General features: G+C 44.2%; 2 protein-coding genes and 2 pseudogenes across 3 annotated transcripts; 3 read left to right on the forward strand and 1 right to left on the reverse strand.

Annotated features, from left to right (window-relative positions):
• Nucleotides 1–22,041: 22,041 nt before the first annotated feature.
• LOC120673912 (protein ENDOSPERM DEFECTIVE 1-like) lies at nucleotides 22,042–28,143 on the forward strand. Of its 2 annotated transcripts, XR_005674918.1 has the most exons (7): nucleotides 22,042–23,101; nucleotides 23,215–23,334; nucleotides 24,197–24,313; nucleotides 24,407–24,496; nucleotides 25,372–25,479; nucleotides 25,584–25,772; nucleotides 27,705–28,143. XR_005674918.1 is itself a non-coding variant. In XM_039954958.1 (6 exons), exons 1-6 carry the CDS (start codon nucleotides 22,124–22,126, stop codon nucleotides 25,641–25,643), a joined length of 1,473 nt encoding a protein of 490 aa, XP_039810892.1. In that variant the 5' UTR covers nucleotides 22,042–22,123; the 3' UTR covers nucleotides 25,644–25,943. The 2 variants fall into 2 exon arrangements, 1 of the variants encoding a protein (XP_039810892.1); XM_039954958.1 differs by lacking the exon at nucleotides 27,705–28,143 and having other exon boundaries at nucleotides 25,584–25,943.
• A 6,234-nt stretch (nucleotides 28,144–34,377) lies between these two features.
• On the forward strand, nucleotides 34,378–43,324 carry LOC120673923. The gene is made up of 13 exons (XM_039954972.1): nucleotides 34,378–34,932; nucleotides 35,980–36,109; nucleotides 36,207–36,309; nucleotides 36,655–36,778; nucleotides 37,841–37,906; nucleotides 38,107–38,145; nucleotides 39,205–39,285; nucleotides 39,447–39,494; nucleotides 40,577–40,627; nucleotides 40,720–40,788; nucleotides 41,709–41,957; nucleotides 42,536–42,785; nucleotides 42,875–43,324. The coding sequence occupies exons 1-13, from the start codon at nucleotides 34,741–34,743 to the stop codon at nucleotides 42,937–42,939; spliced, it is 1,467 nt and encodes a 488-aa protein (XP_039810906.1). The 5' UTR covers nucleotides 34,378–34,740; the 3' UTR covers nucleotides 42,940–43,324.
• Nucleotides 43,325–54,934: 11,610 nt separating this feature from the next.
• Nucleotides 54,935–56,724, reverse strand: LOC120696008 (annotated as a pseudogene).
• Nucleotides 56,725–69,947: 13,223 nt separating this feature from the next.
• The window catches only part of LOC120673934, a 4,274-nt pseudogene continuing 2,132 nt past the window's right edge, over nucleotides 69,948–72,089 (forward strand).

The following is a 72,089-nucleotide window of genomic DNA, read 5'->3' on the forward strand; positions in this document are numbered from 1 at the left end:
ACTCCCAATATAATCAATGAGTAGTTGGTATATTGGCAGCACCTCAAAAAAGCCATTGCTTGAGGGCAGCGTTCGGCTCGCATCACCGATGGGAAGGTCAAGATCTTTCAGTTGAGTGACTATACTTTACTCCCAATATAATCAACCAATAGTTGGTATACTGGTAGCACCTCAAGTAAGTTACTGCTTGAGGGCAGCGTTTGCCTCGCATCACCGACGTGAAGGTCAAGCTCTCTCAGTTAACTGAGGATCCTTATCGTCTTACCGTAACGTAGGTGCGTCGTTACAGAATGTAAAGTACGGAAAGAAATTAAATATGCTGGAAGTCAGTTATAAATAAACCATAAGTTAGAAAGCCACCTACCCATAATTTTCCCTGGGGCTTTACAAACTATGCATAATCCATAACGAACCAACGCATTTTCAAAATGCGATTTTGTGGCCAAGTTTTAAGGAAAAGTTTTGAAATCTTGTTGTACTCTCGGGTGTGCGATTTGTTCGGCTCTGATACCAGTTGTGGCAGAACAGTCCGAATTAATCCGGCTCAAGTGCGCTAACCATCACCATAAAGGTAATTCCGACTAACACGCACTTCAAACGGAGTAATCTGTTAGTCCAGTCGGGTAAAGTCTCGATGAAACCACCTGAGCTGCCGGTTTTCCTTCTACGTGGAACGAATTCTATGCATGTAATTGTGGTCCTACTCTTACACCGATCTTACTTGCATAGTATAGCATGTATGAACAATTCTAGCTTGCATGCATATGTGTAGGCTGGCGGCAAGCATCCATAAGTAGCAACCACAACTGTCCATGTATACCAAAAACAAGTATATATACTGATGGTGCCCATCATTATGAGATCAAGTTTTTTATTTGAAAATTAGTAAAAAAAACTTAAATTGATAGTTATCTATTTTTAAAAATCGTGACTTTGCAATTTGATTACCCAAAACTAGAAAGATTTTTTGGAAGGAGTAGTTTCCGTACAGCTCTTAGTTTTTTGAACTACTGTTAGACTTTCTCCTTTTAACCGTTGCCAAGTTCGAGCTATGTTCAACTCCTCCAAAAGGAACGTGCACTCTTGTTCAACAATATGGCATTCATTACACGAAACATGCATATTTAGCATTAGTACAATCAAACGATAAAATTTGCCACAGCTTTGACCAGCTAAAAAAGACTTATATGACAAATACATAAACCGATCGGTGTAAGAAACAAGATGATTGGCTGATGATGGACAAGCTAGCACCGAATGTGGCACTGCCATCGATAGGACTTCGCCCATTTCTTTTACCTTCCATTCATCTTTCTTTTAGATAGCAACTTGCCTTCTCTTGAACGGACCAAGTGCCACTCATGCATTGGGATGAACACTGGCAGCCGTGAAGGCCTCATCCATTACTTCGACCATTTTGGCAGGCCCAGCCGCAATGACTGCATCGGCTGCCTTCCTATAGGCATCAAGAATCCTTGCAATTTTCTTCTCATCTCGTGTTGCATAGGCATCGTTGATAGTTGTGTCCATAACAAATTTTTGCTTGCTTGCCACACGTTGCAGCTCCACCGTTTTCGCTTCTCCGAAGTTAAGGATCAAAGTTTTAACTTCTTCAAAGACTTTCTGAGTTTTGGATTATGTCTCACAGAAGACTTGTCGACGGTAGGACATCCTTTTGGATCTGGTGCAACCGCTGCATTGAAGGCTTCTTTCATTAATTTGAGCTTCTCAGTTGGTCTTCGTGAGTGGGATAACAAGCTAAGAAGCACCGTGCCTCCTCTAGAGCGCTGGTAATTAGGAGAAAAACATGCATTTAAGCTTCAGTTAATGACGTACTGTATTAATTATGCTTTGTAATGATATATGCGTGTGTTTTATTTCCAGATGATTTAATTTTGCACGTGTAAGTTTACAACTATCAAACGTGTTCCATGTTGATCACTGTGACATTCTTTCGCGAACTAGCTTGATAAAATAAAATTGCGGGACTCCAAATTTTAAAAATACTAGGAAACAAATTCGAATAATTAAAATTCAAATATTTAAATTTTTTTGGCGGGCCGGAAAAATATTTTTAGGGGTGGGTCACCCCCTCACCCACTCCTAGAAATGCATTTTTAGGAGTTGTTCACCCCCAACGGTCCCAGTAAATCCATTTCTAGGGGCGGGTTCGGGGTGAAACGCCCCTGAAAATGCATGTTCACGGGCAGGTCATGTACCCGCCCCTGCAACAGCAATTTTTAGCTGCAGAAAGCTATAACAGTGCGGTGTCAGCCCCTAAAAATAGTATTTAACCCACTCCTACAAACCATTTCTGCAGTAATGAATCTAGCTTGCATGCATATGTGTAGGCTGGCGGCAATTAAGCAACCACCACTACCCATGTATACAAAAAACATTACCAACTATAGTGATGGTGCCCATCATTTTGTGATCTATTTTTTTATTTGAAAGTTACAAAACAAACTTAAAATAGATAGTTATTTCTTTTTTGAAATCGTGACTTTGCAATTTGATAATCCAAAACTAAAAAGATTGTTTGGAAGGAGTAGTTTCCATACAATTCTTAGTTTTTTGAGCTACTATATTAGACTTTCTCCTTTTAACCCGCCGCCAAGTTCATGCTATATGTTCAAATCCTCCAAAAGGACAGAGCACTCTTGTACAACAATGGCATTCCTTACACGAATCATGCATATTTAGCATTAGTATAATCAAACGATAAAATTCGCCATGGCTTTGACCAGCCATGTCCTCTTAAGAAAATTACACCAGCTAAAAAAGACTTGTATGACTAATACATAAACCGATCGGTGTAAGAAACAAGATGATTGCTTGGCTGATGACACACAAGCTAGCACCGAATGTGGCACTGCCGTGTCGCCATTGATAGGACTTCGCCCATTTCTTTTACCTTCCATTCATCTTTCTTTTAGATAGCAACTTGCCTTCTCTTGAACGGGCAAGTGCCGCTCATGCATTGGGATGAACACTGGCAGCCGTGAAGGCCTCATCCATTACTTCGACCATTTTGGCAGGCCCAGCCGCAATGACTGCATCGGCAGCCTTCCTATAGGCGTCAAGAATCCTTGCAATTTTCTTCTCATCTCGTGTTGCATAGGCATCGTTGATAGTTGTGTCCATAACAAATTTTAGCTTGCTTGCCACACATTGCAGCTCCACTGTTTTGGCTTCTCCGGAGTTAAGGATCAAAGTTTTGACTTCTTCAAAGACTTACAGAGTTTTGGAGTATGTCTCACAGAAAGACTTGTCGATGGTAGGACATCCTTTTGGATCTGGCGCAACCGCTGCATTGAAGGCTTCTTTCATTAATTTGAGCTTCTCAGTTGGTGGGGCGGCAAGGACCATGTCTGCAGCTTTCTCGTATGAACGGACGATGTTAACAACTTTCTTCTCATCTCCTGCATCCTCGGCCTCATCGAGAATGACAATAGCCTGCAATGACTGCTCCATTGTGGCAGCCTGGACTTCTCTTTTTTATCTAGGGTGGCGGCAGCATTGACCTCATCGAAAGCCTTTCGCATTTTCTCCCGTGTGTCACTGATGGACTTGTTGGCGGCAGCCCATTCCACCGGTAGCAGAAGGCAAAATAGGCAAAGTCATCCCTCAACTCTTGCCAAAAGGTCAACTTCATCCTTGTACTTTCCTGCAGGCCAAATTAGTCCCTCAACTATTGATTTTTGACTCAGTTACGTCCTTGAACCAATTTTTCCGTTGACGCCGTCAGTTAAGGGGCAGTGGGTCACATGAAAAGACCAGTATGCCCTCATTTTAGTCCAGCCTCCCCCGTACCCTTCCGTTTCGCCTGGGCGCATTTCATCCCGCTGCTCTGCTCGCCGACAGCCACCGTCCACAGCTCTTCCCGCCACCTTTCCTGGGTACCGCCAGCAGGTCCTCCCGCCGGTCCTGGTGGCCAAGCCGAAATCACGCCGGTGCTCCATCCTCGCCGAAAGCCGCCGCCCAGAGCTCCTCCCGCCATTCTCCTCGTCAACGGCCACCCCGGATCTCGTCCGCCTCTCCCGATCGCCTTCGGCCAAGCTCTGTTGATGGCGCGTGGTAGCAGGCCTAGGTTGGGGAGGGAAGAAAGGACGAGCCACGACCCTGAATCGGATCCCAGGTGTGGAGAGATGGAGGTGAAGCATCCATGGCGATTTTGGCGATTTTGTGGTAGAAATCAATTTGTTTTCTGCTTGGCATGCCTTCCTGCTGTGATCTTCTGATGAATTCATTTGGTTTCAGCAGCTAGAAAGGTTGCTCGAAGAACACAGAGAATGGAATGGTAGTCCGGACGGGGATTACTTGCCGCCATCAAATTCAGCAAAATAAAAACACTGAACACAGCATCCACGAATTAAAATGCATTGCAATGTGCTTACCTCCTTCAGGCCGATGGGAACAGGGAGATCCAGAGCAGCTCTTGGGCGGATGGGAACAAGCGGAGGCAGATGGGAACAGGGAGAGCCGGAGCAGTCGATCTGGCCGATGGCCCCTTCCTGGGTGACGCGAATGGTTGGAGGGGAGGGGTGCGGGCCACCACCTTCAGGCGCCGCCGACGTTGGGATGGGATGGCGCGGTCTCGCCTCCCTGTGCGCGGATGCGGAGGGGACGACGTGGTCTGGCCGATGGCTGCGGGCCGGCGACCAGGAGACGGGGGGTGGGCAGCTGGTCAAAAATAGGGGCATATTAGTATTTTCATGTGACCCGTCGCCCCTAAACTGACGGTGTGGACGGAAAAATAGGTTGGAGGACGTAACTGAGTCGAAAATCAACAGTTGAGGGACTAATTTGGCCTGTGGGAAAGTACGAGGACGAAGTTGACCCTTTGTCAAGAGTTGAGGGACGACTTTGCCTATTTTGCCGTAGCGGAACAGCTTCTGCAACCGTTACTACAAAAAGGAGGAGCAGGAGGATCTTGGCTGCCATTACCAACTATGTTTACAATTGGTAGAGAGGTGTTCAAGAAAATGTTGCTATGGATGCTGATGTGTTGCTAACCTTTTAATGACGATTGTGATTTCTCAAAATAATAAAGGCCATAACATGAGGTCAAGAGAGATCCATGGGTGAGCCATTAGTGTGTGGAGGGTCCAGAATTTGGCTACCTCGTGGACAGGTGCATACATGGTTTTGAAGTTGCTGATGGTCCTTAAGTGTCATATATGACCATCAACTCTGGCAAAGAATAGTACCAAAACAAACACCAAACTAGAGATAGGGATTTAATACTAATCATTTCCACAAGTTTTGGTAAATCATTGTTTTTAGGAGACCGTGTCAGCATACGGAGGGAAACCATGCTCAAATGAAGCCAAAAGTACATTTCAGAGCATGCTACACGAGCATGGGAATTAGAGGGCTCACATCTAGAAGCAAATCAGCTCAAGCCCAAGAGAAAACACACTTCCGACAAAACAAGAAGCAGACACAACGATCCATGGGCCAAATGACAAGCCTAACCCACTTAACATTCGGGGAACACCCACAAGCCAACACAGGGAGCCCACAGGGAGTCCACAGGCCGAAGATAGGGCCTGACGGCCTCAGAAAGGGGTCGGCCGAACCCTTGGGTCGCCTGACCCCCTACTGGGCCCAATCAGACCCATCTTTCTCCTGCAAACTCCCACCGCGTCCCCTTCGCCGGCTCCAGATGGTACCAACTCCAAAGTTCACCCAAGGATCCACTCTTGGAGGGCTATATAAGAAGGAGGACAGCCCCCAATTCAACACACTACAAGAGAAGACAAGAGCTCCACTCCAAGGCGAAGCCCTACCTCCGTAGTGCTTAGAAATGGAGAGAGTGTGAGGGATAGTTCGGAGGGGCGCCGGCCTGTCAGCGCTCTTCTCCAACTTGTACTTCGACGGATGCTTATTTCTTAAGTAAGTGTTCGTGATCTCCTATGGTTTTGAGTCTCTTGGTTAAGTTAGTTTTATTCTTTATTTGCTTGCGGGATCATCGTCCGTCCTCGTGAAGGGTGCATACCTTTGTTTGCATACCTTCTCAACGGTCTGTCGGGGTAGGTGGCAGGTCTTGACAGCCCTGTCTGTCCCTTGTAGTCCCCCACGTGAGGGTTGGGTGTAGAGCTAATAGCCGGATACTCTTGGCAGACCAGGAGTAAGCCGGTGCCCGAAGTAAGCAAGTGGAGGTAGAACCTATCTTGACTAGAACTCTAAGCCTTAGGAATCCTCTCTGTCCTCGCCTACCTACCTCTTGTTTGTCCTTGGACGAACTAGTTAGAAGGTTAGTACCTCCGTTCCCCGTGGAAAATACGATACCCTTGAATACTCACAGGTAAAGTGCTACAACGGTATTTCCGTGCGCTTGCGGATTCCTCTGTGAGAGTTAAGAAATACCAACAAGCATTTCTAGCGCCGTTGCTGGGGAACGGTTGCTGTTCTGACTTCAAATCTAGTTCGTCCTCGTATACTTTCAAAAAAAATATGTTTTCTTTTTCTTTAGCTCTACCTTCACCCCTGCTACCCATTCTATCCTCGTATCTTTTTGCTTTTCTTATCTCTACCTCTGCCCCCGCTACCCTTGGAAGGTTATCTTCGTACACACCTTCCGCCCCTATAGGGTGAGTCTTTAGAGCCATCCTCTCTAGACATAGTTCCTCATCTGGCTATGAGTTTCACCCTTACGACTTACTGATCGAATCGAGTGAAATAAATTCACATTCATAACCTCGATTATCGATCGATGCCAATTAAATCAAGTGAATCAAACTTGACATCTTATTCCTTGATTTTGATTGATGCCCAATAGAAGTTATGTTCACATTTCATGAACTTCTATTGGAAGCTTAGGATGGATTGCTTCCACCACGTTCATCTTTGATGAAATGTGAGGCTTTCCACCCAAGGAGGGGATGAGTTGAAAGAAATTTATTTCCCTCATGACCTGAACTCGGAATTGTTCATTTGGCCCACAGAGTTACACATCCTCTTTCACTATGGGGCCATGAACATTCCTGAGTTCTTCTATCCGGAGATCAAGCCACTCACTCCATGAGCATGAAGTTTCTTCACAAAAGTCATGCTCATCCTTGACATCTTCGAAATCTTTTGTCCTTTGCACCAAGTCGCTACGAGTCTTACGATCATTGGAGGGGCCCGACTTCAAAAGAAGGGGGCATCAGATGGGAGGAGGAAGAAAGGGGCGTCGGATGGGAGGAAGAAGGGGTCGCCGGCCATGGAGGAGCGCTCGCTGAATGGGGAAAATAGGGCCGTGCACGTGGGGAAGGAGTCACGCTCGTGGGGAAGAAGGGTTGCAGTCGTCTCCAATTCCATCCAATACAGAGGGTGGGGGCTCTATATTGTGTGCGACCGAACATAGGTGCAGCCAATACCCCTTGGCATTGAAGATGATTTCCAATTCCAATACCTAAGCCATCCAAACAACGGTATTTGGTGCTATCCAATACCAATGCCAATTCCTAAGCCCCAATGTCTACATCCAAATGCAACCTAAGGGATTGGTGAATCTTACCCTTGCTTACCCGAGTATACTTAGCGTCAGCATATACGATGGATGTCTGAGAATTGCTGCGGTGATGGTGTGTTGAGTGGAGCAGCAAAAGCCTGGAAAGGAAGTGAAGCATTTTCTTGATTGTATGCATGCGTGAGCTGCTTGAGTGTGTGGAGCCAGGACCGGATGGAGTTTTATGTGAAGGTTGCCAGCTCTCTCCCACTCATTCCTTCTTCCTTTCTCTCTTTCTTTTTCTCTCTCTTTATTTTTTTCATTATTTTTTCTTTTCTCTTTTTTCAATCTTTTTTTCACCTCTCTTTTTTTTCAAGCAAGCCAGGGCTGACACCTTCTTGAAACAAGGATACTCCTTTGGATGGCTGGAACTTGTAGCGTGACGCTATGCGATTTCCCCCACACTTGGACTTTTGTGGGAAAGTCAAGTGTGTAATGTCGGGGTCTCCTTTTGAGTGTGTTCCCACTCCAAAGAGGATCAAAGTGTTCAGCTGATGCAGACCTTATGTTCTCGGGCATCGTATGTCCCCTGTTCTTCTTAATCGTCACCTGAAATGGTTAGGACCAAGAATACCCGAAGGTGCATACTTTGCTTAAAAACGTGTCCTTGCTTTTATAGTTTAAAAGAAAGATATTTTTTACTATATTTTTTTTATTTTTAGGTAGTCCGGGCTATCTCCCGGTAGTACTTTGTTTATGGTCGCAAGCTCGACAATGAGGATTCCTCCTGCAGCTATCAATGGTGATGTAATTCCGAGCTTTACCACCATTCGTTGATTTATCTATGCTTAGGCTGCAAGAATGGCCGGCGGGCTCAAGGCTCGAGCTCTCCCATGACCGGCGGGGTCGATTTCCCCCAAGGTCGGGATCCTCCATCCGGGGTCGAGCTCCTCCATGGCTGGGCTAGGACCGAGCTTGTCCCCATCCGGCGCGAGCAGTCATGGAGACTCGCTCCTCCATGACCGGTGGGTCGAGCTCCCCCATGGCCGGGCTCCTCCATCTGGGTCGAGCTCCTCCAGGGCGCCGGCGGGGTCGAGCTCTGCCTCTCTGCTGGTGCTGCAGTGGGGATTGGGAAGAAGACAGTGAATTTCTAGATGTGTGCATCCAAACAGGAATTGGCATTCCATGTGTCTCTCGATTCCAGATACAAAATTCATCTACATCCAAATAACAGATTTGGTATTTTTATTCATTTCCAATACTAGCCTGATTTGATATTGGGACCAATTCAATTCCAGAGTTTCCAATATCTACATCCAAATGGACCCTTACTCATATTTATCTCCATAGAGCTTCATCATGCAAAAATCATGCTTCCTTTGTTTATGTGCGGTTGCTCTGGTTTGGGAGTATTTTCGAGATACTTCCATAGGCTTTTTAAATTAAGCATGGTGCTTAGGTTAAACAAGCTTCTTTAATCAAATTTGGCATGGTGTTGAATTTTGGTTAATGAACTTTGGAGTAAGACAACCATAAGATTTGGATGCATATCTTTTGTGGACTAACTCATGCGGGAAACTTTTCAAATTTGTTGGGTAAAGTCATCAAGTTCATGCTAGAGATAAGGCAAGGTCTGTTTTGAGCTTCAAATAATAAAATCTGCACAACATGCAAAGGGGTCATAAGTCGCATTTCAAAAAAATGCACTTTGTGCACTCTACCAAATGCCCCTATCTTTTGTTCGTGCTGTTTTATCTCAGCCTTATTTGACTTCTGCTAAAAATTTGGTGAACAATGAATACAAAAAAAACTCTTTGTTAAAAAGGGTGAATCTCTCTCTCCAATATATATATATATAAGAATAATAATAAGAATAATAATAAGAAGAAGAAAAACACTACTCGCTTTTTGATTCAATAAAGTTTAGACTCCTCGGTGTTCAAACCCGGCAGAGTCCTTTCTTGTTTCCACTTTTGTTTTTCTTTTGAATAAGGGCATGTACAAGATTAAGTGTGGGGGAGATTTCTCAAAATCACCACTTGCAAACTCGTTCGAGATCTCTCCCCCAAACATATTGCACAACATCGACGGCTCAGCACGCTAAAGGGCGGGACTGAAGGAATCCAAGGAGGGATGGCCGAACTTTTGGTTCGACCAAACCACCTCTGACTCCCTTCAATCCCTTCTTCTTCCTCCTTCAACGATGGTATGTGCAACTCATCCCTCACAAACTCCCTAAAGCTCGCTAAGTTCTTGAGTTTAAGCGGATTTCTTTGTTGATCACTAAGGCTAAACTCATTGAACCTTGCCAATACACTGTTGCACTCCATGCGCTTCCATGAATAATCTTGCATACTCTTTATTCCTTGTTTTCTTTCTAGTTCTTGTGAACAAATATCTTCATAGGGAACCCATGCTATCTAAGTAATTGACTAATGTGATATGATTGGATGAAGGGAAACATTATCTTCCTTGCAAAGTACTTGGGATTTCTTTTCAAAAAAAAAACCCTCATCAATAGCTTGTCTCCTCAAAATAATGAATATTCCTACCAAAGCCAAAGTAAGATTTTCATGCTCAAACCTTCATATGTAGTTTGACTTTGCTTTGAGTTTTGTCAAATTCTATGACCCTTCTTAGAGACTTGTCATACTCTCATGATCAAGATCACGTACATGTCCGCTAACGTGCTATACTTCTACACTAGAAGATAGCAAACATTATCATCCACCTACATAATAAAACTCCATGATATACCATGACTCTTTCTCTCTAAAGTGACCATCTAGGATGCTGGATATGCAAAAAGAAATAAAAGATGCAGACCTAAAGAAGGTATGCCACATGATCGAAAAGCATGTCAAAAAAAAAGAAAAATAAATAAAGATGCATACCCAAAGAAGGTATGCCACATGCTCGCAAGGCATGTCAAAAAAAAAGAAAAGAAAAGAAAAGAAAAGAGAAAGATAGTCCACATCCATGGAAAATAAAGAAAAGAGAGGGGTCATGCGAAGGAGTTCATCCACCCTCCACCAAAAATTCCCACACACTTGCACATCTTGATCAGATCATATGACTTGTTTCTGCTTGGATCTTATATTTGACATAACAATATAAGCAAAGCAAACATGCCTCTTTACCCTACCCTGAGCTCCACATAAGTCTGCTTAGATGATTGGAGAAAAGAAGGCAACAACTTTGCCTTGGTGAGGATCCAAAACAAAAAGAGTGATTCGAGAGAATAATTTGAGGAGCAAGACTATTCTTTTTTATTCCAAAATATAAAACCCAAGTTTCCAAGAAGGAAGAGCTAGGAACCTGAATTCCGCATCGTTCTATTCTTCAATTACCCAAGAAAGCATGGTAGCCACTCAAAAGTTCATAGAATTTGGAAGAAACTTGGAATAACTTGTATGCAGGTTTCATGAAAAGGAGTTGGATCCACCTTAGTCCTTCAACCTTTACTCGAGGACGAGCAAAGGACTAAGTGTGGGGTGTTGTTGATAGTCCTTAAGTGTTATATCTGACCATCAACTCTGGCAAAGAACAGTGCCAAAACAAACACCAAACTAGAGATAGGGGTTTAATACTAATCATTTCCACAAGTTTTGGTGAATCATTGTTTTCAGGAGACCGTGTCTACATATGGAGGGAAACCATGCTCAAATGAAACCAAAAGTACATTTTAGAGCATGCTACACGAGCATGGGAATTAGAGGGCCCATATCTAGAACCAAATCAGCTCAAGCCCAAGAGAAAACACACTTCCGACAAAACCAGAAGTAGACAGAACGATCCAAGGGCCAAATGACAAGCTTAACCCACTTAACTTTCGGGGAACACAAACAAGCCAACACGGGGAGCCCACAGGGAGTCCACAGGCCGAAGATGGGGCCTGACGGCCTCAGAAAGGGGTCGGCCGAACCCTTGGGTCGCTCGACCCCCTACTGGGCCCAATCAGGCCCATCTTTCTCTTGCAAACTCCCACCGCGTCCCCTACGCCGGCTCCAGATGGTACCTCCTCGAAAGTTTACCCAAGGATCCACTCTTGGAGGGCTATATAAGGAGGAGGAGAGCCCCCAATTCAACACACCACAAGAGAAGACAAGAGCTCCACTCCAACGCGAAGCCCTACCTCCGTAGTGCTTAGAAATGGAGAGAGTATGAGGGGTAGTTTGGAGGGGCGCCGGCCTGTCGGCGCTCTTCTCCAACTTGTACCTCGACGGATGCTTCTTTCTTAAGTAAGTGTTGATGATCTCCTATGGTTGTGAGTCTTTTGGTTAAGTTAGTTTTATTCTTTATTTGCTTGCGGGATCATCATCCGTCCTCGTGACGGGTGCTCTAGTCTGATGGCTCGAGTCGTGGATGGAGTTGGGGCTAGAGCAGTAATCGATAGCGTAGACGTGATGTCTAGGCTAGAGGTTACCTTTGTTTGCATACCTTCTCCACGGTCTGTCGGGTTAGGCGGCAGGTGGTGACAGCCCTGTCCATCCCTTGTAGTCTTCCACGCAAGGGTTGGGTGTAGAGCTAATAGCCGAATACTCTTGGCAGACCAGGAGTAAGCCGGTGCCCGAAGTAAGCAAGTGGAGGTAGAACCTATCTTTACTAGAACTCTAAGCCATAGGAATCCTCTCTGTCCTCACCTACCTACCTCTTGTTTGTCCTTGGACGAACCAGTTAGAAGGTTAGTACCTCCGTTCCCCGTGGAAAATACGATACCCTTGAATACTCACGGGTGAAGTGCTACAATGGTATTTTCGTGCGCTTGCGGATTCCTCTGTGAGAGTTAAGAAATACCAACAGGAGTACAGCTTACTTTTGCTTCTGCGTCCCCCTTTAACCGGGTATGAATTATGAGCCACACATCATATAGTTAACGTAATGTTTCACATTTCCATCACACGTTTGTACTGATCCAGAGCCAAGTCAAATGAAGTGAATGAGTAGGGCATGAGCAAGGCCTGTGTTGACCGTCACTAACGACTCATTTCGAGAGTCAACTCCTGCAATAAATTCAACCATAATGTGGAATAAATGCTAGGATAGATTTATTTATTAATAAATTCCACATATGGTGTTTGAGAATGTGTGCAGGTGATTTTAAGCTAAATTTGCAGCATAACGGTGTGGTATGATTTAAGCCATAACGTTCCAACGAATTAGAGTGCGACATGTGTCATAACATGGATTAGAGAGCCCACGAGAGCCAGAAACTGACATGACAAAAGTCAAATCATAGGCCAATGACAAGTGCACCCAGATATCAGCCCACAGGACAAAATGGGAAGGTCAGTGGCTGTTGACGCTGACTAACGATCATTTCCAGATGTCAACTTTATCAGAAAATCATGAGAGTTTGCATTTCTTACATGCATCTTTATCCAAATAAACCCCTAAACCACACTTTACCTTCCAGAATATGCAAGATGTGTTTTTGAGGTAATATGTAGGTTGCAAGCACACTTTGGCCCGACATAAAAGCATAAAAAATATCAGAGCGCAGAATCAGGCTTAATTGGACCAAACGTAGCCCAAGAAACAAAGCAAATCCAATTAAGACAAGTCCAGCCTCAACTTTTGGAGAAGAGGAGGCCCAGACAAACCCAGCTGAAGGAAGTTGGGGGCAGTTGGTGCCACTGGGTGGCCGGTCGACCACCCTTGTTGGCCGACGGCCCAGTGGGCCCCACCACCTCAAACCTTCGACGTTGCAGCTTGTCATTGGCTCCCCATAACGATTCCTGGAGAAAGAGGCCGTGGTTCCCTCCTATAAATACAAAGGGGGGTAGAGATTAGAAAACACACACACCACAGTCACCTCTCATCTCAAGCATTCTTTCTTAGTCTAAAGGCTTAGTGGAGTTTAGGAGAAGTCTAGGAGTCATCGAGTCCCCAGAGTTGATCGGGAGTTCTGGTATGGATTCATCTCTAGTTCTCTCTTGTAATATTCGGTCGTTTGTAATAGAATTAGACTATGGTTACTGATATCTGCTTATGTTCTGAGTTATCGGATATATGCTTCGTGATCTGGTTGCGTTATCGTTCGATGCTTGCTATTGACGCTCACTAACAATCATTTCTAGGCGTCAACTTAATCAGAAAATCATGAGAGTTTCCATTTCTTATACGCATATTTATCCAAATAAACCCCTAAATCACATTTTACCTTCTAGAATATGCAAGATGTGTTTTTGAGCTAATATGCAGGTTGCAATCACACTTTTGCCCGACATAAAATCACAGAAAATATCAGAGCACCGATTCAGGCTCAAACGGACCAAGTGAAGCCCAAAGAGCACACCAGACCGGCTTAGGACAGGCCATATCCCAGAGTTAAGACAAGAGGAGGCCCAAGACAGCCTGCTAGACAAAGCTGGGGGCCGTTGGCGCCCCTGGGCCGTACAAGGGGAGGCGGTAGAGATTAGAACACACATACACAAATACACACACACACACACACACCTCTCATCTCAAGAATTCTTGCTTAGTCTATAGGCTTAGTGGAGTTTAGGAGAAGTCTAGGAGTCATCGAGTCCCCGAAGTTGCTCGGGAGTTCTGGTATGGGTTCATCTCTAGTTCTCTCTTTTAATATTCGGTCGTTTGTAATAGAATTAGACTATGGTTACCGATATCTGCTTGAAGTATGTTCTGAGTTATCGGATATATGCTTCATGATCTAGTTGCGTTATCATTCGATGCTTGCATTGCATGATCGCCCTGTGCTTGCGATGGTTAACATATTGGCCTTAGAACTCTATCAACTGCTCCAGTATTCGTATGTTTGCTCTAGTATGATGTCTGTCCATCCGGAGGGTAGGGGCTCCGTGCGGGATACTAGAGTATCACTTACTAGAGTAGATATGGTGTCTAGATTAGCTAAGTATTGCTGGATGCCAACCTTTTCCATGGTTTGTAGAGGTAGCCGGCAGGTGGTGACAGCCCTGTTCGAGCCCTAGTAATCCTCCACGTTCGGATTGGGGGTAGGAGGTACATAAAGCCGCCTAGGTGTGCGGGCTCCTCCCGTCACTTAGATAGCAGTCTCCCGGTTGTGTACTTTAATCTCTGACAATCTAACCATAAGATAGCATAGATATAGCTAGCCTAGCACTTTTGACTCGAGCTCTAGCTTCTGTCTTTCTCCCTGCCTATAGCATTTCTTTTGTTTATTTATCTTGAAGATAGTTTGTGTGTGTGTCACACTACCTCCTACTGTGTTATCTATCTTACCCCTGTTTATGAACTTGAATATCCAATCTAAATTAAGTTCATTAACAAGCCTATATATCTTAACTCGCCGCCTTCCCTGCGGAAATATAAATGATATCCCGGTATATTCCCGAGTAAAATGCTATAGCGGTATTCCGTACGCTTGCGGATTTATTCGTGGTTCATGAAATACCTGCCACCCCATTGGCGTCTGCGGGCGTCATCGCTATCTCTCAGTGGTGACGTTGGTAGGTGCCAACAAGCATTTTTGCTCCATTGCCGGGGAAGGCATAGATTGAAGTACATAGGAAAAAGTTATGAACAAAATTGAAAATTGGTATTCGCTTTCTAAACAGGCTAACTTGTCTTTTTTTGTCTTTGTTGATATGAAAATAGGGTAGCATATGACCGGTTTCGACTTGCCGTAAAATTTCACGCCTAATCCAGAGTCATTACTGAGAAGAGTTTGTTCTCGTGTCGTACCTCTTCAGGTCTCACTCTCGGCAGCCGAACCAGTCATTCAAGCACCGTCAGCTTCTCAAGCTATGGCCCAGAAGACACTCCGCGATTACTCTGCCCCGTCTGCTAACCAGGTCCCCACCGTGCCCGAGGTTAAGACCGGAGGGGAGAATTTCGAGATCAAGACGGGCCACATTACTATGGTGTAGGCCAGCCCTTTTTGTGTCAAGGCCAATGAGGATGCCAGCGCTCATCTCCAGTAGTTCTTGGAGCTCTGCAGTATGTTTGTTATCAAGGGAGTATCTCAGGATGCGATCTGGCTCCGTTTGTTCTCGTTCTCTCTTCTGGGAAGAGTGAAGCAATGGTTCTATGCTAACAAGACCGTTGTGGACACCTGGGACAAATGTGTCAAGGCGTTCCTCGCGAAGTTTTTCTCGACGGGCAAGACCAATGCTCTTCGTGGAAGAATTTCGAACTTCCAGCGGGCATCAAATGAGTCAATTCTTGAAGCTTGTGAGAGACTTCAGGAGTACATCCTTGCATGTCCGCACCATGGGATGGACAGTTGGCTCATTATTCAGAACTTCTACAGCGGGTTGACTCAATCTTCCCGTAATCATGTGGATGTCGCTGCGGATGGAGCTTTCTTCTCACTTACCATTGAAAGAGCTACAACATTAATCGAGAAGATGGTGTCCAACCAAGGTTGGAGTAATGATCGTCTCAAACCACGCCAGCGAGGCATGTACTCCGTCAAGGAGGCCGACATGCTTGCTATGAAAATTGATCTCCTCCTCAAGAAGTTCGAGGATTATTCCCTAGACAAGGCTCAAATGCAGACAATTCAAGCCTTGGAAGCTCGCATGACATGCGAGGTCTGTGGGAATGTTGGACATTCGGGTGATAATTGCCTGAAAACCCACGAAGAAGCTCTTTATCTTAACGGCAACAACAACGAGTTTCGTCCATAAGGAGGTTAGGGGTGGAATCAACCACGCCCATATTATCAAGAAGGTAATGGGAATTCAAATTCATTCAATCCTAACCATCCTACCTTGAGGGATCTTGTCTACGGCCAAGCGAAGATCAACGAGTCCCTTCAGAAGAAGTTGGCCGCTAATGATAAATCCATGGAGACCATCCATGCTATGATGGACGGCTTCTCCACTGCCATCAAGAACCAGCTGAGTTTTAACAAGATGCTTGAAACTCAATTGGCTCAGCTGGCTGCTGCTACCCCTACTGCTGAATTAGGGAAGATTCCAAGGCAACCCGAATCGACCCTAGAAAGCATGAACGTTGTAACTGCTATGTGGGAGAAGCCACCTAGCAAAACACCCTTCACCAGCTATGCAGAAAAGCTCACACGACCTAGACGATGCGCATGGGGCAAACTAGCAGCTACAATACGAGGTGATCCTGGAACCCCGGTGATCAGTTGCTCACTCTTCGATTGTGACTTCGATCACGCTCTGTGTGACCTTGGAGCTAGTGTCAACATCATGCCCAAGGTAACATTCGAGAAGTTAAGCTATCCGGCACTTTTCCCTACTACCATGTGTGTATAGCTGGCGGACTCTACCATGAGGTATCCCGAAGGAGTCGTGTAAAACCTCTTGGTAAAACTTAGGAACATGTTCATACTCGCGAACTTCGTGGTCCTCGACATGGAGGGAGATCTCGGGATCCTGCTCATACTCGGGAGGCCATTCCTGAGAGATGCAAATGCCAGAATCGACGTTGGGTAAGGAAAAGTCAGCCTCCGCATTATGGGAAAAACCATGAAGTTCAAGTTTCAAAACAAGATGGAGTTGTTCCTAATTCATGAGGATAGCAAAAAACAAGGGTTATGGGCGGAGCCCGGATGGGAGAATTGGGATATTCATCACTCTCCGTCCAAACCTACCTAGGAAGATTGGGAGATTCATGATCCCCCAACTAAGCCAGTAGAAGACGACCAGAAGATTTCTGATTTCATCACCAACACTGTATGGAAAGATCTAGAAATCATCTATCCTACACCTGACATCTACGGAACACTGTATGGGAAGATCCTGCTCCTGCGCCATCTACAGAACCAAAGAAAACCAAGAAGGTGTGGCACAAGAAGAAGAAGACGTCATCGCCCGCTACTACTTCTCCAAGTACGGACGAAACAACCTCAACGTAATCAGGTATGTAGAAAGGTCCTGCTTTTCAGACCCTAAACTAAGAGCTTGCTTGGGGAAGGTCCCCTTCCCTAAGTCAACTGTATCTTCTATTTATTTTTTAATAAATTCGATAAAACTTTCAAAACAAAACAAACATTTACTGCTTTATTTCTCCTTATCATGCGCAGTAAGAATGTTTTAACCTCTTATGAAAGTTGAAAGGATGAGTTTTTGCTTTGTTCTACCTTGTTTGTTATATCGAGTTTGGCAATAAGAGTTCTCTTAAGTTTAAGTTAATTTGTTGGCCATGTAAACACTTTGCCAATGAACCTGAAAATTCTATGGGTTGCATATCCTTGATCTGAGTCTAAGTTGTTGTGAGTATAGATATGGTAAATAAAGTCATACAACCTTGTTCCAGCGATGCTTGAAACCTGGAGTTTTTGTTTTCGAAAAGTTCAAAAAGGCAAGTTCCTCAATGATAAGCAAGTCCTACCAAAGTCATATGTCATACACCATGAGAAAACCTTATACATATGCTGCTTGACATTCTATTGAGCTTTGTCAAATTTTGTGACCCTAGTGAGAACCTATTCATGCCTTCTCGATCATAAGCACATACACGTCCCCATCCACTTGCGACATTCCTACATTGGGAATTAGCACCACCGTCGTCCATCACATTCTTTGGTAGGCTCTCTCTCAGAATATCCATGAATAAGATATGGTGTTAGATTATGGTTACCCCAAAAATAAAAGAAAAGAAAAAAAAGATGGCATGCCAGAGAAGCATGACCCAAAAAAGAGAGAGAAGGAGAGAGGGGTAACCATGTCTGGAAAAAAAATGAGAGAGAAAAGAAGGGGATGATACAAGAGAGAGAACCAATGCTTCAAGGAGAAATACCACCAGTCATCCACTCATCCATACACTTACACCTTTTGATCGAGATTGCATGACATGTTTCTCCATGAATCCTCTCTTTGACTTTAAAATATATGGAATGCAAGTATGCCATGTTCTTACCCTACCTTGAGCACCACAAAGGCTTTATATATAGTAGGGAAGACCGAAGGTAGATCCTGCCCTAGTGAGGATAATAAAAGTTGAGTGCTTCGAGAGAATCATTTTGCGGAACTTTGCCATGTTTTCGAAAATCTTCTTCAAAAATACCTCCAGATGGATTGCAGATCTGTGAACAAGTGAGTATTGCTTTATGAACCGTTCTAACTCTCAACAGCTCAGGATGAGGAGACAGCTAAAAAGCACCATGAAGGAGTAAGGTACTTGAGCAAAGGTATGAGAGCCAACTCATTTAAACTTATAGATGAATATCTTTGCTTCAGACTATGACATGACAGGTAGGTAAGAGTCAAAGTAATTTTCTGATCAACAACCTGATTTGTCCTACTTTGCTCGGGACAAGCAAAGAACAGCTTGGGAGATCTTGTTGACGCTCACTAACGATCATTTCCAGGCGTTAACTTGATCAGAAAATCATGAGAGTTTGCATTTCTTACACACATCTTTATCCGAATAAATCCCTAAACCACACTTTACCTTTTAGAATATGCAAGATGTGTTTTTGAGCTAATATGCAGGTTGCAAGCACACTTTGGCCCGACACAAATCACAGAAAATATTAGAGCACCGATTCAGGCTCAAACGGACCAAGTGTAGCCTAAGAACCGAAGCAAATCCACTCAAGACAGACCAAGCCTCGATATTAGGACACGCCACGGCCCAGGACAGCCCAACCCCCAGCAGTTTGGGGCAGTTGGTGGCCATGGCCGTCGGCCGACCACCCTGGTCGGCCGATCGGCCCATGGGCTCCACCACCTTCAGGCTGCTACATGGCATCGTCCCATTGGTCCCTTACATAGGTTTGACGAGGAAGAGCTGCAGAAACCTCGTGGCTCCCTCCTATAAATACAAGGGGTGGTAGAGATTAGAACTCACACTCACACACACACACCCCACACTCACCTCTCATGTCAAGCTATGGGTTCATCTCTAGTTCTCTCTTTTAATATTCGGTCATTTGTAATAGAATTAGATTATGGTTATCGATATCTGCTTGAAGTATGTTTTGAGTTATCAGATATATGCTTCGTGATCTAGTTGCGTTATCATTTGATGCTTGCATTGCATGATCGCCCTGTGCTTGCGATGGTTAACATATTGGCCTTAGAACTCTATCAACTGCTCTAGTATTCGTATGTTTGCTCTAGTATGATGTCTGACCATCCGGAGGGTGGGGGCTCCACGCGGGATACTAGAGTATCGCTTACTAGTGTAGACATGGTGTCTAAATTAGCTAAGTATTGCTGGATGTCAACCTTTCCCACGGTTTGTAGAGGTAGCCGGCAGGTGGTGACAGTCATGTTTGAGCCCTAGTAATCCTCCACGTTCGGATTGGGGGTAGGAGGTACATAAAGCCACCTGGGTGTACGGGCTCTTCTCGTTGCTTAAATAGCGGTCTCCCGATTGTGTAGTTTAATCTCTTACAATCTAACCATAAAATAGCATAGATATAGCTAGCCTAGCACATCTGACTCGAGCTCTAGCTTCTGCCTTGCTCCCGGCCTATAGTATTTCTTTTGTTTATTTATCTTGAAGGTAGTTTGTGTGTATGTCACACTACTTCCTACCATGTTATCTATCTTATCCCTGTTTATGCACTTGAATATCCAGTCTAAATTAAGTTCATTAACTAGCCTATATATCTTCATTCGCCGCCTTCCCTGCGGAAATATATGCGCACCGATCATCACAGTTTGAAGTTTCTCCTTAACCACCGGCTTACTACAACACAATTGGGTGAGCAAATTGTTTGGCTATGATCTTACTGTTGAGTATCGTCCCGGCAAAATGTTGCAGCGGATGCATTGTCTCAACGTGATGAGGAATCTGTATCAACAATGGCACTGTCGACCCCTTCGTTTGAGCTCTTTGCCGATCTTCAATCCGAACAAGCAGCTTCACCGGCGGCCCAGGCGATTCGTGTGGCCCTTGCAGCTGGTACAGCAGCACCGGGATGGGCCTTAGTCGACGATGTGCTGCTGTTTCAGGGCTGGATATTTGCTCCAGATGACTCCATTTTATGGCCCCGGCTGTTGTCAGAAGCTCATGATATAGCCCATGAAGGTATGCAAAAGACTTGACATCGTCTCAAGTCTTCGTTTTACAATGGCCATTTGATGAAGCTGGTCAGGGAGTATGTTCGTGGCTACTCGGTCTATCAGCGCAACAAGACTGAACATTTGCACCCAGGCGGGTTATTGCAGCCATTGTCGGTCCCGAGTAATATTTGGAGCGATATGGGATGGATTTCATTGAGCGATTTCCAAAAGTGGGTAGCAAGTCATTGATTCTTACAGTTGTGGACCGCTTCTCCAAATATGCTCATTTTATTGCTCTTGGTCGTCCCTATTCGGCAAGCTCCGTGGCTCGTGCTTTCTTTGATAATATTGTCAAGCTTCATGGGTTGCCCTGCTCCATTGTTAGTGATCGTGACCCCGTATTCACTAGTACTTTCTGGATAGAATTGTTTCAGCTATCTGGCTCCAAGTTGTTGCTCAGTTCTGCCTTTCACCCACAAACTGATGGGCAGTCAGAAGTCACCAATAAAATCATTGTTATGTATTTGCGTTGTCTTGCGGGTGATCATTCTTGGTTAAAATGGTTACCATGGGCTGAATATTGCTATAATACATCTTATCAGTCATCATTGCAGACTACACCTTTTAGGGTGGTGTATGGTCGTGACCCTCTAGCCATGATGCAGCATGTGCTGGGCTCAGCACGCGCGCCGGCGGTGGAGCAGCAGTTGCAAGCACGGGATGATTTTTTGACGGATATTCGTGAGCGTCTGTTACTCAGGACGTGATGAAAGCCAGTCATGATTCCAAGCGACGTGCAGTGAAATTTTCAGTTGGTGATTGGGTATTGCTTCGTCTACATCATCGAACTGCAGTGGACATTACTACGAGAACTTCTAAGCTTGCTCCCGGGTACTATGGGCCATTTCAGATTGTCGCTCGCATTGGCAATGTCGCCTATTGTTTGCAGCTCTAGGAGAATGCCAAAATCCATGATGTGTTTCATGTGGGTCTTTTGAAGAAGTTTACTGGGGTACCGCCAACAGTTGGTCCAGTTCCCTTACTGCCCATCGTTCATGGCCGTGTCGTTCCGACGCCTAAGAAGGTCTTACGTGCTCAGCTGAATCGTGGTACATGGGAGTTATTGGTTCAATGGGAAGGACAGGCTGATTCTGATTCCACTTGGGAACGCTTGCCGGTTTTTGTTGACACTTATCCAGAATTTCATCTCGCGGACGAGTTGTTTCTTGGGGAGGGGGGAAATGTCACGGAAGAGGATGGAGTTCTATTTATAGGTGATATTTTAAACTAGTACAATATTTTAGACTAAAGAGGGTTGAAGGTGCCCCTAAGAGTCACTCATTGGCACCCCTAAGATGAAATTTCAACTTTATAGTTAAATCTGCATTCTTGGACCAGGTGATGTTTTTTTAAAAAAAAAATTAAGGTGGTGGGTTTATGGGCTGAAATCCTCAGGTCCATCTGGCAATCCGGCCCAATGAAGCCCTCAGCCATTTTATTGATGATCTCAAAATGGCTAGCCGGGCTAAAATAGGACTAGGCTTGGGCTTTTCGTGGGCAACAACACAACAGACAAAAAAACGGACGGGCCTCGCCGCTTTCCGTGCGTACCGTTACCGTCCTCCTCGCCGGCCCCATTAAACTCCAATCGCCCCCTTCTTCAGAACTAGCCGTTGCGCCCCCGAAAATCCCAGCCCCTCCCCCTCAACGGCTACATCCCCTCCTCCGCCGCTCCGATCTGATCCCCCCATCCATGGCCGCCGCCGCCGCCCCGCCGACGCCGCGCCCGGATCTGATGCCGCCGCCGCCGCCGCCCCCTCCGCCCGTCCCGCCGACGACCGAGCGCCGCCCGCGCCGCCGCGCGCGGGAGGTCAGCTCCCGGTACCTCTCCACGCCCGTCCCCGCCACCCCGCGCCTCTCCACGGCCTCCTCCACGCGGTCGCGCTCCCCGACCCCGTCCCCGCGCGGCCGCCAGCGGGTGGCCACGCCCTTCGCCAACGAGAACCACCCGCCGCCGCCGCCGCCCACGGGCACCGTCGCGCGCAGGCGGGCCGTGCAGAAGCTGTTCGAGGAAACGGGCGCCTGCAACCCGCGCGCCTCGGTGGGCTCCAACTCCTCCGGCGCCACCGCGGCCACTCCGCGGCCGCTCCCGCGCTCCGCCAGCGGACCGGCCGCGCCCACCGCCAGGAGGGGGTACCCGCGCCTCCCGACGCCCGCGCGAACCGGCTCGTACCCTTCCGCCGCCGACGCCGCTGCGGACTCCGACGCCGCGTCGTGCTGCTCGTCGTCCGACACGGCGTCCACGGTCACCGACTTCTCCGAGGCCGAGGGCGGGCTCGGGGTGGCCCCAGCCTCGTCGTGCGAGAGCCCGCCGCTGCTCGGCCCGGCGTCCTGCCGGGGCGGGCGCCTCTCGTCAGAGCTCCGGTCGTCGGTGCCGGAGTCGGGCGGATCCGCGCGGGCGTCCAACCCGCTCTGCTACCGCTCTCTCAACTCAGCGCTGTCTATCTCAACGGCGACGACAGGGAAGCTGACGACGGCAGCGAGGCCACCACAGCCGCAAGGGGCAAAGGCAGCCGAGCTGAAGAAGGCGGCGATTGTGGGGGGTAGGAAGGTCGCGGGGAAGCAAGAGGACGTGTACCAGCTGCGGCTGCTGGACAATCGGTACCTCCAGCATAGGTACCTCAACGCCCGGGCTGAAGCGGCAGCCAAGGCCAAGGCTGCTGCTGCAGAGGTAAGGGCTTTTAATAAGTGTATTAATTAGGGGGTGAATGTCTTGTTCTGATCGATTGAGGAATTATGAATTTAGATGCTGACGGTGATATTTTTTTTTTGTTGGGGGTGAAGAAATCTCTCTATGGACTCGCGGAGAGGCTCATGGGTCTACATGAATCCGTTGCCGAGAAGAGGGCAGATGTGGACAAAATGAGACGGGAGCAGAGACTGTTCTCCGTAGTGAATGTTCAGGTAAGGGGAGTTTAGGCAGCTATTGCGTTCTGAAAATTTTGAATATCTTGGCATAGGGGTTGCATGGCTTCATAACTAGTGCTACAGATAATGTGTGACTACTGAATCAAGCGGCAAAGTTGTTTGAATTGGGTATGTTGCGTGAATGAATTTATTCTTGATTCACGTGAGAGGACGCCTGGTGTGTCCCTACAAGGTGAGGGGAGTTGAACACTTGTGCTGTAGAGGACACTACACAGCATCACTATGTCCACTAAACTTTGAGGTGAAAATGCATCTACTTAAATGATTTCCCAGGTTAAATACCCAGAACTGCATTCAATTTCCAACATTCAGTTGGTATTTCTTTTGTGCTGTTTCACATACTTGATGGATATGTTTGACTGGTGCCAACTAAGAGGTTCTATCCTCACAAATAATCTGTTGTTTTTTTGTATTGAATGTACAGAATTGGCTTTTGAAAGTAATCGATAGTGTATTTTTTTAGGTTATTTGTATCGAACTGGATAATGGATTTACCTTGATTTAGATTTGTCTGCTGAGATGTACGCTGCAAAGGAAAGGATACAATCAATTGATGCATCAACCTGCAGTTTCATTGTCTGACTTGCATAAGAACTACTCCCTCCGTTCCAAATTGTATGTTATTTTGGCTTTTCTAAATACATAACATTTGCTGTGCACCTGGATACACACTATGTCTAGATACATAGGAAAAGCTATGTATCTAGAAAAGCCAAAATGACCTATAATTTGGAAGGGTAACATAGTTTACATGGGCACTCCTCTATTGTTGTCTTCTCTTCAAAATTCATTTTTATATCGAAAATTTATTAGTATTTTTGTTTTGCAAAATTATCAGGTCCCATACTTGGATCAATGGACTGATATCGAGGGGGAACATTCGAGTTGTCTTGGAGGGGTAACAACAGCTCTGCATAATGCCTCCCTACGATTACCAGTCATTGGTAATGTCAAGGTAAGATTTGCATTTAAATTCTGTTTCAGGCATAAACTGCATCAATTATTTTTGTGTACCATGTTGTCAAGGTACGTTCTGAAATTTTCACAGGCAAACTGTGAGGAAATTACAGACGTGCTTACCTCTGCTGCTCAACTGTTGGAACCACTATCACCTTGCGTTGGAAATTTCTTGCCAAAGGTAAGATCATATCTTGAAATCTGTATCAATAAAGCACTGTATATTTCCTTGCTATCTGAAGATGTTTTTGAATCGTGCTCAATAAGTACCAACTTCAATATATCCGCAAATTTACTGCATATAATTAGCAGTATATAACATCTTAACTTTCTCAATGTACATACCTATTGTCCAACTTATAAGAAAACCAGGTAGTAACTGAAAAAAATGGAAGAGCAAGTTAACTACTAGTGTTTATTTTGAATTAATAGATATTGAAATTATCTTTTCTTGTTTATTCTAATATAACATTAATGATTAGCGTTTTGCAACACAGCATATTGCTTTAGTGGCTCTGTATGATTGTTTTCTTTTCATTCTAAACTAAGTACATACCTAGTGCTAGAAATTGTTCAAAATCCTATTTCACTTTGAAGACCTCCCATATATTACACATAAGAAAACCCATTTATCATGTTAAGTACTTCGGTTCTATCATCTATACTACCTCTTGTATTATTAAGGATCTGGCTGCTCTCTTGATTTTTGGAAAGCCAGGAGAACTTCCTGGTAGCTGATATGTTCTCCACAATTATGAGTAAACCTAGCAAGCAGTGATAGGTTTCAGATTTGATAAAACACAAGGAGTGAGGTTCCCGAAAGACTCGGAACTATATGCTTCTTCTGGAACCAGATTTCATAACCTTGACCACCAACTGATGTCTGAAAAATTCACTAATAGAAGAAGGTACCGTGATTTGGATCATTCTTTTTGTGATATTTATGCTGCAAAGTTTTGATCTCATAACCTGATTTTATAGCCTAATAGAATGAACTGCTGTGTTCTGGGTTCTTTTTGCTGTAACTGTGTAATAATGTTTGATCTTGTCATGTAGGTCGAAGAAATTGATGATGTGGCCAAGAATCTTGCGCAAGTTATTGCAACTGAAAGAACATTAATAGAAGAGTGTGGTAATCTGTTATACCAAGCACATAACCTTCAGGTATGGGTCCAAATTGATAGTTATCTTACTTTTAATCAGAATATACTCACTCTTGTCTTCTATGTTAACCCTAGCTAATGCATTAATAATTACGATTGGCATAGATGCGGGGGTACAGTTTGCGGAGTCAATTGATGCAGCTAAAACAAACTGAAGCAACATGAAAAAACACAAGGAAAAGGAAAAACACGCTGCCAGGTCTTTCCTCCGACTGAGGGGGAGCAAACTTTGCTCCAGCGGTGGGTATCGAGTGTGAGGAGGTGATTCTGATCATACATAACAAAAGGGCAGAGGTATCCTTCTTTGGATCAAGAATAGCTGATTCTTTTCTGGTATATATGTCGTTGCTTGTAATTTGTCGCTGAGGCATTTTTGTTGTCTGGTGATGGGAAGAAAGACAAAAGCATCATCTTGCAATTGAAATTCGTTCATTCTTTGTAGTGTATGCAGTGCTCCCAGTTTAATTCGTTTGCTTCTGAAAAAAATATAGATAGCAGACTCCATCGAAGGTGATGGGCATTGTTTTACCTTTCGTGAGTTTTGCTGCTTTCTCAGGGCGTCCGCAATGGTTAGTTATTTAGTTAGCTAGATCTGATGTAGCAATAAAAAAGTAGGAGAGAGAGTAATCTATTTCACGTAGTCCAAGAATATAGGAGGAACGTGTGGGTCTAATAGTATAAAATAATTTTTTTTATCTTTCACCTCCATATCAGCAGATTACATAGCTAGTACTAGCTATTACCGTTGCGGATTCGCCTGTGACAATGGCTCCCACGTCCTTGTCGATACACGCTTGCCTGTCGATGCCAGTGGCATTGTTTTACCTCTCGTGAGTTTTGCTGCTATCTCATGGTTCGCCCGTGGCAGTATCCCACGTGCCCGTCGATACACGCTTGCTCCTTTTTTTCTAGTACTATAGTAGTCATGCATTTTTCCCTCCTTTTTAATTATGTACTACCTTCATTCTAAATTGTAGTTTGTTTGACTTTTTTATCTTAATTTTGGCCACTAATCTTATTCAAAAAAAGTTGTGCAAATATTACTAAACTTAAGTTATTTTTGAAGATCTTGTATTGATATAGTAACCCACAACAAAAGAGGTGATATTTTGTACGTACAAATTTTTGAATAAGACGAGTGGTCAAATTTTGGGTCGGTCAAATTTTGGGTCGAAAAAGTCAAATGACCTATAATTTAAAACGGAGGGAGTAGCAAAGGACAAACAACAACACAATCCTATGATGAGTAATGCCGATTGTTAGGGATTGCCCCTTGCGAAGATGGCATATCGTTTACCTCGGGTGCTCGGTCTCTCCCTAGATGAACAACAAGTTACTCCGAGAACAAGGCACTATTATATATTTGAATGTGGAGGGTTACTGGACTCTAATATGGCTGTCACCACCTGCAGACTATCTCTACAAACTATACTAATACTAATCCTAATCCTGGCCAAGATTATCCGTCTCTATCAGGAATCTTAGGCTAGAATCATTCACTGCTCTTAAGCGAACACTCAATCCAGTAAACGATAGAAACTAGTACTTGAGCTTAAACTCTATTTCTGAATAACATAAGAAAACACGAACACTTACTATAATTGATAAGCATTTGTCGATGTACAAGCTGGAGAAGAATGCCGACAGACCCGGCACTTCCCCGGCTCCTCACTTTCTTCCTATTTTTCCTACACTCCTAGGCCGCTTAAAGCATCTAGGATGAGCTACAAAGCTCCCAAGTGAAGGAGAGGGTGCTGAAGCTCCAAGGTGTGGAGGTGTGTGATGTTCTACAGAGTTCTGCCGTGAGCTGGAGCTGATGCCTGCTGAAATCGACTTTGTGAGCCAATAGGGCGCTGCCACGTCGAAGATTGAGGTGGTGGAGCCCATTGGGCCATCGGCCGACCGAGTTGATCGGCCGAGCCCACTTGGCCACCAACCGCTCCCAACTTCAGCCGGGAGGCTGTCTTGGGGGCCCACATGCTATTGGCGCGTGGCATAGTCTCTGGCTATGTCAGTTTCATGCTCTGGTGGACTCTCTAATCCTTGTAAAGCCGCGTGTCGTGTTTTGATTGGCAGAAATTTTATGACTCAGATTATGCCTCACCATGTAGCTGTATTTTTAGCTCAAAATCATCTGCACACAATCTCAAACCAACATCTATGGAATTTGTTGATAATTGATCCTATGCCAACATTTATTTCATGACATGTTTGGTTTTTGTGCAGGATTTGACGATGAAACTGGGTCAGAATAGATGGTGAACAGCCGTCACCTCCGGCCTCCGCACTGTGCGTCTCCGCGCCCCCAACCAGCTCACAGCCACGACCCCCTGCCGTCGGCCGTTGCGTATTGTTCAGCCAGCTGCCGGCAAGCCTCGCGTGCGACCCTGGTTCCTGCTGTGCAGCACCCTATGCAACCGCATCAGCGGCCAACAGGGCCATCGCCATCCACGGTAGAAGACTCCACCACCCGCTGCACCGAACCTATGCCCGGCCACTGATCTACTCATTTATTCCTGTTGCTAATTCTTGTGTTAGACTATTATTAGTAGAATAGTAATTGTTGAATATGTTTGTGTGCTTGTGCTGTGCCTAACTGATTGAATGTCTATGAACTGTGATGAAAACTCGGGTAATCGGGATTACCCGGTACCCAAACCCAAAATTCCGAGTTTCTTCCTTTTCAGATGAATTGCGGATAGCAATTTGGAAAACCCAAACTTTTAATTACCCTAATTACCTGACCCGAAACACCGGAATGCCCAACACTAGCCATATGTAATAAAATGCATTACCTTCATTTTATTGTTCCAGCCTGTAATTATCAACATCGAGTTCTATTTGATGCACAACAACCTGTTCACCTTCCTGGAGATGATGGGGTTGAGCTTCTTGGAGCCCTGCTTGGATTTCATCTTCTTGGAGAAGATGGACTTGATCTTCTTGCTCATCTGGTGTTTTTTCATCTTTATCAGGTAAGGGATGTCCATCTCCATCATCTAGTACTGTGTTTAGATCAATGGCCATGACTGATGATGAAGTGGATTGCAGGCTGGAGTTAATGCCTCATTTGTAGGTTGATCGGAGCTCGTGATGCTATGAATGCTAGTAATATCATTTTCTATCAACACTTTTTTCTCCCCAAATTCTAATAACGCACTCATACAGGGATGAAGGTGACTTGGGTTTCCGAAAGGAGAACTCGAATCCCTGTATCATTGTGATAATCTCTGGATCAGTAGCTATCACATACAGAACTCATTTTAGACAGTAAATCATTTCATACTCACTTAAAGAGATTTGTACATAGGTTTAATTATTACAAAATCCATAGGATTTGCAGTACGATTATTTTATTACAAGCCCACTTGGCTAAATTGGAACAAACAGAAAACGGTAGCGGTAGCTGGTCTTCAGACCATCCTTCAACTCGAACTTCATCTCCACAGGCAGAACTTGAGCGTAGCACGGGCTTTTAATCTTCAGTCATACCATCCATCGTTGTTGGCGTCAAACTCCTGATCGGATCCTGCATCTTGCTAAACTATCCCCAAGGACGGGATAGGTTAATGTCACCATCCGTATGCAAGCTTTAAGTAGATGCAAAGATACAAAAAGTAGCCAAAGGTATATATATAAGTCATCCGTCACTCTCCGACACGGGCCATATCGGCACCGGTCAACTACAAAGCTCAGGTCGGTGCAGGAACTCCCGCTCCCTGCACCTCATCTGACTCCACAGGGGGAAGTGGACTAGAGGGAGGTAAAAATATCAAGGCACACTAAACTAGATGAAGTAATAGAAGAATAGGAATGTACACAATCGAGTACGCGGCTATATGTATAGTTTTCACCCTGCAGGGGTTGCGCACCTATACCCACTCTCCCTGACGATAGCCAGGAGCGACCCAACTACCCCCAAAGCACCGGTCTACTGAGAACGAAACTAACCGCTACGGCACCATCCTATCCCCCCAGGTTGGGATGCATCCTCTCGTAAGAGGTTGCCCTAGAGTTGTGAGGCCCTCCCCTTGCCATTCGGAGTTGTATAAGGCCCATGCTACTCCCGCACTGGTCCTCCCCCGCACAATACCCAACTTCTAACAGGTCTGGTGACGCACATAGTTAGCTTGGACCGAGTCCACCCGCATAGTGGATAAGTGGCGTCCACGTTTACAAAGTCTCACAATTCATAGTTACCACATATGTCCATAAGAGCCGGGGCAAGCATCTTCTCACGCAGTCTTCCGCAGAGGTCCGCCAAAGGCACCCATAACAGATATCGCCTCTCCTTGGGCACCCATAACAGGTATGCCCCTCCTCATCCCGCACCCGCCACAGGTGCTCCTCAGGATGTGCCCAATCCACATCCCCGGCCAATCGCTCGCCTCCGCTAGAAAGCCCTATCACTGGCTCCTCACATGGTGGATCTTCATGCATGCCAAGACTATCATATCATGGAATTCTATACCCATTCACTCTCATGGTAGCCAAAGCATTCGAGAATCAATCAAGGTATTATAGGGATGCAAGGAATACGGTAACAATAGGTCATGCAGGCCTATCTCACACACACACACAAGTAAAGCAGTAGCAATTCTAGCAAGCAATGCCTAATAACAATAGGTACCTGAGGGCTCCTCATAGAACTCCTGGGTCTCCTAGTAGTCCTGGTCGTCGGTCGTCTCTTCAGCAGCAGGACCTATTCCTAATTATAAATTTCACTATAGGGGCCAAAGTGAAAGAATACACAAAACTACTCAAATAAGATCCAACTTACAACAAAACCTACTCTAACATTTAGAGCATGATTTTAGAAAAATTATGAAACTGGTTTCATAATTTTTGGAGCTACGGTTAATTTATTATGAATTTCCGAAGTTTAAATCATTTTCTAGAAATAATAAAGAATTTTCGTAAAAGAAAAACACACAGCGCGGCACGTGGTAGCCTCCGGCGTGCCACGCGTCATGCTGACATCAGCACAGGGTCAGCAGATGCTGACGTCAATGTTGACCAAGTCAACGGTCAATGGGTCCACATCCAGTCAGCTGGGCCCACGTGTCGGCGGTGTAGTGAGACTGACGGGTGGGGCCCACGCGTCATGCTGACATCAGCACAGGGTCAGCAGCGCCGAGTTTGCAAGAAAAGAAAAGGGCTTGTGTGGCAACTAGGCCGAAAGTGCTCGGCGACTCGGTCCGGCCCGTCTTCAGCTTCAGTCAGTTGGGCGGGCAGGCACTGGCGGCCCATCCTCTTCTTCTTTTCTTTTTCTTCTTCTCCTTCGTCTCGCTGACAGCTCTGGCCCACATGGCCGGTCTTCTCCTTCCTTCGCTAACAAGGCAGTCCCACGTGTCAGTCTTGGTGGGATCTGCTGCAGCGTGGGCGTCCCGGTGTGGCTGGTTCCCGTGTGGCCTCGTGTGTGTGCGGGCATGGGTGCGCCCAGGGTGTGGCGCGTGCGCGCGCGCGACACGTCGCGACGCGGCCACAACGAGGCAGGTCGTGCGTGGGCGAGGCGGTGGTGAGCTCAGGCGGCAAGGCGAGGTACGGCGGCGACGGTGTTCAAGGCCGCGATGGCTCGGTTCTAGCACGACGTGGCCACGACAAGGCCTCAGCGCGGCGGTGCCAAGGTCGCGGCGGTGGAACATGCCGGCGGCGGTCAACCTCGGCAGCCTTGGGCGCCCACTTCGTGTGCGCGCGCACGGTGTCCGCATGGCGGAGCCGGGCACAGATCCGTGGCGGCGGTGCGCGGAAAACCGCGACACGGCTCGCTGGCGAGGGCGTGAGCGGGTCAAGGCGGGTTCACGGGGTAGAACGCTAGAGCCAAAGGCATGGCCCTTGTCCCTGTGGCGAAGTTGAGCTCGCTCGCACGGGCTATGGCATGGCAGAGCTCGCTCGAAGCGTTGCGAGCGTTGGGCTCCTGCAAACCGACAAGGGGACTGGGAGCACCTAGAGGCTTGCTACAAGAGGGTTCAACCGCGGCGCGAGGCACACTGGCAGCACGACAGAGGCGGGGATGGAGCGGCGCAGGACCTACCGGGTCGGATTGGAGAAGATGGGGCGACGCCATGGTGAGCTAATGAAGTGGAGGCGCGGTGCAGTCCCGTGTAGCGCTGGGGCGTCGGTGGAGTCGTACGAGGCGCCGGGTCGACGGAGCTCCGACGATGGCGACGACCTTCTCTTCCGTTTGGCACTCCTCTGATTCCCCAGCGGCGGCGGCGGAAAGGGGGAAAAGGACCCATGGCTCCTAGGGTTTAAAAGGGCGCGTCGCGAGGCTGGCAGCGGGCCCGAACGTCGAGGACGGCGTGGATGGGATGGGCTTAGCGTGGGTGACGTGGAGCGCATCTGAGTCCTCCACAGTGGAGTCTTGGCGCGCAAGCGAGGGGACAAGGCAGCACAATTCGCGGCGAGCTGCGCAGCGCTGCAGGAGTGGCAGGCGAGGTTGTTGGTCCCCTTTGGCGCGGAGTAGGGAAGGGCGCGCACGTGTTGGCGAGGGGGGGCGGAGCAGGTGAGGTGCATGGGCGGGCGGTAGCGTCCGCGTGAGGGAGAAGAATAGGGGAGTGGGAGGCTGACGAGTGGGGCCAGGCAGTCATCGACTCAGGACGGATGGGGAAGAGGGAATGGCGGCGGTGCGGGCCGCGAGGCCGTGGTGCGGGCCGGCTGGGTAGGCGCACGCGGGTTAGGCCGTGCCCGCTAGGTTGGGCCGGCTGAGTGGACTGGGTTGGCGCGTGTGCTAGCGGGCCGGAGAGAGGGTTTGGGTCAGTGGAGTTAGCAGGCTAGGCTGAGAGGTTAGGGAGGTTTGGACTGGGTGAGTTAGAGATAGTTAGGTGGGGTAGAGCCCATGTTAGGGGTTAGCTTTTGGAATTTATTTGAATGGCCGAATTCAAATAAATTCTCACACAATTTCAAGCAAAATAAAATAAATTCAACTTGAGTTCAAATAAACATGGTAGATTCAAATAAACTCCAAATAAAATCCAAGTAACTCACACTAACATTAGAGTCCCTTATATTTAATTAGCTTTTAATTTCTAGGAATTTGAGAGAGACATCATTTAATCTTATATTTTTCTAGCTATTAACACAATCACACAAAAAGTTTTTGAAAACTCATATTTTTGGAGAATTTAACATTTCGTAAAAATTACGAGATGTTAAAGAAGGAATCTATCATTCCATTACCGCCGTAGATCAAATTTGAACCTATCATTTTATCCTCACCACATAGCTTAGAGAAGCTCACCATACTCTGTTAAAGCATCCCTAAGCCACCAGGTGTGAGTCAAGTACCTCCGCATCATCACAGCCATGAGTTGGCCCACACAAAGGTAGGAACTCACCATCACTCTATTCATCGCGTTCTGCTAGCCTATTTCCTTTGAAGCCCGAATTAACGAGCCCATAAACACTATGTTCCTTCAAGAATGTTCTCAAACCCTTCATGTGGGTCTCTGGCATAGTCCATATCGGGTCCCCCTATCTCTAGGGATTCATCGCTACAAAACGTCACCGTCAGCTCGGTTTTTGAGGCATGGTGGAGGCACCTCGGGCGGAATCAGCTCCTCTGCAGAGTGACATTGTCACTGCACGCGGGCACAAAGCGCCCATCAGGCCCACACGTCGGTCTCTGCAGTCGATCTTGATCCCCGCACATTGTTTGGGCTTGTGACGCACGTGCATCACACATGACATATGAGATTGAGTCTGACCTTACTCTGATTTTAGGTGTGGTGATGCCAGCATAACGTCACATAGCCTTTTCTATGAAAAAAAAGAAAAAGAAACAGAGTATAAGATTTACTTCCTCCATTCCAAATTGCAGTTCGTTTGACTTTTTTGACTCTAAATTTGACCACTCGTTTTATTCAAAAAATTTATGCAAATATAGTCAAATTTATGTCATTCTCAAAAACCTTTTATTAATAAAACATGCCACAACAAAAGAAGTAACATTTTGCATAAATTTTTAAATAAAACGAGTGGTCAAATTTAAAGTTGAAAAAGTCAAACAAATTACAATTTGGAACGAAGGGAGTACATGTGAGCCTAACTACGCTACATGGCGAAATTGGTGCCTCGTGAGCTGTAAATCCCGTTTCCCAATAGTGGTCAAAATGTCCCCTTCCACGGTTGGGTGTCAATAATATAATAATATCTAGTATTTGAGTCGGATGGTCAAAACTTAATATAGGAAATATTTGAATTGTTAAAAATGGACTTACCGAAATTGAAATTGTACTAATTTTTATAAAGTCCAAGCTTATTGAAACTGTGGAAATTAATATTTCAAACTTTGGTACTAATATTTTATTAAAACATTAAAGTTTGAAAGTGATTTGTGAAACCCTACAATAAAATTTATTAAGTATTGGAATTCACAATTTTTTCATATGATACTCTTTATTTGAACATTTTATAATCAAATTAGAACTTTCTTATTTTGCTTTTATGTCAAGGATTTGGTTTTATGGTGTGCTATGACCTTGGCTGGAAGCTTGTGATGTCATTAATTATTAAAATAGACAACACATCAACTTTTGGAATAGAAGGCCGGACCAAGTTACACAAAGTTTAACACATTATTACAAGAACGGAACAACTACAGTAACTCTCCGGTAACTGCAATTTTCTTGTAGAAAAAACTGCGATTTTATCATAATAAATTCAATTTTCTGTTTGCAGTGATTAATATTGCTACTCTTTTCTAGACCAATTACTAACAGTTTTTTATGGTTTCGTCATTATTGTTCATCAGAACGACACACAAAAATGCTCAAATCCTTCCACAAAAAGAAACCATATTTCAAACTCTACGATACGAACGGACATACGTATACGCATACAGGTACGCGGTACGGATACGTACACCTAGGCACCTGCCTCATCGAGGCCAATCTCCCACCCCCCCCTCTTCCCCGCGCGACGCCTCGCCCTCGCCCTTCTTCCTCCTCGTCTCCTTCCCTCGCTTCCACCTCCTTTCAAACCCTAGAACTCGATTCCCCACTTAAAACCCTAACCCTAGGTACCCCGCGCCTCCCCCATTCCGTGTACCCCTCCGCTCCGCGGCGCCCCTCGCGGCTCCCGCGCCCGGCCCTGCAGCTAGGCCCTCGCGGACCTAGGGTTTCGCCCGGTCTCGAGCTGCTCGTTCGTTCTCTGCGTTGGGCGGGCGGGTGCGGGCAGGTTGCTTGGTGGGCGGGTGGGCGTGGGAGGAGGCGGTGGATGGAGATGAGATGAGGCTGCAGCGGCGGGTGGGGTTGTGGGAGCTATGAGTAGGCTCTCGTTCAGGCCGCGGCCGCTCGACATCCACAAGAGGCTCCCCATCCTCAAGTCCGTGCGGGAATTCGATGATGAGGAGCCGGGGGTGGCGTCGGTTGCCTCCGCAAGGGCCGGGGTGCTGTTGCGCCACTCAGGGACAGAGCTCACTGCGTCTGCGGCGAACAATGCCACGGAGGGCGAGGTAATTTGAAGCTGCTGCTTGGGGTTTGAGCTGCGGCAATGTTAAATGTTGGTGCTTGGGGGCTCGTCGAGTTTGATTCTAGGTTGGGATGAGCTGAATTGAGCTGGCTTCTGTGATTGAATTCCCATTTCACCAGCTTAGCTTTGTGATATGAGTGTGATGGATGGGTAAAGCTACTTTTTGGTTTAGTTTTTATCATGGCGCCATTGCAAGAATGAGAAATGAAGAGGACTAGGGTTGGATTCAGACTGTAATATCATGCAATCACTCCATTTCTAGAACACTGTCAGCCTCGCAGTGTTTAGACGTGCCATATGAATACTATTATTCTAACTAATCCCATATTATTGCCACGTATTGTGGCTAAATTTACATTGACACTCTAACAAAATATCTGTGATGTTTAAATTATCTAAGAAACAAGTGTTTTTTTCCCCCAGTGGAATGATGCAATCTATGGCCTGTTATAGCTTTCATGCATTTCTGCATGAACCTGTTGTACTTTCATTTGATATGGCTCATTTTAGGTATCAAAGGTCTCTTAGTGAAGTTACTGCTGTTACTGCTATACTTTCATTTGTGTACAGCTCAATTTTAATAGAGCAAAATTTTATCAACAGACCTATTTTAAACTCACGGCCATGGTTCTATGAAGTGGATTTTGGATATATGCTGCTTGTTGTTTTGGACCATATTTTAGACATTGGACAATAATTTTCCTTTTGCATACATTGTTCCAACGATAATAACAAAATTTCTGTCCGCCTAAATGAAACCATAGTTACTTTTACATATTGTGTATTTTTCTTAAATATCTTGTGCACATATTTAAGAACTGTTTCTTTCCTAGGTTGATCTATATGTATTTCTGATTAGTTTGAAATAATCGTATTGGATATTATAACAAAACACTGTCTGATGTGGGTTTCTCTAACACACTCAACTATAGTCCAACCAATATATGCTTGAGCTTGCTATATCTATTGAACTGCTATTATATGGTTCAAAGGATGCTAGACAAAGGAATTACATCACTCTACTTTGCAGGGAAATCAAGCACCCAGTAAGAAAAATATCCAAGAAATACCAACCCCGCAGTTTGATATTGTGGACACCTATGAAAGGGACTATACTCGTACCTTTGCACAATCGACATCGTATATACGTGGAAGAGGAGGTTTCTTTCTTATCGCTTCCCTGGAGTTGGCCTCCCTTTTTACACCTACAGTGTTCTGTTTATGAGCTCTGTTACTAAGAGTGATCGATATCTGCAGCCAGAGTTGAGATTGGTGAATTTGTTGAGTATGACCTGGACAATGAAGATGAGGACTGGCTTGAGGACTTTAATAATGAGCGGAAGAATATAAACCCTGAAAAGTAAGAACATGTTACCGATCTAGATAAATTTAAGAAATGCTGCTGATAGATATAAGTGTAAAATGTGATGTGACCTAGATAAATTAGTTGACTAGTTAAAGGAATTGTGGTTGGAATTTTACTATTTTAGCTGCAGTTAGAATACGCGCCATTTGTATAGAATGTAACTCAAGAGTTAAGAATTATATGTTTTCCTGAAGTGAAGTTTGCCCTTGCCTAGACCATGCAATATTCCTACTTCAACTTCGTTTTCTCAGTTAAATTAGTTCCGTTCAAACAAAAGATAATTTCTTTGTTATTTTCATTTGAACAATTTTTGTTGCATTTTAATTCAAATCGTTACAGGCTGGAGGTACTGCTATTCAAGTTGGAAATTTTGGACCACAAGGCTCGTGAAAGAGCAGGAGCCATAACACCAACTTTCATAGGACCAGTACCAGTCCTCTTGCAGCTTGATACTGCTATGGAGGTAAAGCCACACATTAAATGGAAACCATACTTAAGAGGATTACAGAATTGGCATGCAGCCTATATGAATTTCATTTTCCAATGGATACTTTACTTGATATAGCATATTCATATAAGCCTACTGTATCCGGTCCATAATCATCAATTCTGAGTTTTTTTTGCACTTTTAATAGCCCAGGCATAGAATGCTGACCACTGGCTTTTGTATGTTGAATATCTTAAGATTCTTCATGCTTAATATAGCACATTTGGACGTTTTTTTATGTTGTGTTAAAATGTACTATGCATCAAAACATTTATGCACCAGATTCATAAATACCTTGCCATTTCTATGGTGTACCTTCTAATGGTAAAATTTACAAAATATTTATAACAGAATTGACTTTTCAATATGTTCTCATCTTGCTGTTTGTTTTATTGTGTCTAGATGTTATGTGCTGACAGTACTGTCACGTTGTGCATTAATTATGGATTCTCAATGGAAACTGCAATGAATAGAATTACATGTTCAACACACTATTCACTTCATCTTGCGGACTCAAATAGAATAAACTTGAGGTGTTGGGAGGTGGTTTGTTTCTTGGAGGACAGTTCGTTAGTTTGTCTGGTTCCGTTGCCAGCATCAATGCATCCTCGGAAAGGATGTGAATGTTTAGAATACATAAGGTTGCAAGAAATGCAACCTTGTGGAGCTTCTGAACAATCACTGAAAAGATCTTCCATGCACTCTTGATTTGCACATTATTGTGCTTGCCTATGTGTTATTATATAAATGTAGTAATCAAAACTGACTTATGTTTAGGTGGATTCTGCTATTGATTACTTCTTAGATATTGGTTGATAAGGATTTCAAGGCACTGATATTGATTATTAGTAAGATTTTCAAGTGGGAGCGAGTAGAAAGTAACTTGTACATTTTTCCTTTAGTAAATCTGCACCTGATCCGATTGTTCTTCAGTAGTTCAGTTCTTTTTTCCCTCTAGATTCTTGGGGAGGGTTACCTTTTTTAACCTGTTTTTCTCTTCCACTTGGAACAGTTACTGACCAAGTGCTTTCTTTGTAGGCTTTGCAGTATTTATCTGTTAGGTATGCAGTTTTCCAAGCTGTATATAACTACTGGAAAGAAAAGGTATTTTTTACTTTCAAACAGCATATGGCTTCTTTGAGTACTAATGGTGCTGCTCTTTTAGTTTTTGTAACATGCCTCGCTGTCTTTGATATCTTCTCTTCACTATCTAATTTGTCTGAAAACCTTCAAATCTTTACTTAGTCTTCAAGTCAGAAACTTGGTTTATATTTCATGATCTTATACTTTTTATTCTTTTATAGAGGGAGCGATGGCAAAAGCCTATTCTTCGGCGATTGCAGGTTAGCATATTTCTTTGGTATCTTAGATTTATCTTAGCTTTTCAAGAAGTTTCTTCTGTCTTTAGGCATTCTTTTGTTTACGATTTACGAATATTTCTAGTGTCATATATACATCAGTCTTGTGCAAATTATTCCAGATTCCAGATGTTAAACATGTCATTTCTTAGTGAAATAGTGTACCACATGATTTTGCCATTCCTAAGTCTTGTCACCAGATGTGGCAATTGTTGCGTTTCCTCTGATTGGACATTTAAGGCCATCTAGATTTGTTCCAAGTCAAACTTTTATTAATTTACCAATAAAAATCTAAAATTTTATATGCACTGACATAACAGTTTGGCACTGTTAGATTCATTACGGAGAATATTTATATGATATATAACTCATTCCATTTAAGATAATATATTTTGTAGATATATTTCTAGTCAAATTGTCATATTGGAGACCGTGTCAAATGGACTTGTATTTCCGATCGGATGAAGTATAAATTAATGTCAATGTGCATGACTGTTGGAAGGGTTAACTGGAGTTACTCGTTGAGAAACTGGCTTGAACTTCTAAGATAATTGGTCCTCATTTTAATATTTTTTCCAAAGTGATAAAAATGTCGTTCATGAAAAATCTGCCCAACAAACTTTTAGTTTGCTTAATGAAATCACATATTGTAACTGCATGATAGCAGGGCAGATGTTAGGTTGAATCTCTGATTCAACATCAATAGTTTTATGGATGCCTTATGTCTTGCTTGCAAAATGCCCAATCCTGTAATTTGACGATGGTCATCTATCCGACCCTAATGAGTCATGCTGGAAACTTGGCCATTTTGGCACCTCAAATGGGATTCAATTGTAGAACACATTTGTCAAGGGATTGAGGAATTATTTTCCTGTGAAATTTCTTTGTCCATGCCATAAGCAAATATTACAGTTATGAAAATCTATGTAAACTCTGTTTTGGCCTACAAACTTTGGCTTGTTGTAAAATTAGGACGTTATAATATATTCTGGCTTCTTGGCTGCATCACTTTTAATATTGGATGATTTGGCCATTGTTTTGCAGCCTCCTCCACCAGTGAATGATACAAACCCATACAACGTCTTCAGGCCAAGAGAAAAGGCTCATCGTCTTCATACAAGAAGGGTAGGTGTCTTGAGATCAGCGATTATTAATATATGACTTATGGCTGCAGCTATTTATAAAGAAGTTCAATTTCCTTTTTAAAATTTACCTTCTGCTATCATGTTTTTCTTTTATTTGAAACTTGAGTTCTCTTTTGAGTACATGTTTGCTGCCTTTTTCAGATGCAAAGACGGGAAAACAATATCCAGTCATTCGAAAAACTCCGCTTGGTAAGAAAGTTATTTTTCTTGTGGTTATTATACTAGTTAAACATTTTGGTATATTTTGCTAAGGCTTTTGTAGCATCTCATTTTGTTTTAGTTATTGCTATTTCCTTCTTCCTGTGCATCTTACTGGATATTTCTATCCAAATTTCGAATTTAAGATAATACTGTTTCTTTTAAATGGGAAGTGTAATGATTCACTGATCATTATTCTTTTGCGGAAGTGGTATTCTTACTTTTTAACTGTCAAAAAAGAAAGTAAGTTAAATTTTTTTACACTAAGGAACCATTCTTATGTTTGTTTATCCTATTGCAACGTTGAATTTCCTGATTCATATTACTTCTCCATGAATCTCATTATTTCCTTTATTTATTTATAACTTTTGTTTCTATGTGCTCATTTAGTTGTGATCTAGTTGTCTGCCTGTCATTTTCATGTTGCTGCCACATGGAGGTTTACTTGTTCATTTTTGTAACAGAACCGCGCAATAGATATTAAATGGACTGCGGAAAAGACGTTAGAAGAGGGAAAAATAAATCTATGTTTTTGTTATAATGTGCAATTGTTGCAAACAATAGTTTGATCATGATGTTTAATTCTTGTATTCTCATGGTTGAAGTTTTGGGGTTGGTCAACCATTTATTTGTTGAATTTGCAAATTTGGAATGATATTAGTAGATTTGTGTCATGTACTTTCATAAAGCACACTTCCATTTTTTAAATATTTTGTAACAAAAAGTTCTTGTCAAAAGTCATGTTCCGGAGACTGTCAATGTCCAAAATGTCATTTTTTTGTTACTGGTTAATATCGTCTAGTTTAGTAACTGTGCCACTGCATGGAAATCCATTTTGTATACCTGCACTACTTTTTGTGTTACCTTTATCTTATGTGATGAGCGGCAAAGTTAAGCAGTGCTTGTCTACACATTCTTTTTAAAAACTTTAAAATCTACCTTTTTGCATATGTTGTGAAATCCTTCCCTTTTGCATGTGATGATATAGGCTGTAAATTACAAGATCTTGAATGATGCTACATGATTTTGTTCTTTTTGCTCCTTATGATACTAGCATGGAATTTTTTTGTCAGGTGCGACGCAACTTGGAGCAAGCAAAAGCACTAATGGATGCTTTGATTAAGGTTAGTTTATGCATAAACTGACATTGTAGTAGTTCTTTGGAAAATATAAACAGCACTTCTGTAAATATTAATTACTAACGTACGGTTTACAGAGGGAGGAGACAAAGCGGGAGGTCATGGAATGCCAAGTCAACCTTCAGCGCATTCAGATGAAATATAAGGTATAAAAGTCCACCTTATATGGATTTCTGATATAACATGCAATTTATTTTTTCCAACAATAAGTGGTAAATTACATATAATTACTCTGTGCCACGTATATCAATTGTTGTCAGTGAAAATGAAATCACTTGATGCTTTACAGCATGCTCTGTTCCAACATGCAACATGAGGTGGGCCATGAGATGAAGCATCAGCAGCATTAGGCACATCAGATACTCGTTATTTGGTTGCATTTAGTTACCTGTTATGTTTGCTATCCGAGGATATTACACTCCCACAAGGCCAATGGCAGGACCTTGCTATCTCAGGAGCCTGACCTTTACGAGTATTATGTTATTGCATGAAACAGTATTATGACTTCACATGCCAAAGTAGTATTTCAATTATTGGCCTTCTATGCATACTGCAGACACACCTGTGCTTGATCATTGGTTGATTCTTGTTCTTTGTGACATGTTTGTGCTTCATGCCTTCATGAGGACCCAAGAACCCAAGACAACCAGTTTCATAGAGAGAGAAAAGTTATACCTTCTTATCTGATAGGAAATATCACACAGAAACCAAAATTACACAGGCAATATACCTAGTCTAAAAACCCCAACACATTGTAATGTGCATTTTAGTCATTTTAAGGACTGCTGGTACTTGGTTCCATGAAAGGATGTCAGACTACCTTCACTTGGTTATATATTTTTATGATTTAATTTTTTGCACAGATGGGAGCAGAAAATGTTCAAGTAAATCCATTAAATACTTTTACCTTGTACATTATGGTTAACTTATGATTAAAGATTTACCATTGAGTTTATGGTCCATCAAGTTCTAGTTACAGTCCACTTCTTTTTTTCATGAAGCTTTCTAACTCTGGATGTATTACGATTCTTATTGCCTCACTATCATTTCCATTTTACTGTTTCAGCATGAGGCCCAGCTTATTGAGGATGGGATTATTTTGTCTGGCTTCCAGCAAACTTCTAGCAGATTTGAATCAAGTGATGATGATTATGCTGATTCAGATGACACCACAACTGAACAGCAATATATACGGCCAGCTGTTTTCCATCCTCGGATCCCTGTTAACAAGCTATCTGTGATCCCTCCACTCCGTATAAAGCGTGAAAGGGAACTAAAAAGGAGACCTCAGCAGAATGGCTGGGTATTTAAAAGGGTATGGTGTCTCTGGATCTTTTTCTTGCTGGTCACTATAAAATGGATGCAAGTGGGTACCCAGTGGGTAGTTCTGCCTCCACCTCCTTTAATTTCATTTTCATTTCATTTTTCTTGCTTTGAAATCTGGATGAGTTCATTTTGATGAATTTTCGGTCAACCTAGTGACCCAGGCAAGAGTAAACTTGCATCCAAATCACTATAAAGAAACTGGTATTAAACATTTGTTTCATGTTAGCCCCACCTGTTCTAACCAGCCAAATTTAGGAAAGCTATTACCTGCTGTTTTGAATGATGTTTAGAAGCTAATGTCTTGTTCCAGTAAGCATGGGAAAGTATAGAATAGAAAACACCTGACTGAAATCCAGTGAGAAAGTGTCCAGATAGAGTGGGTTCTTAGTGGACACCAGGATTTTTCTTTTTAAAATTTCATCTTTTATTACCCTGTAGGAGCATGGGCATGAGGGTACCATTTTCTTAATGAGAACTTGGTCAACCAAAGAGTGTAGATTTATACAGAAGACTCTAGTTGTTGTAGTTCGCTCTGTCAAGTCTATTTACCAGCTTGTTCAAACATAGGATCCGGAGGAGCCAGTATTCCTATTCACAAGACCTCTTGATCCAGAGAAATTGGTCGCGGCAGGTATCAAGCCGCCACCAGATCCTCCCATTGAGAATGGTGCCACAACACCACCATTTCGATGTCGAGGTAGGATTGGACGAGGTGGTCGCATCATCTTTGACCGATGGAACCCTCTTCTTCGGACACCAATTGGCCAGGAGACCTCTTATTATGTGCCATACGGTCACAGGCCTCCCTCACCTGAAGGTTGAAGATATTATTCTTTTGCATTTGGTGCTTATGCTGCTGGCACAGCTAGTGAATTGTGAAGCCCCCGAGCAATTGTTTTTCCACAGGTACCAAGTTGGTCCTTGGACACCATTTGCACCTGAGTCTCAACTCTCGAGATCAATGCATCTGATGGAAATGCAAGAAAGCTCCTGGATGAGCAGCCGCCGCAATGGAAGCTGAGAAGGTATGGGCTATCATGGGCCTAACATTCCTCATCAGATGTGGCTTGGTCATCTTTTCGCCGCTGTTGTAAAATTATTGCAGTGTAGGTGAAAGAGTAGAGCGTTTTTTTGTCTAATCTTGGCTTTTAGGGTCAATATTTAATTGCTCTCTGATTTGATTATTCACTAGGTCTGTGCTCGTGCGTTGCTACGAGTAAAACAAATTTACTCCATTTGCATGAAATATTTGTAACAATGTAGCAATAGAGGCATACACTTTGACTTAAACAATATTTATGTTCCATGTACATATCCAAACTACTCAAAAATGAATTATTGGACACATCGTGCGTACACACAATAGAACAAAAGTACAAGTCGTTGCAACTTCATCTTCTTTGTCACCCTCTACTTTCGATCCCATGTGCCACCCCTTTTTTTGGACTGCTTTTGCCGCCAAATTATAGGCAAGATAGGGTATCTCAGGAGCTCTGTGCTAGCGTGCTGTCAGCAGCAGCCTCCTCACCGCCCCCTGCCGATATCTCATCACGGCCTTACCCTGACTGCCAATTGCATCATCTGCAAAAGTATAGAGATTTGGTATCCAACTAAGAAATTACCTCCAAACTTGGGGATACTTCTTACTGAGGATCCTCAGTGATGGGCTGAGAACTTTCAATTAGGGGTGTAAATGGTACTGATAATATCTTTCTGTATTCGAGTTCGGATTTGTTTAGATGGGTTAATATAGTTTGGATTTATTTAGAAGGGGTTAATATCTAATTGTATCCGAGTCCGGATATTCATTGTTTGACACCATATCCGAATTCGAATACTTCAACTCACATTTATTTTTACGATGTCGATATCTATTATATATTTTTTTTCGATAGATTTGATACTATCCGTACCCGATTCAAATTCAAGGAAAATTAATTTGTAGCTATCCGACCCTATTCGATCAGTTTACATCACTACTTTCAATCTTCCTCGCGTACAGTTTCTGAATTTTCCTAACGGAAGACTTGCTGTACACCAAGTGATTCAGTGCTATATGACTCATGACAAAAAGAAACCTAACCAGTTTTGAAGATGGTAGTGATGCTGGCATTAAGGTATCATTCTGAGTTTCATCTCCATTTGACACGTCCACAATTTCTATAACATTGAATACACGGAGGACTTTTTTGCCATATCAGTAGCAAAGATTCCTGGCGCAGGGTGTAAGGGATGGTGCTTCAAACTTTATCTACAGCTCCATACCATATTTTCTCGAGAAGTAGGATTGTAGGAAGCTTGTTATTAAATCTTGCAATGCAGCAAATACTCTGCCAGTAGTATTTATCAGTTTGCTCGTCTTCTTTAGAGCATGGATGGCTAGTAATGCAGCCGGCCCAGCCGGCTAAGTGCGCGGCCATGCGTCCGCTCTGCGCCCGCTGCCAGGCTGCATGCCGGCTGTTGCCTTTATCCAAGCCCACGAGCAGAGATGGATCGCGCATTCTCCCTCTCCTCCATGTAGGATTGCTCTTATATACAAACTCTGGCTGGAGAGCACATGCAGTTATAGACAATCTCTGACATGCAGTTACAGCAAGCACAGCCTCCTCGCTCGTTAGCCCACCCAGCATTCAAACCCAATGTCAAATAAATCGTGCAAGTGGGTACCCAAAATGCTGGGGGACGACTTTGCTGCCATAGAAAGAATGTGATGAAGCTTCATGGTTGTGCACAGGTCACACTACTTCGCTGCCATAGAAAGAATTTGATAAAGCTTCATGGTTGTGCACAGGTCACACTCTGTTGATGTTAAAGCAAAAATAGTCTCATAGTGAGGCGATAAGTCTTAGAAAGTATCCTCCTCACAGCAAGATTCACACGAATAGCGTGAGAGTATTTATAGTTCAATACAGAGAGTATTAATCAGCATTATTAGCGTGAAAGTAACCACAAGTATATCACACGAAAAACAGTTAATCCAAATTCTTAGTTATTGAGGGTCAGTTTTGGTAGAGCCCCACCTATTTATGATTCTTTGAGAAAAGTGATTCGGTGGCTAATAGTGATTCTCCATTATTCTCTACGATGAACTTTATGAAAAAAAAACAAATCCTATAAAAGAAGTGAATTAGGAGAAACTATTTTTTTTCAGCTTTTAGCTCCCTAGTTCATTTCAGAGAATCACTTCTCAGAGTCAGCATAGAATCACTTCTACCTGAAAAATTAGTTAGCAGAGTTTCTTCTATAATCAGCTAGAAACTGTTGTGGAAGCTCCGCCAAATAGAACCTATATGAAACAAAGTTAGGGACATCATGGTATCCAAGTCCAACCAACTCTATTTTATATTTTTCCTATGATGCAACTAAGATATAAGCGACGGATCCTGAAATTTCAAAATCCTCCATACATAACTTATTTTACAATTTTATAATTAAGCTGTTAAAAAACTATTGCACATTCCAAAATAACACATTTTAAGCAAATTTCTCCAAAAGCACATATCTCCAATCAAATTATCAGACCCGGGCAGCGGGACTGCTCGTAGACGTATAATATTCTAGAGTAATGGGATAGGCCTAATTATATTGTAACTACTCGTACAGAAGTATGACTAGTGGATAGAAGAAAACTACCTGATAGATATTGAAAAGAATTTCAATAATACTCGACTAGGACTTTCCATGTAACCCTGCCCCCCCAGACTATATAAGAGCGAACAGGGACCCCTCCAAAACACACGAATCTCCCCACGATCATCAATCAACCCTCAAGGCAATACAAACAACCACATATATGTAGGATATTATGCTCTCGGTGGCCCGAACCTGTATAAATTTTTGTATTCCTTGCACCATCGCCTTCTTGATCTCGGCAAATTTCTGCCTACAATCAATTACCTCGGGGATACCCATGGTAGACTTGATGGTTAAACACTGAACCAAATAAAATTACATCATAAATAAGAAACTTTCAACTGCATGGACTAAAAAGAACCAATCTCGTTGACAACATAAACACCTAATGCATTTATTGCATAAATAAGAAACTTTCAACTGCATGGACTAAAAAGAACCAATCTCGTTGACAACATAAACCCCAACCCGCAGGCTAATGCATTTATTCCGTTATATAAAGTGCCGACAACGTAAGCCTAAGTTTGCACCCATTCTGGCACTGCATTCGTGATTTCCAAATATTTAAATAAAATTAACTTTCCAATAATTTTAAAAAACATTTACTTTCCAATGAACAAACTTGACCCTTCGCCCGTTTGATTAGTCATCCTGCAAAAAGAAAAAAAAAGACATTATCTTCTAAGCATACTCGACTATATCATATCTTTAGAATATGAATTCTGGGAATACCTGTTTCGACCCACCTAAAAATGATAATGTAATCCATTTAAAAAAAATAAATCAGAACTATAGGTTTGATGGACTGGAGAAATAAAGAAATATTAGTATGAAACAACACTAAAACGTTATCTGTTTTGGAATACCCGGGCAATGATAGCTCAAAGTAAAATTAAGAATCTCATTGATGGGTACAAAACTTTCGGCTCAAAAGAACAATAGCATCTCCAGAAGCCTTTCTAAAATCTACACTATCATCAATTAGAGAGTCATTCGAGTAAACATTGTTTTCTATATCTTTGTACTTTCTAATAGCTTTTCTATATCTTGTGCATAGTCTAGGGAGTCATTCTCGCTCTCCATCTTTCGCTAGCGAGAAAATCAGGAACAGAGAATGTCTATATTTAAATATCCAATAATTGAAGTGGCTGTTGGAGGAACTACTGAACTCAATCACTTGCTGCTGTTACTCAACAATTTTCTGTTGAGAGGTAGTCAAATTGGATCAATGTATCTGTTTTTATCGAAGCTTTCATTTTTGTGCCTATCCTTATTGACAGTTGTTGTACAGGATGGTAATGTTGCTGCATATCAGCAAGTTCGAAGCCGTACTCAAAGTGAAATGTCTAAGTGCTCTCTCTATTCGTATAAACTAAGAAATATATAAAGAGTCTTTTGTTTAGTTCAAGTGCAAAGAAAAAAGAATTCTACTGGTGGGGAAGGACGGAAGGTTGATTGGAGATAAGAGGTGTGATGAACCAGCCCAAGTTGATCCAATTTAATCAAGTCATCGTCCATTGATCAACTAGATTAAAAAGGACCAATCCCGGTAGTCCTTGGAATATGTCATGAGCACCGTACAGAATTTAAACACACTCCACTCGCACAATATTTTGACATCATCACACAAGCACAACCGTACATAGAGTTTAGATTACATAAAAGAAGTTCAAGTACAAAAACATCAAGTCTTAGAGTTTTGCAGCGAAAAGTTCTACGTCGCGCTCATTCCATATGTAACACAAAATAAAAAGTTAACACTATATGCCGATAGTGCCCTTCTTATAGCCACTGGCCATCTACTCCTCACCCGCAACTCCGTCCATGGGGTAGAAATACCCAAAGACGGCCTCCTGCTGCGGCTTTAACGAGAGCACCGTGAGTACAAAAGGTACTCGCAGGTCTTATCCGATATGGGTATATACTTACCCGACCTCAAGAAGAATGCATTTGGTTAGTAGCAAAGATAGGTCATGATATTTAATTTTGTATATAAAGCATCTAACTTTGATCAAGTTATAATAAACAAAAGACATAGCATCTATGATCTCTATAACATACATCAATACAAATGCATAAGTAAAGTGATCGTAAATCATAAGCTCAATCTTCCATAAACCCTTCTTGCGGTGACATACGTTAAAGTCCAAGTACAATAGCTTGCTCAATGACCGAGAGCGTGACTATTGCAATATATTAAAGACCCTGCAGGGGTGTACAATTTTTCCCACACAGAGAACAAGACCAACGACCAAACCCACGGCCAAGGATAAGCATTGATTCATGCGTCAACCTAACAGGCTATGAGCGAACGGTCGGGAAAAACAAGTGCACCGAAACCGCCGATCACACTCCATCGCAACTCGCACTGAATCCGATCAAGACAAGGTGTGACTCATGCTAGTTGGCTTATCGTCCCATTATTAAGCATGTGGTTTGTACGAAAAAGTGCTCAAGTATCACAACGATAACTACCGGTCCTTAATCAACTCAAGCAAGTCTAACCATGTGAGCTCCATCCCAACATGGCCCTACCATATTTGTCCAAGTCCGAATCATCTTTCATATTTGCTCAACTTTATCTTGACTAATCATGTAAAATTAATCAAACATCCTATAGCTCGCGAGTGGTGGTGCCCTTGCCACCCCTCGTCTTGTACCGTAGCTAAGCAAGGCTAAGCATATAGTTCGTGACACCTATTCAAGCATACTCAACTAAAGATAATATCCTAAGAAAGGTTGGTAATGCACCAAATAGGTTCTAAACAATCAATGGTACATATAGTAACTCATGCGCAAACAAGACACATATACTTCATTGATCCAAAATAGGGTGTAAGAAATGCATAGGTGTTTGCTTGAGTCTCAATGGGAGTGTCGTCTCCTACGATCTCCGGCTCAAGCTCCTCTTGCTCCATCGTCACAGTCTCTACACGAGTGCAATAATGCTTGATAAATAACTATGCCATGAACGATTGCAATGATATGAGAAAGTTTGCGTTAACATTGCAAAACTATGCTAAAAGAGGCTAGACATATAGTATATATGTGAATTAGGCATAGGTAAGTGCAAGGCAAATCAACAACTAAAAGTGGGTTGTGTTCTATGGGTGACCGGATATTCTGGATATGTGTCCGGATAGTCCAGACAGCTAAAGTTCGGAAACTCCAGATATAAGCCCGGAAACTCCGGGTATTACTGTATTTCTTTGTATAGAAAAGGAATGTTGACGCTCACTAACGACTCATTTCAAGCGTCATCTTGAGCCTAAAATCAAGAGAATAAAGTCTCATACCTGCTGATGTTATCCAGAAAGAGCCAATTCCACGTTTCCCCTTAGAAATATTACTATATTGGAATTCAGGCAGAAATGCAGGTAAAACAAGCTTCAAGCGTCAAGATGCAAACCCGACCATCAGAGCAAGCCATCAGCTCCTGCATGAGCGTATGAAAGACGAGTGTCAACACTAGTGGTAGGAGTTATTGCTAACATATTCCATAAAGTGTTGGTGTACATTTATGTGCAAGTTGCTTATGCTTGGAAATGAGAGGAGAACACACCCCAAAAGCAAGGTGACACGCCGTTGATCCGAGGCAACAACTTCTCGACGAATCAGACGCGTTCATGAGGTTCTAAAGACCCAACAGAGCTACCAAACCGAATCAAGACAAGCCCAAACCCATATATATGACATGGGGGCCCACCTAGCAGCCATCTGACTGAAGACCGGGCCAAACGGGCCCAGCCCACAGTCGGCCGACCATCATGGTCGGCCGACCATGTGGTGGCAGCCCACGGGCCCCACCGACTCTTAGTGACACATGGCGAGGTGTGGTTGGTCCCCAAAGGTGGTTTGGCTTCATTCTCGGGCAAGAGGCAGGTGGTTCCCTCCTATAAATACAAGGGGAGGGTGTGCAAATGAGGACACATCACACCACAACATCTTCTCTTGAGTTCTCGTATCTTTTTCATTTTCTTTCCTTCTACCTTTACCCCCGCTACCCATGGAGCAGCTATCCTTTCCATAGATCTCTAACCCCAAGGGCGAGTTCTAGAAGCCATCATCCTCTTCGAATCCATTACTTACGGCAAGCGGTGAACCCCGCCCTGCCTTCAAAGCCATGGTTCGAAATCGACCCTTCTCTGGAACGATTAGTGAAGATCCTTGCGATCATTTGAAAGTGTTCGAGGAACTGTGTTCGAGCTTGGTACTCCCAGGCATGACACAAGAGGCCTCGCGGTGAAAATTATTTCCTTTCTCTCTCGCAGAGAGGGCAGAGCAATGGTACACCCGCACGATAGGAAGTATGTGCGGTAATTGGAAAGAGCTTCGAGCTGACTTTTGTCACTCATTCTCTCGCGATTAACGCATAAACTCCCTACCAATAGATATCCTTAACTTCAAACAATTAGAGAAGGAGTCCATAGGTGCAGCTTGGGCTAGATTCTTACGCCTTTTGCCGTCTAGCCCAGACTTGTCTCTACCCGAGGATGTATCAATGAACATCTTCTGCTCGGGTTTAGGCATGAAATCTGCCCTGAACCTCGACATCTCCGCCGAAGGTTCGTTTTCTCAGAAAACTCCAACAGAAGGAAGAGAGATCTTAGATTTTCTCTTAGAAAACTCTTCATTCCCTACCAACCACAATGAACCCATCCAACAAGAGTGCTAGTCGCGCCAAGAGGATCTTCTAGCAGCTGAATCCAGTTCTTTAACCTCTAAATCCTTAGATTCAACAGTAGAACTCACGCCCGACCCAGGAACATCGGAAAAAGAAGAAATTCAACCTCCGAAGTCCTATTTTCGATTCGAGGATGAACCTTTAGGAAACATCCAAAACACCTCGAACCATCCTAGGCAGGAGGAGCCTATGAAATCGATGTGTCTTTATGAGACCCTCAATGAAATTTTCCGCCATACACCCACAATGGATTGATCAAAGGAGGCAAAGCGTGCTTCTGAAGCAATTCGTATTAGCCCAACTTCTGCAACCGTCACTTGTTCTATGAAGGGAAATATCGTAGAAGCTCTTCATGACCCTACTGCTGAGGTTTGCATCATACCCGAGTGCCTCTTGGATGCTCTTGTGGGTAACAAGCCTTTAACCCCGATCGACAAATACTTTAAAAGTCCATCCGTACTGTACATTAAATGTCGGGGAATTGCAAGGGACGTGCCTATTATCATAGAAAAAATCGAGGTGCGTTTAGATTTTCACATCTACGATATCCTCGATTTTGATCTTTTCCTAGGCTACCCGCTAGAAAAACTTTTAGCATCTACTGGGAGCCTAGATGAAAATCTTAGTGAAGTCGCTTCTGCCACTACCACCTCTTGTTTAGAAAATATTCTGGCAAAGCCTCTTCCCGAGCAACACCCGCTCGAAGAGATGATGCATACATTTCTGTTCATATTATCCGAGCCCATTCTCTTGGGAGTTCTAGAATTCTTTGAAGAATACGACTCGGAAGGTAGCCTTCACTCTTGTGAAGATGAACGATCATCATCATCCCCGACCGAGTTTGAGCCTATTCCTGCTGGCCCAGAATATGTTATTCTCGACCATGATCAAGAATCAACATCAAGCTTTCACGATGCATCTCTTGAGATGGCCTTGAAATTATTTGATGATGCATATGATGTCATGATAAACCTATAATTATTTTAGGGGTGTTACAAGTGGTGATGAAGATGGGCTGAAGCGGCGCAGGGAAAGAGATGGTAGATGGAGGGACGCTGAGGCTATATGTCACATGTGTGTGCATTAGATAGATGACGGCTCATCTAATATTTCCTTCAGGCAATGGTTTCGTTGCTGTCACCTGAAGCGATATATACCCATCGAGGGGGCGGGGGCATGATTGGCGGACGTATCGGTAGATGGAAGCCGGTGCGTGATTTGCGGATCTATCAATTTTTTTTGAGATTACACAGTACAACTCAGACACTCACAATGCACGCACACTTACACCCCTATGAACACGCGTACGCAAACCCTATCCTTATGAGTATCTTCGAAGACTGAGCCGGCAAATTGTCGAGATTGACGAAGTCACCACAGGCATCTCACTGTCGACGGGAACGTCGCCTACCACTTAATGCACAACGTCGTTAAATCCCAAAATATTCGCTACCATAGGGAGTCGAACCCAGGACCTCAGGTGCAACCGAGGCTCTTGTAACCACTCGGCTACAGGCCCTTTCGCGCGGATCTATTAAATGTTTGGTGGGATTGACGGGAGAAGGGAATGATGTTTGGACCTCGGCCCATCTATCAAATTAAGATAGTGTTTGGTTCCACTGGTGATAACGCAAATGAAAATGAAACAATATGGTGTTTCGTTCAGCAATTTGTAACGTAATTGAATTACAGAGGGCCACGCCCTGGACCGACTCTCTATGAGGCACACCAGCAGGACGACAAGATGTGGGGAATTGATCCCACGAGAGTTGAATCGGTCAAATGGCTCCTGTTATCATGCAGCAGGACGACGCGATCCAACGGAGCTTTGATCGTAGCTGGGCAAGGCGATTACCGGGACGATAGATGTGTGGAGATGAGATCAGAGGGTTGATAGAGGGATCGCACGACGGTAAGATCACACGTGCATTGGCATGTTGTGGCAAATGTCATTAGTTAGTATGTTAGGTCGAAAATGGGAATGGAAGGTGCCCAACAATGTTGTTTACTCTGTCGTTGATATGTTGGTAGTCAACTTACCCTTGTAACCGTGTACAAAATCAGGAATTTGTTATGTAACTCGAAGAGTCAACAAAGAGCTGGTCCACTGTGAGGATTGCAAGATCTTGTGATTCTCGCTTATCACTGTTTTTATGAGAATTGCTTTGCAGGATGCAGCAAGAATTCATCAGTTGGTGTATCAGTTATGACCTGACCAGGTTTTCACAGCAGAACAGACATGTTACATGTTATTTGATCCAGTTTCAGTGTCAGTCTTGCTGGTGCTCATGTCGTGGACAAGACGAGCTGAGAAGGTCGTTTCTTCATTGGGTTGGCTGTGAGGCGTTGCTTCTGGAAATATTCATGGGCATATATACAGATCTGAAAAGCAACAAACTGATACATTTCACAAAGCGTGTAGTTTTAAAGATCCATGCATACGATCGAGAGGAAATGTTACAACTGTTAGGAGTGGCAGGAGACAAGCTATGTAACTGGCTGGGGCCTGGGGGCATTCTTACCTGATCAGTTGTCTTTGTGGCGATGAATTGTGCAACTCGTGGCCAGTCCTTACCAAATCTACAATTACACGAAAGGAGCTATGTTTAGAGTTTGTTGTATATGGAGTGAAAGATTGTACATATTTTGTTGTCCCAGCTTGCAGAAGGCTCTCTGGTTCATGTTTCAGCAGAACCATATACCTCGCCAGGGCAATCCTGAAGTTGATCCGTTCCCTGATGCTCCAGCATTCTTGGGGAGGCCGAGCGACGGCGCAAAATAGCTCAATTCCGCGCTTTCGCATAGGGTTCTTCCTTCCTGATGGTGACGAACGATGTTTACCCATCGCATGGCATCCCGGTCTAAAAGAGTCCGAATCCTAGTGCATATATATCTTTGTTACTGCAGGCCAGAAGTTTATGAGTTGATCATGCAAAAGGCAAGATGGGCAAGCAGAGTGCAAGTAAGCGTGAGTTGACTGAAAAGGCTGCGTTTTACCTACTGGAATCATTGGTCATGGCATTGAAAACGAATGGGAAAAACCCACTCTAGGGCCTAAGGGGTAAAATTGGGAATGGCCCGTACAGTCATATGTATCTCGTGATTAGTTGGGTCCTTCCTTTGTGCTTAGATCATCTCCAGCAGATTTGCTAAAACTGGATACCTAAATTTGCTTTTAGGTATAGGAGAAGATTTAGGTTATAGTTTTATGCTCCACTCCAGCAGATTTGGTATAACTGGATACCTATAAAGCTTTATAAAAATACTCTCCTATTGCAGGAGTTCTCGTAAAATCTCCTATTGCAGGAGTTCTCGTAAAATGTCGAAGACACAGAAAAACTATCAAAAATTACATATTTCATTGAGGACTTTTTAGTAAAATATCACATAAAAATCGCCCTTTCTTCATCCCTCACGCCGGCCGCCTCCTCCTCTCCACCCCGGCCTCCTCCGCCTCTTCCTCCTCTCCGCACCCCTCCACCACCTCGCCGCCGTCAGAGGCCCACCGCGCCGCGCCACTCCGCTCCGACCGCCGCGCAGCTCCGGCCCAGCGCCGCTCATCCACCGCACTGCTCCGCTCCACCTGCCGCGCCACGCCGGTCCGACCAAGCCCCACTCCTCCGCCACGCTGCGCTGCTCTGCTACGCCCGCTATGCCGCTCCGACCCGTCCCCACTCCTCCGCCATGCCGCGCCGCTCCGCTCCGCCCACCGCGCCGCTCCGACCCGGCCCCGCTCCTCCACCACACCATGCCGCTTCAACCCGGACGACCGCGCGGCCTTGCGGAGAGGCGCCGGGCGGCCGGAGACGACACTGAAATCTCCGCCCAGGAGCAGTTGCCTCTCCCGCCACACACCTCTAGTTTTAGCAATCCAGCATTTGGTTTGATATATTTGGGTCAAGGAGAGAGAAATTTAGGTAATTTACTAAAAAAATTAGGGATATGTATCCATATACCAAATCTGCTGGAGCTGTTTTTTTGGTAGATTTTAGGTATCCTGGCAGGTTTTAGGGATATGTATCCATTATACTAAATCTGTTGAAGATGCTCTTACTGCCAGAAACATCTATGCATATTCAATAACTTTGTGCCTTTCTCTCAGACAACTTGTTCCCCCTTCGAATATTTAATGTACCTTGTGAACTTTGTGAATATACTGGATGTTTGAATAATACATTGTTGATATCGTTCGGTGTGTCAATTGCACTATGTACTAATAACTATAGTATTGTCTCCACTCTCCAGATCCTTTTTCCTCTTTGTGGAGGGATTTCGGTTTCTTATTTTAATTACATCGAGCAACACAAAATTTACGGGCATATGGGTTCTGAACTTTTTATATATAGGGTTTTAAATTTCTTATATGCACTATTTGACTTCTTTTAACGAAACCAGCAAAAGGAGGTGCTATTTGACTTAAAACAAAGTTCTAATTGATATTGATGGCGTCGAAAAATAACGTTTTATATACAAGGGGAACTATAGAGAATTGTGGGAATGTCAAATATTTATTTGTTATTTTTCGACGTAGAAGATCGCCTTATGCATCTTGTCTCCACAGAGATGCAATAATGGAACGAAAGCTCCTTATTATTATTTAAAAGAAAGGTTTCCTAATTGCTAAAGAAAAATTGTTTCCGTCGCAACAATAGAGCAAAATTTGTTTCCACTACCGCCAGATTTGACCATACAAAGTTTTCCCATATATTAGAGGCAAATCACCAGCAAAGAGAACATCATTAGACATCTATTTTGATAAATACTTGGCTGCGAATTCTGCAATGTTCTTATCAGAGCTCCCTCCTTCCTGCATAGCTTCTTTGGCCTTCTGCATCCACAGAGCGGCATTCCTCCTGTACTCGTGCTTCTTCTCCCCCTCCATCACCTCTCTTATGCACCTCTCCACCTCCTCCCTCTTAACCATGCCTTTCCGCATGCGCAATCCAATCCCCCATGCGCTCTCCACATACTTTGCCGCTGTCGGCTGGTCTGCCCATTGCGGCATTGCCACCATTGGAACACCAGTAACAATGGATTCCATCGTCGAGTTCCACCCACAATGTGTTAGGAAACAACCTAGAATCGAAGTGTGCAAAATATTAAAATTCTCTCAAAACAATTTCCTCTTTTTCTTGACAATATGTATGACCATATCACACAAAATGAAATTTTGCTCATTCTTTTTAGTACCTGGGACCTTGTGTGCAAGAACCTCAAGCTGAGGGCAGAAGGGGGCAATCAGGCCCTTGTCCTTGCACTTGCCACCAAGTTCATCAGATAACTTCTCTTCCTCGCTCGACCTCAACACCCATATGAAAGGTTTGCCGGAATCGCACAATCCATGGCTAAGCTCCTCTATCTAACTGCGCCATGTCGAGGTTGGCAACGGTCCCGTAGGACGCGAGGACAACAGAGCAGGGTGCCTGCCTGCTTCTCAAGCCACGCCATGCACGGCGCTGCGGTGCTCGGGAAGAGGTCGAAACCGTAGGTCTTGTTGGACGGCAGCCGGCCGTCGTCGAGGTAGAACGACGGCAATGTCGGCCCGACGGTCTTGGCGCGCCATGTCGACTCCAGGTACTCCGCCTCCTGCTCAACCGGCACGGAATTTGCATGTCCGATCCTCTGTTTCTCTAGGTAGCTTCCGGTGAAGAAATCAACGGAATGCGAGCTCTCACCTTTGGCTCGAGGTCGCGGAAGGAGTTGACAAGCACGTCGTCGGCGTGCTCCAGCCCGTCGAACTGGCTCAGCGCGGACTCCGTGAACGCCGGGTACCACCGGGGCGCCGCCGTGAACGGCGGCACGTCGTCGGGGCCCAGCTCCAAGCCGAGCCTCCCGCGCAGCGCGCTCCCGTCCGCCAGCGGCAGGGCCACCCGCCCTGCCCGCGCCTCCCCGTACACGAGGTCCACCGCGCACATCTGCGTCATGAAGGCGGCGGCGGCCACGCCGGCGGCGCGCCCACGGCAGGTGCGAGTCGTAGACGAGCACCCGGGCCGGCCGGCCCGCGCGCGCCTCGGCCGCGAGGAGCCGCGCCAGCGTCTCCGACCCCGCGGCCTCCATCCGCCGCACGTACTCCGCGGCGTCCGGGCACGACGCGATCCCGCCGGCGTCGAAGCCGTCCGAGATGGCGCCCACGGGGAAGGGGCAGGGGCACGGCCCGGAGGCGGCGGCGGCGGTGGAGAGGACGTGGCGTGAGACGACGAGGGTGGGGCGGAGGCCGTGGAACGCCAGCCGGTGGCCGAGCTGGATCATCGGGTTGGCGTGGCCTTGCATCCCAGGGAACGGCAGGAGCAGAACGCGCGCGCCCAAGCCTTGGACGACGGCCGTGGTGTCGTCCTCGTCCATGGCGGCTCGGTGCTCGTGGTGTAGCAATGTCACCCGCTGATCAGCTTAAGTAAGTGGTCCGGTGGAGTGGCGCGCAAGTTTCTTGCATCGCATGCACCGTCTGGGGATTTAGAATAATGGAGAGGTAGAAGACGAGCATCAGCTCATCTGACATCCCATTGTTTGTCGAGGTGGAAAACTAAGGCCCTGTTAAGATCTTTGGCACTATATCCTATGGAAACCAATGTCCTTGTGCAAACTTTAGAAACTCCAACAGAGACCACTGGATCCCCATCTGAGGGCACTTTTTCATTTAAGCGCCCGCCTCACCCCCCCCCCCAACCTGGCCTGCTCCTTTCGCAAAAAAGCCCCCTGACGCCTCCGTTCCGTCTAGGCGAGGAAGCGCCGTTCCGCTTCCGTTTCCTCGGCGCGAGGCGAGCGAATCGCCCCGGCCTAGGTCTTCCGCCGGTGGACTCGTCGCCAACCTCGGCTCGCCGCCTCCCTCGGGCCGCCGCCGCCTCCCTCAGTCCCCCGCCGGCTGCCTCGGGACGCCGCCTCCGCCGCCGACGGGCCGCCGCCGCCCTCAGTCAGCCGCCTCCTCCCTCGGGCTGCCGCCGGCGCCGTCGGGCCGCCACCTCCTACGTCGGGTCGCAGCGTACTCTCTGGAGCCGTGGCCTCCCTGGAGCCGCCGCCATGTCTGCTTTGCTAGCTGAACCTTGTCTCCACCAAATGTGTTCTGTCATTTGAAATGATGAGATTGATTTGTGTTCAGTCCATTTGTAAAATAAGAAATGATGAGATGTAATTGTGTTGTGTCATTTGAAGAGATTTAGATTGAATTGTATTCTGTAATGACAATGACTCAAGTGCAATCAAAATTGGTTGAATATTCAGAACAATGTTCATGAGTGCTCTGACTGAGAATGACTCAAGAATGACTTCTTGTATAGCCTCTCGTACTGATCTTCCAGGTGCCAAATTCGGAGCCAACATTGCTGGTGCTTCACTGGAACATTGTTCTGACTGAGAACTCTGGAGTTGGATGATTTCCTCTTTCAGTCATTAGAGAAAATATAGTCATGATGTTTTTTTTAATGGAGCTCACAAATGCAACCATGAGCACTAAAAATCATACTCAAAACCTTTTTTGTGGCACCTGAAACAACCAAGCACGAGAGCAGGGTTCAAATGTTAAAGCATTATCTTTATGGTGGTTTGGCATAATTAATGAGTCATTCTCAAACATACTCAGAGAAAGAAATAATTTTCTCAATAACAGTAGAGAAGTAGTTTTCAAGATTTAGAGCAGTATTTGTTTAATGACATGAGAGTAAAAGTAATACTACAATTTCAGCTCACTCAACCTGACATTCTGACCTTATTCAATTTTTCATTCCTATCTCCAACTCTAGCATGCATTTGTCCCTGCAACATTCTAGTCTACAGAAGTTGAGCAAGGTTACCAACAAGCCATTAGAAACAACTCAAAAAGAGCTCAGACTACTACAAATGGAATATTTGAAGCAGAAACCAATGCACCAATCCAGCTTTCACTGATCAGGGTCAGTGTTCAGATATATGCCTAACTGGACCAATCGGTCACCACTGCCCACAATTAATCATACGCTCACCATTGCTAAGAAATGTGAGAGATTTAGCCTCAAAACGATCAGAAAGGAATTAAATCAGATGGGCCTACAATCTGCAGAGCATGAAAAACATAAATGACAAATGTGTCTCCTTCACATTTCACATTCAGTAAATGAGTCCAACTGTTCTGAAACTGATAGTGAAGCAAACTCAAATACAAATATGGTTCACAACTCACATTTAAATAATTATTACAAATTGTCTCACCTAGTAGCAATAAGTTTACACTAATTTGAAATGTAAAAGCATGGTCCTAGTAGCAAGGTAACCTACAGAACATTGTTTGGGCAATTGCGTGCATCATGATCCACTAGTTGCTTGCATTTTCTACACTTCCTTTTTTTAGGCTCCTTCTTATCCTTGCTCCTCCTAATTCTTTTGGATCTCCCTTTCGACCTGATATCGTTTGGTGGATGTATATCGACTTCAGTTGGAATTCTATTACCCAGGAAAGATTAATATTCTTCTTGTTTATCAACTCTCGTAGCAGGCGTGATCTTCTGGAGAGGTTCTACTAGGTTCGATAAACTAGAATATAAAAAGTCCATCCCTTGTTCAGAGGTCTTGTCCATTTGGATAATATCTTCAAACTTGTTGCGCGATTCTGAATTTTTTTTCCGCATTGCCACCTCCCTTGGATCCTTTGGCTTTTCATCCAGTAGGTTACCTTCATCATCATAGAATAGTTCCCTGTAAAATTGAAGTGCTCATTAAGACTGAAGTGCTCATTAAGACTGATAGTATAAAACAAAAAAGGGGTGTACAGAATGAAACAAAAATATCAAAGGAAAAAACATACAGTACACACCTTTTACATTTTGTCTCCCATCTCTTCATAATATAATTCGATGGTACCTCATTTTGCTTCTCGGCGCGAAGCACTTGTATGATATGCCGACATGGGATGCCATAGGACTCATATAATTTACAGGAGCACGTACCGAACATGTTTGTCTTGTTCATCTGAACAACTCGCTCTTTTCCAGATAGGCTGCTGATGGTGAAAATTTTGATATCTTCACACTCTTCAATACCTTGAACAATGCAATGGTCTCTTGCAACTACGAGTTGTTCCTGAAATTTACTAAAAACTTCATGTGTATATCTCACACTACATTGCTTATCCATGGGCCATGGTGCCATCAATTTAGGAGTGGTGTGAAGACAGCTTTCAACTCCTCTTGGCGCTGACACTCCAAAGCTGTGTCAAACCTTAGCCAGAACTCAATAAAGCTCAACTTCCTATGAATGAAACGATTAAAAAATGAATTTGCACTCTCCGATCGTGATGTTGTCCTAAGCATTCCTGCTAGAGGTATGTCCAAAAAGTATACCGGAATCCATGATTCGCGAATCTCAAACCTAGAGGAAAACCAATCATTTTCCATCAAACCATAATCTGTTATGATAGAATTCCATTGGGACACAAATTCATCTGAATTCTCGGTCCCCCAAACACACTTGTTTAGTCTTTTCCAAAATTGTTCATCTTTTCTTATAGAGGGCCCGACCTTCTCAGGTACCTTTTCCATGATATGCCACATGCAAAGTCTATGAGCTGTATATGGTAGAATCTGAGCAATAGCAGCCTTCATGCTCGCATCTTCATCTGTTGTGATTAGATGAGGTGCTACTCCACCCATAGCCTTAAGAAAGGTCTCAAACAACCATACTTATGACTCAATCTTTTCATCTGCTAAGAATGCTGCTCCAAGAAAAACACTTTGCAAGTGATGGTTGACTCCAGTAAATGGCACAGATTTCATGTTATACTCGTTGGTGGTATATGTCGCATCTACCGAAACCACATCCCCAAAAACACTATAGTTTTTCATGCATACAGCATCTGCTCAAAATACATGAACAAGTCGTCCTTGATCATCCACCATAAACTCATAAAAAAAGGCAGGATTTACTTCCTTCTTTCGCTCAAGTTGTGCCACAAACATTTGTGCATCTGCATCCTTGATTTTGATTCTGAGGTCACGATAATAGTTTTGTAAATCCCTCTTTGTGCACCCGACATTCTCAAACCCACCCTCACTGACATGAAGTCGATATGCCTATGAGGTACCAATGCTAGCATTATGACAATTGAACAACGTACTCTTAGCCCTCTCATTGACTCCGGTTTGATCTTAGCAAATGCCTTTTATCTGGCGACACGAACCCATGGCTGTGCTCCTCAACCATTGAAATAATACTATGCTTCTTGTCAATGCCAAGCTTGACAACAATATGTGACTGACATCCACATCTGGTTTCCATCACATTATGTGTCTTTCTTTTTTTCCCAGATTCATCACTTGCATTTGTTACGTTCTCCTTTCTATACCCTTCCCTGGAACAATAATACCTCTTGATTAATATCTCCTCATTTCCCTTCTTGTGCTGACCAACACGAACTGAAAAACCAACTTCATGTGCATACGACATGTATTATTTCTCCACATCTTTGAGTGTATCAAAGACCATTCCAATTTTTGGCTTCAAATGTTCTTTGAGATTTGTGTTGCTTGTGTCACTTGTATAAGAGACCTACAGAAGTATAAAATTGTATGAGCAGATAAGAAAATCACTCGATGCCTGGCCATTGTTCTAAGCTGATAAGGAAATAGTAGATGAACTTATTGTTGTCCTCAAATATTGTGGTGTGCTTGGACGTCTAGGGTGGGCTTCAACTCCGACGTCGACGGTAAAGCCAGCATGATCATCCACTGAATGCACGCAGCCAAGTTAGTAGTGATCAGATTGATTTTGATCAAAGAAAGCAATGCCGGCATGAATGGATGCACTACCAACGCCGAAGTTCGCGACGCGGACGGCCGCCGGCTCCATGGCGGACGTTCGGCTTTGAAACACAGGAGCGACCAGGCTGTTGGAGTTGGCGTTGATTCCCGATGATGCATCTCCCAACTCCATGGCGTTGCGGGCAGGCGCCGGCTCCTTGGCGGACGGCGGGACCACGAACGAGCTCGTACCCGAGGGAGGCGGCGCTGTAGGAGTCGCGGCGCCCAGAACGTCGCCTAGGGCAGGCACGTTCCATGACTCCGCCCTTCTCGGCATGGACAACACCTAGGGCTTCGTTCTTCCTGGAGCTCGAGGGCCGGCGGCACGTAGGCCAGTGCTGGAGCTCGAGGCCGGTGGCACCTAGGGCAGTGCTGGAGCTTGGCGGCAACTAGGGCAGGAAGCGGCGGCACCTGTGCCTCGTCTCACGGATCGGCAGGGAAGCGGAAACGAATCATGCGACACTCGTGACGGAACGGCAGGAAACGGGACGGAACAGAACGGACAGGACGGAACGGAACTGACGGAGGGGGGATTTTGACAAAATCGCAGGCCAGGTGGGGGGATGAGGCGGGCGCCTAAATGAAAAAGTGCCCAACTCGGATCGGTGCCCTTAGATGGGGATCCAGTGGCCTCTGTTGGAGTTTCTAAAGTTTGCACAAAGGTATTGGTTTCCATAGGATATGATGCCAAGATCTTTACCCGTAAATCCCGTAAACGCAAAAAAAGTCACATCAAATATTTTGACATGTGTATGAAATACTAAATGAAGTCTATTTACAAAACTTTTTGCATGGATGGACTGTAAATCGCGAGACGAATCTAATGTGCCTACTTAATCCATGATTTGCATCAGTGATGCTACAGTAACCATCTGCTAATTATGGATTAATCATGGATTAATTAGCATCATTAGATTCGTCTCGCGATTTACAACCCATCTGTGCAAAAAGTTTTGTAAATAGACTTTATTTAGTACTTTAAATTAGTAAGATTCCATCGTAAAATTTTTTTGCGTTGGAACTAAACACGGCCTAAGGAACAAATCTGAATTCGCTAGCATTAGTTTAGCAGAAAGATAATGAGTATAGCACGTGACGGGCGGACCTCACGTGGTGGATGCTTCCAAGCAGGAGGTTCCTGTCTTCTGGTCGACCTGAACCAGGGAGATCACCCGACGACCAACCGTTGAAAGGTTACCCACTTCGTGCCAATCAAGGTACGTGGATTTATTCTATCAGCATCATCATAAATACAGTAGTCGGGAAATATTTTCACCTCAAAGAGACCATGTAACATAAAAAATCTTATTATTTAGAAATATTTGCACTTTCGCTTTATCACATTAAAACGAACAGGGCCAGTCGATTTTCTCAGCATCTGCACTTTATTTCCAATGGATGGGATTTGATACAACCCACCTCGTTTTTTCCTAGCAAAAGGTAAATCTTGGTTACAACATCTAACATTTTGTGTATTGGATTTGCTTTCAAGATTTATATTTTTGATAGGGAACATATCAGGTGCAAATCAATATCTCCATGCAAATTATGAAAACTTCAATTTGGGCTATCAGATCAATATCCAAGGGGAGGGGCGCAGAGAGGTGGGAGGGAGATTTCTAAAAGTGTGATTACCCAATCCAAGGGCGGGTCCAGATTGTAAAATACTTAATCCCCCATACCCCTTGAATGTTGATCCAATGACTCAGATTGAAGTTTCCATAGTTTGCACGGAGAAGTTAGTTTGCATCTGATATGTTACTTTTTTTTCATATGGTGCATATATGAGGTAAGAAATATTAAAGCCCAGAACGTTTCCTTACATATATAAGCTATTTCCATCTAGGTTTATTCAAGTTCACATTCGACCCTTAATAAGGCCAGCTCCAGTGCTACCTCGATTTTTGACCTGCAAAATTGCTAGTGTGGCTAACGTTCGAGGGCCGCAGTGTGATGTTCGGTTAGTTGGAACCTACGCTCCATTCGGGTAAATTAAAGAGTGGTTCCTCCCCAGCACAGGAGAGGATTTCACGGGCCACGTGCCCCTCTGCCCCTCAGACGGCTCTCCCGGGCAGCCGTTCCAAGCAGAGGCTAGGGGCTTTTCTTTCCTAGGAAAAGGCTTGTACTGTAGTGCGGCCCCTTAGCTTGTGTCACAAGCCGCTCAGCTGTGACCTGCAGGATTCGCCATTGGTCTGATCAAAATGGTTGTAAAGTCTAGAGCTCAGTCACTCATCTGGTAAAAAAGAATCGGTGAACCAATGTTAATTATTGTGGTTCACGGAGCAGGAACGATGGGCTGCACCTGTTGCGACTAGGGAGAGCAAGCGCTGCACGCCGTTCTTTCATTATTCCCTCCATAAAAAATAAATCACTCTAGAATTCAAAATTTATCCAAAAAATAAGTCATCTTATCATATTTAAAAAATGTAGTGTCAAATATAAATAATAAATAGAGATAAATATGATCATTTTATCTTCTTATTAATTTATTCTAGAATTTCTAGGATAACTTTTTTTTTGGACGAAGGAGTAGGCTCGCCGAAGAGTGGGCTGAGTTGAATATGGTCCCATAGACATCGATAAGATTGCCGATGAGCCATGTGCTTGAGTATAAAAAGAGCGGAGAGGATGGTGAGTAAGGTCATGATTCCCACGCTACTAGGAAATTGAGCATCGTCCTCGATTCTTCTTGCAGAGTCTTAGAACACTAGGCTGTATATTTTCACCACATCATATACCACTAAATAAATCCTTTCAAAAAAACTAAGTAAAAGCCTACTCATATAGCACAGTAGGTATAGATGTAGACTAAATCATTAAAATCTAGCCCACTCTATTCTCATAAAAATTCTAGGAACTTGCACATCAAGGCCTTGTTTGGATGAGCTAGAAATCTAGCACGCACGCATCCCGAAAAAAGAATCTCGCATGCATGAAGTACTAAATGAAGTCTATTTGCAAAACCTTTTTAGGGATGAGTGTAACTTTTCGCGACGAATTTAATGACGGTAATTAATCGATGATTTGCTACAGTGATGCTACAGTAACCATCCTCTAATCGCGCGGTCAAAGGCCTCGTTACATTCTTTATAGTCACTAGCGCAGGGTTCTGAAGTTGGTTTTGTAAACTGACTTCAGTTGACACCGTAATTAGCGGTCAAAATTTTTTACTATTCATTAGTGCTAGAAATCTAGCACCAACCAAACAGGGCCCAAATGAATGTAAACCAACAACCTGCTTCTCTTCTCTTTTATCTTCTCTTTCCTCAAACTCATCATAAATCTGATGTTATAATTTTTACAGCCCGCCTACCTCACCTTATAATATTTGCTTTTAATGTGCATGCGCTCCCTTCCCTCTCTCTGCGGCGCCTCGACGCTCCATTCTGTAACGCATGCACCCAACCCTCGCCCTCTCCGCTGATGTCAAGACCGTCTCTCAATGCAGTTCCGTGAGGCTATACCATCCTATCGTGGCTAGGAGCGTTCATACTACCGATCTTCATCCTACTTCTACTGCAAGCGCCAAGATAAGTCCCCACTCTTCCTTATCTATCCTCTGCTTCAGCGTCTTGTCCGTCTTGGCGCAACAGTTGAAAACCATATTAATAATTCTTATTTTCTCTCTTCTCTCTTTTTTCATCATGTTCTTCTTTCACCTTCCCAGCTTAGAACCTGTACATAAGATATTTCCATAAATTTATCAATTTCACCGTACTTATATATGTTGACATAGATATTGCTAATAGAAAACCGTTGATAGGACGCGCAAAGTGCGCGTTACGTTCTAGTATAAAATAGAAACTGCCTATTCAATCGGCTATTCCTTCAGACGTGGCGGCCTCAGCTTGTGCGCCACAAGGTATGGGCGGACAGGTAGAGTGCGTGAATTTATATTTTTAATCGCTTGTGTCAAACCTGTTTGGAGGTCCATTTCTACCTCTGACAGCGAGCAGTCGACTCCCACAATGTGTAAAGTTCGGTTTTCACGGACTATTGTTCGATTTCAAACCACACTGGAGTTGGCCTAACACATGATCAACATTACTAGAATCATTAGGAAAACATAATTTCACTATATAGCTCTTTTTATTTCAGACAATTTATTGATCCGTTTAACGAATTGGTCGTGTGTGCTTGCTGGCCAACTACGACTGCAGGTGCTTGTTCGCCAAGTGCTGCCTTCTGGCTTCTAGCTGGTGTGCCACACTTGGGTGACGCTTTGCCTGCTTGTTTGCAGCTCCCGCACGATAAATATGGCTTGGTTTAGGGATGGATTTAGTCCAGAATCGAAGCTAGATAGTACTATTTACCATTTTTAATTTGAATTCAAATATCATCCGATGCGAATACAAAATCGATAATTGGAATACAGCTTTGTATTTACATACCTACTCAATTCGGAAGATAATAAGTACAATTTGTCTTATTGATGGCTTTAAAGTAGCACAACATCATTAGTTCATTACACAAGTAGGTAGTAAAGTATGTGTATATAACACATGCACAAATATAGCTCATGAAAAATAACATGTTATTAATAAATATTTAACAACTAAATTTATAAAAACTAAATAAATATTTCAATATATGTATTTATTAAGAAATAAATAGATTAAAAATACAAAATAAGTTCATCAATCCATAAATAAAGTAAAGTATTTAAAATTATCATTTGCATATTAAGATCGATTAAAAATAAATTTCATATAATGTTAGTGATGTTAAAATTAATATAGACTATAGTTAGTCATTAGCCATATAGCCTTTAAATAGTTTTGACAGATAATCATTACTATATTGAATTAATATTATTAGTCCTTTATCATAAAAATAATTTTAAAATAGTTTAGATGGTGTGCATCATAAGTAGTACAAAAATTAATATCATTTGTCACTAAGTCATATTGATAAGGTTATATTGTTTCACTAAGTACTTTACTCTTCACAGATATGGATAGTATCAGATATTCCACTTTTCTACAAATACGAACCTAGATTCAAATGGAGAAAAGTGAATCATTGTAGGGAATAAAAGGTATAATTATTATAATTATTGTATAATTGCCTTTTATTCCACTTTTTTTACAATGATTACAATAATTATATGCAGCCGGCTTGCTTGTCTCCTCTGCGAGGCCGACCATTCGCTCTCCTATACACGCTGAGCCATCAAATTTCTCGGTCTCCAGCCACACGTTACAGAGGCAGCTAGAAGTTTGTTCTTGCTGGGAGTTTGGCAACATGGAGTTTGATTTCGGGGTTTCTTGGGTTCGAGTTGGTGGTGAAGGAGAGCTTCTTAATGGCTGCTGCTGCGAGCATGAAGTCGATGGTTTACCCTTCACGGAACTTCGGAGCAAAGCGTAGAAATTTGGCCAAGAAGCCATATTCTCTAAATATAATTAAGTGCGATAGCATGACTTCTAGTCGCATGTAACACCCAAGTATTAATCCTCGATAATTAAGTTAATTATGGCCATTAGTTTCGAATTCACCCGACAACAGAAACTAGAACTCCTCCTGTCAGTCTGGGCCAGTTTAGCCCGGACCGGTCTGACCGGTATAGGCGACCGGTCTGACCGGTCTAACCCGAGCTGGTGGTTTTGGGCCTCACAGCATTTAAATCACTCTCTCTCTTCTCCCCACTATCTCCCTCACCCTCCCCATGCTATGCTCAGCTCGAGCTCAGGCTCTCCCCATCTCATTTCTCACCCCAAACCCTAGGACCCAAATCCATACATCCTCCATTGATCCAAGGCCCAAGGGAGCTTCAATTGGGTGGGGAATCATCTTCTCCGCGTGCTCCCTCCCTGGTTGGCTTGGATTCAAGCTCTTGGTGCAAGGACCCAAGGTAAATAATATAAGGGTTGTGATTGATCTCTTGTTCTAGGGAGATTTGGGTGGTTTCCTCTGGTCAAAAGCATCCACATGAACACCTGAACTAGATCCTAGAAGGTATTTGGAGTTGGTGGGCGATTTTCGCCGCGCCAAGGTTTCTATGTGATGGTCTGGCTAGGACCGATCTGACCGGTCGGAGGGACCGGTCTGACCGGTGTCACGGTAGGTTGAGTAGGACCGGTCTGACCGGTCGGGTGGACCGGTCTAACCGGTGCTAGCAGAGCTGACAGGGTTCAATTAGGGTTAGTTGGTGCAAATAGTTAGAATTTAATTTGGCTATTGGTTACTTGTAATTTTTATGAAATCATGCATACATTTCTCATGTCATATGCATATACATACGTATAGCAGCCGCGGCAGAGGAGGTCGTATACGAGGTGGTTGCGGAGCCACAGGAGCCGCAGGGGCAAGCCCCGCAGGAGGAGGTTCGCGGGGAGTCGGCCCAAGGCCCGGCTAACCCCAGTGTGGCGTAGCAGACGCAAGACAAGCCCCGGTGCACATCCTTTTATTTCAAATTATGACAACTATATTATGTTTCTATTACTTGTGCATTAGGTTCAGGATTTGTTTGGAACCCTAGTTGCATGATCCCTAGGTTTTCTCGAGTTATACTAGTAGGTAGAGGACGATAGAAATGCTATGCTTAATAGAACTCGGTAGAAGACGAGTGATTTCGGCTCACTCGCGAGATATAGGGTTTTTAGTTATTTTGAATATATGGAATATTGAATTAGGTAAGAAAGGAAAAGAATTTGGAGACCGAGCGGGGAAAAGTTAGCCCCGTCTGTGTCGGTTAAGGACCGTTCGTTGTCTGGCCCTGTGATTGAGTTTGAACAGTACTAACCGCATACCGGGAGTAGGAGGTAGTCGAAACCGGTAAGCCGAGTACTGCTTTGCTTAGAAAGTACAGGAACCCGCACCCAACTCCTGGGGCGAGTCGAGTAGTCGCGGAGAATTGGGGATGCACATGTTTACTTTTGGTGGTCTCACGTTGAGCTCGGCTGACCATATGTCGTTGGGCTGGTTCCTGTAGTTCGAGGCGGGGAGGGGAAAGGTTGGTGCGTCAGGTCCGACGGGTCTTTTGCGTGCCGTGTTGGTTAAGTCCACCTTGCAAGGTTAAATCGGATCGATTCGCCGTCAGTCGCTCTCGGATATGAGCACCTTGATCGCAGCACCGCATCGTAGTAATGCTATATGGAATTTTAAGTGATGTTTGGAAATGATTATCATGAATTATTATCTCATGTTTGTGATGATTTACTTAGCAGGTGCAAATACTAGTTAATGATTTTAGTATATTAAATTTGGAGCTAAAAGTGGAAAAATAAGGACTTATTTTAGAAGCTTTTTATGCAAATTAACCACCAGCCAGAAAGCTTTGCATGTCTAGATATGTGGGCTAAGTTATACCCACTAGTCTGGTAAACCTTGCTGAGTATTAGTATACTCAGGGTTTGTTGCCACAATTATTATTTCAGGACACCCGGACGTTGATTTCTGCCCATGCTGCGTTAAATTCATCCGCCGGGATGCAGAGGGGTGGGAGGTGGTGGAGCGAGACCCGTAGGTTAGGGGATTTCCGGGTTGAACACTTGAGGGCAGAGTGTTCAGCCTTTCTGTTTTGCACAGACCGGTCTGACCGGTTCGTGGGACCGGTCTGACCGGTGGAGGCTTCAGAGGAGAGGAGACCGGTCTGATCGGTTGGATAAACCGGTCTGACCGGTCATGAAAATTCAGAACTGGTGAAGACTAATGTAGTATTAGATTTCTTTTCTTTTCGGACTTGGGTTACCTATATTGTAAGTTTTGTAAATTATACTATCATGTGTAAAATTGAACTCAGTTTGTAAAACTCTTGTTTATCGGTTCATTCATCCTTGTATATTTTCAAGTATTTTATCGTGCTTGTACCATCTGCGTCCATCGTCGTGTGGGACTACCGGTGTTGTTTCTATTGGGCCGTGGGTTGAGAAAGGATCGTAAAATTAAGCCGTTAAGCTAATGCACTCGATGTGTTTAAATGACGGCCATTACGCTTAATTAGAGTTTTAATTTGACGGTTCGTCACATCGCACGTGCGATGAATAGACGTCACGGAGGAGACAGGCAAGCCGCAGCTGGCTAGCACGGCACAGTGAAATCAGCCAGTTTCATCAAGGCCATAAACCCTTCTTCTTGCGCGACAAGCCGAACCCCTAAGGCCCTCTTTGGCTCTCGGGTGGATCACAGGAAAAAGGATAGGAATTGAGAACCGCAGGATAGGAAAGCAAGCTCGTTCCTCTGGAATCATTCCTTTGATTTGCCTCGGACACAAGCCACCACGCGCCAGCCGCGACGAACATGAGGTCCGACCGGATTTTTTTCCCCTGCGTGCACAGTCAGAGCAATTCCTTTCCCCGTCGATTTCCTCCGGAAAGTTTCCCGTGAAACCAAAGACATGCTGACATCATCGATGAATAGACGTCACGGAGGAGACAGGCAAGCCGCAGCTGGCTAGCACGGCACAGTGAGATCAGCCAGTTTCATCAAGGCCATAAACCCTTCTTCTTGCGCGACAAGCCGAACCCCTAAGGCCCTCTTTGGCTCTCGGGTGGATCACAGGAAAAAGGATAGGAATTGAGAACTGCAGGATAGGAAAGCAAGCTCGTTCCTCTGGAATCATTCCTTTGATTTGCCTCGGACACAAGCCACCACGCGCCAGCCGCGGCGAACATGAGGTCCGACCGGATTTTTTTTCCCTGCGTGCACAGTTAGAGCAATTCCTTTCCCCGTCGATTTCCTCCGGAAAGTTTCCCGTAAAACCAAAGACATGCTGACATCATCAATCCCAATCCTATCCTATCATATCCTGTGTTTGCCCTCCGTTTCGCCCGTGAGCCAAAGGAGGCCTAAACCCTCGAGCGCCAAAAGACATAAACACCCCTGCAACTGCGGGCATGCTTGTGCTAGTACCATGGGTGTTACGGTAATCTTCGCATAAATCCTCCATTCATTTCCCCGGACCGCTCTCTAGAAGCTCCCTTCCGAGTTCCTTCCAGACACTTCGTCCGCGCTTCTTCTCTCGATCGCGCTGCGCTCCTCGACTCGGTACTTTGATCCCGCCGGCGAAGGGATGGTGGCCTCGCGCCTCCTCACGCGCTTGTCCAGGCAGTGCGTCGCGGCGGCGGCGGCGGCGGAGCCGTTCGCTGCTTCCTTCAGTTCGCTCAGGGTGAGGTTTCTCTTTTCTGGACCACCTCTTCAGTTGTTTGTTTGGTGAATCAAGGGCCCAATGGAGACTGGCGCGGCGAGTAGTTCTTGGGTATTTTGATGCTATTCCTTGCTTCTGTTGAGAGGATTTTGCATCCAGGATTAGTTGGTCGATCTAAGATTTTTTTTATTTGGTAGACTAGGATGGTATTGGAATGTGGCGTGGCATGAAAACAACTGATCTCGGTGATGCTGCCCAATGTAGCTGTGATGAACTCTACTCTGTTTTCGTGTCCTGGCTGGGGAGCATTTTAGGCTCTGATTTGTAATCGTTGTGTAATTATTTTATTTTAATTTATTGCTTTGCTTTATTGGGTTTGATGTCTATTTTAACCCAATTGTCTTGGGAATAAAAGGCTTTGTTGGTGGCGATGGTGAGAGTGCCATTCGTGCAAAACAAGTGTACTAGGTGTACTAACATATTTTTTTCTCAAACAAGTAGGAGAGCTGTGTGTCTTTATATTAAGAGAGAAATAGTAGTCCAAATACAAGGAAACATTCCACACGTTGGACTAGAGTGAGGAACATAAAGATCTAGAAACTATTACATAAAAATATCAAACATAGGACCAGACCACAAACTCGACCATCCACTACACCCGCACCACACTCAACTCGAGGCTTAGGACAGTAAGCTTTTTGGCCTCCGAAAATTGCCACAGGTGGGACTCCTCCTTGAAGGCTTGCACCGCCACCTGCAGGTTTGGAGAGGCTCCTTCAAACACATAAGCATTTCTATGCTTCCAAAGGATCCATGCCCCGAGTATATACAAGGAGTTAAAACGCTTCCTGTGCAGTTTAGGAAGTCTTCTCTCAGCATGTTTCCACCAGTCAGCAAAATTCATACTCCTTGTGGGTGTCAACTGACTCAAGTTTATGGGCTGCAAAATGGCATACCAGAATTGTTTTGCAAAGACACATGGGATGAGGATGTGCTGAATGTTTTCCTCCTTATCGCAGAGAGGACAACGCTCCGGATAAGGAAGACCTCTTTTTTGTAAACGATCTGCAGTCCAAAATGATTCCGAATAGCCAACCACACAAATGTTTTGCATTTCCCAGGTGCCCATGACTTCCATTCTCTCTTCCAAGGTTCAAAGGTGATTGAGCCAATAAAAATTTGTGGTTTGCTGTTCAAACCTAACATATTTGTTTAAATTTGTGGTTTGCCAGTAGTTCTCTATGAGCTAATTGGAATTGCTCCATGCCAGCTAGCAATGTATTTTTGAGCCTGGCAGCAACCTCTGGTGCCTTCACATGCTATTTTTTATGACATTTTTGTTTAAGAATAATTAGGTGAAGGAGTATTCCACCTAGCTTCCTTGTAATGAGGCAAAACTTTATAAATTGTTTATAAAATATAAAATTGCTCCCTAAGACGTTCATGTAAAAGAAAGGACGGTGCCTTTTAATAACGACATAGTGGAGTTCTGCAGTAAACTGCAATTATACTTTCCTGACATTTAGTTAAGATGGCATAAAGCTTCAATAAGACTGATTATGGTACATGTATTCCTATCATCTACAAACTCTTTTCCTTCTTCTGCCAAGTGGGAAAAGACATGGGAGTGTTGGGCTGTTTTTTTTTTCGTTTTCTTGGACACAAGTGTTGGGCTGATTTTTTTTCTTTCCTCGGACACAAATGTCGGGCTGAATCATAAGCATTGTATATTAACTGTTTGAAGCAGAAGATATTGTTGGCAATCAGGAAGTGTATGTTCATTCTTTTCTTGGTAATTGTGGGGTACTGATGATGCATGTGTTCTTACCCACAATCTTCCAGGAAACCAGTAGAGCATCTACTGGTACTGGAATAGAAAGTAAGAATCTGATATGTTTGGTTGTAACAACTATTGTTCAAAGACCAGTCTTACTATTATGTTAAATTCATTGAGTATGC

This window comes from Panicum virgatum, chromosome 2K (assembly GCF_016808335.1).
Source record: "Panicum virgatum strain AP13 chromosome 2K, P.virgatum_v5, whole genome shotgun sequence".
Taxonomy (NCBI): domain Eukaryota; kingdom Viridiplantae; phylum Streptophyta; class Magnoliopsida; order Poales; family Poaceae; genus Panicum; species Panicum virgatum.

What these genes read in the sequence shown, in the direction of transcription:
- LOC120673912 (XM_039954958.1), top strand. Translation starts at nt 22,124, where the DNA reads ATGGCCGCCGCCGCCGCCCCGCCGACGCCGCGCCCGGATCTGATGCCG. An exon ending in CCAAGGCTGCTGCTGCAGAG is followed by an intron (nt 23,102 to 23,214) that starts GTAAGGGCTTTT and finishes TTGGGGGTGAAG; the next exon opens with AAATCTCTCTATGGACTCGC. An exon ending in CAGTCATTGGTAATGTCAAG is followed by an intron (nt 24,314 to 24,406) that starts GTAAGATTTGCA and finishes AAATTTTCACAG; the next exon opens with GCAAACTGTGAGGAAATTAC.
- LOC120673923 (XM_039954972.1), top strand. Translation starts at nt 34,741, where the DNA reads ATGAGTAGGCTCTCGTTCAGGCCGCGGCCGCTCGACATCCACAAGAGG. An exon ending in AGCTTGATACTGCTATGGAG is followed by an intron (nt 36,779 to 37,840) that starts GTAAAGCCACAC and finishes CTTTCTTTGTAG; the next exon opens with GCTTTGCAGTATTTATCTGT. An exon ending in ATCGTCTTCATACAAGAAGG is followed by an intron (nt 39,286 to 39,446) that starts GTAGGTGTCTTG and finishes TGCCTTTTTCAG; the next exon opens with ATGCAAAGACGGGAAAACAA.